Below are 72,089 nucleotides of genomic sequence, written 5' to 3' on the forward strand. Positions count from 1 at the left end.
CCATTGTCTTTTTCTTGGATTTACATGTTTAAACATTTGTACCACTTGCTCAGTAGCCATTGCTCTGAGTGTAGGGGGCCCTCTATTGTTCCCTTCCTTTCCACAACACATCAGTGACCCTAGTGACATTGAAAATAACACAAAATAAAACCAAAGATCAGTTTTCAGGAAGTCAATACAGTTTTCAACCTATAAAGCTCACTTTCCATCTGATGGTTAGAAATACAAGATAACCAACACAACAACAACGAGAAAGTACACACACACACACACACACACACACACACACACAATACACCCACACCCATATGCAGGAATTAATTAGGTTCCTTTCCCATATGATGCAAAAAATTTTACATAGATGATTTCACACTGGTTTTTGCATTCTTACATGGAAATTTACAGCTCTGTTTATTTAATCTACTGTGGTTTGTCTTCACAATGCTTTCCTTGATCAAAATTTTCCAGCAAGTGAAGAGAGATACTGTATATGGGGAAAATTAGATCACTGGCATGAGCTTTTCTTTCACTTCCCTTCTCTGATTATCTTCCCCAATAATAATTTGTAATAAAAGAATAAGCTTTTTCATTTCTTTCTGAGATGTTGATTTCTAGACACCTTCTTTTAATTCCTTGAGAACTATCACATAAAAATCTTTCTCACTGACATATGGATGCTCATTGACAGAAGGAATTGAGAATCAGCCCAAAGTCACACTGTGCAATAAGAGATAGTCCACACTGAGACTGGAGCTGCTGACTCTGAGTCTCGTGTTCTGATCATGTTCCCTACTGCTGGGGCCAGCTATCTTGTATTCCTTTGGGGTAAAGTAAGGACAGGATTTCAGCAAATAATAAAAGGGCAATAACCAGCATATGGGATGAGTATTCCTTAGGAAAAAGAAAAAAAAAACTCTGTATGGAAGTATAAGATTGGTGAAGAGCTGCTCATCTTTAGAAAAAGAGTAACACATTTTGATTCATCTAATAGGTATGTATTAAATATTATGTGCAAGTTGCCTTGCTAGGTACTATATATATAAGACACAAGAAAATTACAACATTTAATGTCTGCTTACTATGAACTAGTTAGGGAGACATGAAATTTATAAAAGCTATAGAAAAGAATCTAACATATAGCAATTAATATGTAAATGTTTGATCAGTCAGAGTATATAATAATAACTCTAGCTGAAACATATTTAGCTTTTGCTATTTGCCAAATCAATCTCTTTTATTGCTTACAAATTTATGAAAAAGGTAGTATTATGTTTCTCAGTTTGCAAATGAGACCTAGAAAGAATAAATAAACAAATATTTTTTTCAAGGTCATAGAACTAATAAAATCCGGACTCAAATTAAATCTGTCTGGCTCCAGAGTCTCTTAACCCTAATACTGTATTCCATTCCTTTTCTTAACCCTAATACTGTATTCCATTCCTTTCCTCAGGTTACACTGTCTGCTTGAGTATATGAGTTTAGATAGTTAATTTCTACTTTAAAAGAAAAAAAAAAGAATCCTTAAAAATGCAATATCAATTATTCATATCACTGCTTAATGTCTCCTGATTTTTATCAGCGTACAAAAGTGTTTTATGTTATTGCAATTGGTATGTATTCGTGTTTAGCTCTTTTTACTATTATTTTATACAAATAGTTCCATATACTTAAAATCCACTAGTTATATATGATATGTATACTAGTACTCCATCAAATATAGATCCTTCTACTAAAATCTATTAGAAGTAATAAATGAATTCACTAAAGTTAAAGGACACAGAACTAAGATACCAAAATCGGTTGCATTTCTATACACTAATCATGAAATAGCAGAAAAAGAAATTAAGAAAACAATTCCACTTATAATTGTACCCAGGAATAAACTTAAACATAGAGGTTAAAGGCCTATATTATAAAACTATAAGGCACTGATTAAAGAAATTGAAAATAACACAAACAAATGAAAATATATCCCATGCTCATAGATTGGAAGAATTAATATTGTTAAAATGTCCATACCACCGAAAACAATCTACAGATTCAATGAAATCCCTATTAAAATACCAGTAGCATTTTTCACAGAACTAGAACAAATAATACTAAAATTTGTAAGGAACCAGAAAAACCCAAATAGCCAACAATTGTGAAAAAGAAGAACAAAGATGGCAGCGTCATAATCCCAGATTTTGAGATATCTTACTAAGCTATAATAATCAAAATAGTATGATGTTGACACAAAACAGACACAACAAGAGAAGAAATAGTATACAATAGGAAAAAGACAGTCTCTTCAATAAATAGTGCTGGGAAAACCAGACATGCAAAAGAATGAAACTGGATCATTTTCTTACACCATACAGAAAAATAAACTCAAAACAGATTCGAGATGTGAATATGAGACTTGAAACCATTAAAAATCCTAGAAGAAAACATAGGCAGTCATCTCTCTGACATCAGCCTCAGCAACATATTCATGGATTTGTCTCTTGAGGAAAAGGAAACAAAAGCATAAATATATTACATAAATATATATATATGTATATATATATATATATATAAACTATTAGGATTACACCAAAAAAAAAAAAAAACTTTTGCATAGCAAAGGAAGCCATCAACAAAGCAAAAAGACAACCTATTAAATTGGGAGAAGATATTTGCAAATGACATAACCAATAAAGTATTACTATCCAAAATATATAAAGAACTTATAAAACTCAATACTAAAAAAACTGATAACCCAATTAAAAAAGGCAGAGGACCTGAATAGATATTTTTCCAAGAATACATGTAGATGGCCAAAAGACACACAAAAAAATACTTAACATCATTAATTATCAGGGGAATGCAAATTAGAAATGTATATGTATACGTATACAATGGAATATTACTCAGTCATCAAAAAGAATGAAATCTTGCTATTTACAATGTTATGGATGGAACTAGAGGGTATTATGCTAAGTAGAAATAAGTCAGCCAGAAAAAAAAAATACCATATGATTTCACTCATACATGGAATTTAAAAAACAAAACATGAACATAGTGGAAGGGAAGGAAAAATAAAATAAGAGGAAAACAGAGAAGAAGGCAAAGCATAAGAGACTCTTAGCTATAGGAAACAAACTGAGGGTTGCTGGAGGGGAGGTGGGTGGTATGATGGGGTAAATTCGTGATGGACATTAAGAAGGGCACTTGATATAATGAGCATTGGGTACTGTAAACAACTGATGAGTCACTGAAACTAGTAATACAATATATGTTAATGAAATTGAATTTATTTTTTTAAAAATTTTATTTATTTATTTGACAGAGAGAGATTGAGGTCACAAGTAGGCAGAGAGGCGGGGGGGGGGAGGGGGAGTAGGCTCCCTGCTGAGCAGGAATTCCAGGACCCTGAGATCATGACCTGAGCTAAAGGCAGAGGCTTAACCCACTGAGCCACCCAGGCACCCCTGAAATTGAATTTAAATTGAACATTAAAAAAATAAATTTTGAGGTTAATACTTTGCTTATGTACTGTAGACCAAAACTGATTCCTGCTTGCAGAACAATTACACAAAACTTTTTAAAAATTAAGAATTTTGAACTACTCCTAAGATAAAAAGATAAAAGGTGTAATTATATTAATTCACTTTTTTTTGTTATTCAAAATGTAGAGTCAACCTAAATGTTCATAAAAAGGAGATGTTAAATCAACTACAGTAGATTATACTATGGAATATTGTGTAAAGTTTCAAAACAATGAAGTAAATTTTTATGCATTGATATGAAATGAGGCCTAGGATTTATTATTAAATAAAAAGAGCAAGTTATAGAACACAGAATGGTACGTACAACATCATCTTATTTATATTAAATACTTACATGCACCTCAAATCTGTATAGATACCCATCAAATTGAGAAGACTGGTTCCCTCTGGATGGAACTGGATGGGAATCAAGAGAAACTCTTGATTTATTTGTGTTATGCAAATTTAAAAAAGAGAAAGAATAAATTACTGTATTACTTGTTTGAAAAAATTTAAGAAAACAAGAAAAACAGGTATAACAATAGCTGATAGTTTGATATTCATATATTTTTTTTAATTTATTTATTTGACAGACAGAGATCACAAGTAGGCAGAGAGGCAGACAGAGAGAAAGGGGGAAGCAGGCTCCCCGCTGAGCAGAGAGCCCGATGCGGGGCTCGATCCCAGGACCCTGGGATCATGACCTGAGCTGAAGGCAGAGGCTTTAACCCACTGAGCCACCTAGATGCCCCTGATATTCATATTTGAAATGTACCTACTATCATGAAAAATTAACATGAGAATATCAGATTGTATTTTTATAAGAAAAAAAAATAAGCTATTGTATATATGGAAAAAAAAAACTCAGCGCAAAAATCTATTAAATGACTGAAACTACACAGACAGGTTATTAAATTAAAAGAATTCTCTTGGGGTGCCTGTGTAGCTCAGATGGTTAAGGATCTGCCTTTGGATCAGGTCATGATATTGGGATTTGGAATCGAGCCCCATGTCAGGTTCCCTGTTCAACAGGGAGTCTACTTCTCCCTCTCCCTCTGATCCTCTCCCCTACTTGTACTCTCTTTTTCAAATAAATAAAATCTTTTTTAAAAAAGTAGAATTCTCTCACATATATGCATATATCTACATATATATTTTATACTTACAACTAACTACATTTATACTTATATAAACTTTTACATATATACTTACAATACTACATATTTATATACTACTTAAAATGTATACAAATTAGGGGCACCTGGGTGGCTCAGTGGGTTAAAGCCTCTGCCTTCGGCTCAGGTCATAATCACAGAGTCCTGGGATCGAGCCCCACATCGGGCTCTCTGCTCAGCGGGGAGCCTGCTTCCTCCTCTCTCTCTCTTTGCCTGCCTCTCTGTCTACTTGTGATCTCTGTCTGTCAAATAAATAAATAAAATCTTTAAAGAAATGTATACAAATTAATCTACTTTGCAATTGCTTTTTTTTTAAGATTTTTATTTATTTATTTGAGAGAGACAGTGAGAGAGAGCATGAGTGAGGAGAAGGTCAGAGAGAGAAGCAGACTCCCCGTGGAGCTGGGAGCCCAATGTGGGACTCGATCATGGGATCACGGGATCATGACCAGAGCCGAAGGCAGTCGTCCAACCAATGAGCCACCCAGGCGTCCCTGCAATTACTTTAAAAAAAAAAAAAAACTTAGTAATGTATTTTGAAAGATTTTTTTATTTTTAATTCCAACACTTAAGGCTATGAATTCTTCAAAGGTTAAAGAATACCTTTGACTGGATAGGCCGTAACTTGTGAATGGGCATCTAGATTATTTCTAGGTTTTTGGCATTTCAAAATGTTTCAATGAATATGACTGTATATATCCGTGTATATGTGTATATAGATTAATACAGATCACATCATATAATAATATATGTGATGTATATGTATCTAATTTATATATAATTGAAAATATCTATCCTATATACTGACATAGATAAATACATGATAGACAGATGAATATGATACCAATCAGATTGCTTCTCTAGATAATATATCGATTATATTTTTAGCAATAAAATGAAAATTCTTGTTTCAATAGCAATAGCAACTTAATTATTGCTATTCTCATAAAACAAAATGGTGTCTCATTGTTTTCCCTTTCTTTTCAATAATTATTAAGATATACTAAATGATGCTCAGTATCACTCAAATTTAAGGAATGTTTGCTTCAGTGATATGGTTCAAAAGAGCTGTGAGCATTTATACCGAAGGGATAATGAGATTCACCTAGAATGAGATGAGATTCACCTAGAATAGTCTTGAAATAACCAAGTAATGTTCACTTAATTTGTAATATACCGACCAGAGGTACAGTTCAAACCCTAAAATTTTCATATATGTACAAAAGGTTATTGTTCTCTATTAAGCATCTATCTCCCCAGCATATCACAATGATTTTCTAATGCCCAAATACAATGAGTATTTCTAATACTTCAATCACTTCCCTTCTCTTCGGTTTTCGGCATTATACAATAATCTTTCCTAAAGATTTTCTTTTCCTTTTGCATCCAGGACACGTGTTCTAGGTTTTCACAACTCTAATATCGTTCCAAAATTGACTGCATGACACTCTTCATTTATTCATCCCCTGATCTTAGTGATCCCTTAGAGATGATCTTTAGCATCTCCCCACAGTACACACATGCTCTGACCTACATATTTTATTTCCGTGTTAGGTACCTGGTGATAAGTCAGAAATTTTGATCTCGGTTTAGTCTAGATACCTTTTTGTGAGGCACTGACCTGTATAATTCACTAGAAATCTCATTCAGAATGAGATTTCTGGAAACTTAACACATCCCCAATTAGCTTTTCTCTTTTTCTCCACCACCACTGACGAGGTTTTTTACTTCCTTCTCTATGCTGTACCTATAAACAGCACCACAATCAATTCAATCACTCAGGCCCTACGCCTGGACTGTCACCTCCTACAACCACCTAGTCATTTTTGTATGAGTTCTCTCTTTAAAATAATATTGAAAGATATTACACTTTGTGTTTCACACCGTCCTAAATAATCCACTGTATGTTTTTTGAATGGATATATCAGTGAATAAATCAGATAGGAAGACAGTAAAGTGCAAGAAATGATAGCACATACTACCCTACGTTAATCACTAGAATAGGTTTAACGTTTTTTGTTTTTCAAAGTGGTTTTTCAGCACTTTCAGTGTCATGAAAATGGACACCAGTTGACCTCTTCTTGTACGTGCTTGCCTTTCTTCCCCCTCCCTCCCTTCATGCGCATCCTTTTTCCCTTGTTTCTTCTCATTCTTTCTTAAGTCGTCCCTTTTTTTCTATCTGGGGCCCTCTCAACGCTTCTCTTCTGTCCCTGGCCCAGCGCCCTCCCTCGCAGCACGCTGGTCAGCTCCTCTGGCCAGTGCGCCGGCTCAGCCCCGCCCACGCGGAACTCGAGTCACGAGGCTGCGGGAGGCGCGCTGCGAAGGGGGCGGGGCGAGGCCGGCGCTCCGCCGCGGGCGTGGGCGGAGCCGGGAGCGCAGGCCGCCTCTGCTATATCTGCGCCTGCGCGGGGCGGCTGCGGAGCCAGTCGGGACGGAGGAGACAAGATGGCGTTGCGGGCGATGCGGGGAATCGTGAACGGGGCCGCACCCGAGCTACCCGTGCCCACCAGTGGGCCTGTGGTGGGATCTCGGGAGCAAGCGCTGGCAGTTAGCCGGAACTACCTTTCCCAGCCTCGCCTCAGTGAGTATCAGAGAAAAAGACGAATCCTGTCTTGCTCCTTAGCTCAGCCTCTTGTTTCCATTCACCTGCTTAGCGGGGGAGGGGGGATTTATTTTTCCCTTTCTCATCCCACCTGTTCTGACTCATTAGTCTGTCTCTAGAAGGAGATTTGAGTGTACCTGATGTTTTCGTAACATAGGTGGGCGGAGGGCAAGAGCATCGACGAGAACTTTTTCCGGGGCTTGGTGGGCTCCTGGCTATTGACCCGCCCTCTCCAACTTCCTGACTGGAGCACCCTCGGGCTCTTGCTTCTTGTCTCTAAAGAAAGGCAGCTTCTTGTCACTTCAATCTTAATCATTCCCTGACCTCAGCTGGATATGTAGGGGTCGAGGGAACGCCCCTTCCCATCTCCTCCCACCAGTGTAGATCTTCAGGGCTGGTCAGGAGTTCTTCCGAGGGAGACTAAGTAGTGCCATCGCTGACGTGGTCTGGCCCTTCGTTGATGAAGGTCAGGCCCGCAGCCAGAGGGAGATGTTCTGTGGAGGGGCTGCTGCACAGGAGGACACGTTGGTATCAGAGACGCTACAGCTGAAAAGTACCCTGTAGGTCACCTAGTCTAACCCTCTCATTTTACAGTAGGAAGCCTAAGGTTCTGGGAGGGACAGGACTTGCCAGATTTTAAACAATTATTGGCAGAACAGAAACTAAAATTCTATTTCTTTCTTTCTTTCTTTCTTTCTTTTTTAAAAGTAGGCTCCACGCCCAGCGTGGAGCCCAACACTGAGTTTGAACTCAGGACCCTGAGATCAAGAGTCACCTGCTCAACTGACTTGAGCCAGCAGGCGCCTCTGAAATTTCGTTTAATTCTCGTTGGTCCTCCCTTTTTTTTTTTTTTTAAACCATTGTCTCTTCATTTACTGACAAGTTAAATCTAACACAATTAAGTGCAAGGCTATCTTGGGGAAGCCAAGCAGCTTTGGCCATATTATAAAGTATTTTTTAAAATATTTTATTTATTTATTTGACAGATTCACAAGTAGGTGGAAAGCTAGGCAGAGAAGGGGCAGGGATGCAGGCTCCCTGCTGAGTAGAGAGCTGGATGCAGGGCTCATCCCAGGACCCGAGATCATGAGTTGAGCCAAAGGCAGAGGCTTAACTCACTGAGCCACCCAGGCGCCCCCATATTATATAGCAGTATGTGCAGAATATATCACATGCGTGTTCAAGTGCTGTGATTATTTAAAAAAAAAAAACAACAAAAACCAAACCTGCCTTAATAAATGCGGTTTTAAGTGGACTACCCAGTAGTTCCAAAGGTAATTTTTTTTTTTATTACTAACCAGTACAGTTGTGCAGCAGCAGATCTTTTCACAGCTTCCTTCAGAATTCGGGATGAGCCCTGGAAATAGACTCTTTTTAAAACTTGGGAAGCTGATGTTTCCCCAGGTGGTGAGACTATGTTTGCACTGGTTAGTTGCCAGAATGCTTGTTTGTGGGTGGCTCATTGGTTAAAAAGAATTTCAGATGGAAGTGTTTCAGTCTAGCCGCCCTCCAGTCTGACTAATCCTATCCTGATCTGTCACTAGGTCATATGACAGCACTGCAGTATGAGGAGGAAGAAAAATACAGTTGATTCCATGGTTTGCTGAGATGTGCTTTTTACAGTGGGAATTAATCTGAATTATCTGAGAATGCTTACTGGAGGTTTATATAAGCTGAAGTGAATGTTTCAAAGAAATTAACTGATGATGCATTCTTCTATAGATTCTGACAATAAATTTATACCTAATAATTCATATTCTTTTATGAACTGCATTTGCATGCTTTACTTTTCTTTGGGTAGACAGATATTAGTGGTGCTTCTAGGAAAAGATTATAGGGGTGCAATAGTCAGTTTGCATATTATTATTCATTCTGTGTCAGTTCAAAGAGTATCAACAGAAATAATAAAATTGTTTCAAGAGTACTCCATGATTGTTAACCCTTAAGGGAGATGAGTACGCTTTTTCAGTATTCTTTGTGTGCTTAGCCAGTGGCTGAAGAATTCCAGATGAGGGGCACCCAGGTAGCTCAGTGGGTTGGAGCTTCTGCCTTTGGCTCAGTCATGATCTCAGAGTCCTGGGATGGAGCCCCGCATCTGGGCTTTCTGCTCAGTGGGGAGCTGGCTTCCTCCTCTTTCTCTGCCTGCCTCTCTGCCTGCCTGTGATCTCTGTCAAATAAATAAAATCTTAAAAAAAAAAAAAAAAAGAATTCCAGATGAGATTCCTCCTGACAAAATTGTTATAATATAATGGTTAAAACTGAACCTCAGGAACCATTTTTTGTATCCTCACTGCCTATCACAGTACTTGACACATAGAAGGTGTCTTGTAATTGTTTTATAACTTGCATTTAAACCTTGTTCTAATAGTTTAGTAGATTCTCAATGTGGCTGGAATCAGAGTAGGGAATTGGGACACTTGGTTGAGTTACTTTTCTGTATCTGGGTTATTCTGAATAGCATAAATGATTCCATACTTAGGCTAACAGCTAACTACATTTGAATATCATCCTTTTCTTAAATTGCCATATTCTTTATTCTAGCCCAACAGTTCTAATTGTTTCTGAATAAATACTGATTAACCTCTTAATTTTTCTAAAGATTGATTATACTGTCTTAGATGGCATATTAATGTAGTTACTTAATGTGTGCTTTTGAATGAAGGAATGGGACTAATAATATTGGCAGTACCACTGTACAAATTGGATCCTGTTTTAAAACAACTTCACGATATTGGATCTGTTAACAAGAAATGGGAAATGAGATGCACAGCCTTAGAATAATCTTGAGCACTTTAGTTGAATCTCTAAATTCACAAGGAAAGAAAACTTAATTATTTAAACTTTGAGCAAAGTTCAGTAATACATACTGAACTTTTAGATACTGAACATTTTGAATTAGATAATCTCCATTGTTCTTGAGACCTTAGATCAGAACTAACCTTGTTTCTTATTTCATAAAGCAGAGGTAGCCTCAATGAAAAAATCAAGTAAAGGAATCATAAGTCTACTTTTTCTAGAACCTCTCCCTTTTTGTCCACCTGTCAGGGTGTGGGTCTCTACTGTTCTTGCACAATAGATGATGATTGCCGGGGGATTTTTGTTTTGCTAATAAGGTAGAGACTAGAGTACTGGATCTCTTGTGCAATGACTATCCAATTTTCTTGTTGAAAATTTCACAATCATTAAGTGGCCTTACTAGTGTTGAACAATCTCACATCCTGCAGGAGGAAGAGGATGTCATCTTACAGAACATATGCTTCTACAAAAACCTTTGTAGATTTTGGTTTTGAAATATTACTCCATAAATACTTATTGCCTGTTTAATAGTTCAGAATCAAAGATGTAACGTTTTGGTCTTAAAATGTGCTCACCATGTAATGTAACTTGTGTCAGTGTTGTCAGAAATTCTGATTATCCCCTGCAGACCTAACTTCTTATTCATTTGGAAATTTTCATAAGAAGAGTGTTCATTATTTTGGTAAACAGAAATGTTTATATAACTTGTGAATAAGTTTTGACTTTTTAGAAGAGCAGCTATAATATCTTTGGCAGCTTTACTTGAAACTGTTCTCTCTGCTTTGGGCCATTAATGATAATAGTGAGGAAGGCTGGATAAATACTGTTTAGAGTTAAATAAGGGTTTGATATCATTTTTTCTGCTTGTATTTTTTTAAACATTTTATTATTATGGAAAAGAGCTATAGTTGCTATATAAACTGTCTTCTAGTACCTGTTTGTAATCCAAATGTTAGAACTGTGTCATCTATATTTTTTAATTATATTGGAGACTAAGTTCAGAGATATTATAAAGTCATAGAAAAGGAAAAGAGTTGGAGTTGGGGGGTGGGGGAAGCCAAACAAACAAAAACGAGTTCTAAGTCTGGTTCTCCCTTTTAGTAACAAATTTTTCAGAGCCTTAGTTTCTTTAAATGTAGAGTGGGTATATAAGGCTTGCCTACCTCCCAGCATTTTGTGAGCCTGAAATGAGGTAACCTATCTGAAGACATTCTGTGTAAGTACAAAACACTCTCCAAATGTAGTTTGTTGATATTTTTGTTTGGGTTTGGGTTATTGTTAGTGTTCAATTTGTATATGTCAGTTTAATTTAAATCATGCATGCTCCTGGGTGGCTCAGTGGGTTAGGCCTCTGCCTTCAGCTCAGATCATGATCCCAGGGTCCTGGGATCAAGCCCCACATCAGGATCTCTGCTCAGCGGGAGCCTGCTTCCCCCTCTCGCTGTCTGCCTCTCTGCCCACTTGTGATCTCTGTCTGTCAAACAAATAAATTAAAAAAAAAAAAAAATCATCCATGTTCTTTAAGCTCTGATTTGTATCCGAAGTAGTTTCCTTGCTTTTTGTGTGTGTGTGTGTTTTGCAGTGAGGGGAAACTGCTGAAGTAAGCATCTCATTAGATTCTCCCTTTTCTGCTTAAAAACTCCTCCAGTGTCTATACTCCCATTTGAGAAAGATTGTTTAGCAGTAGTGACAAAATGTAGACACAAGAAAAATACTGTCCAGTGCATTAAATAGTAAAAATAGCTTACTTTTTCATAGCTAAGTTACAGCCTCCTGAAATTATTCTGAGTTAGTATAGCTATGTAAGTCTTGCAAATAATTACAGGAGTGTACCAGACCACAAAAAACAACCAGTTTGTTTTGGAATTTGAGCTGCAGTACAGAGTTAAAAGAACAAGTGACTTTGGAGCCAGACTCTAAGTTCAGATCCTTGGGCAGTTTACTTGAGTTCTGAGTGTCATTTTTCTCTTCTTTAACTTGGTAGATTTTTACGGAGATTAAGTGAGAATTCCTGACAAGTACTTATTGAATTATATTGGTGGTGTAGGTATTAATCAGTTAATTTGAATAGTTATTTGTAGGCTTTTTATATGAAAAGGCTATATACATTGTTGCAAATTTAGAGACTGCTTTTGATGAAGTAGAATCTTAATAGAAGTCAGCTTGATTCACTGTTTCCAGCAAAAACAGTGAGTAGTGTTTCTTTTTCTCAGTCATGCTTATGCTTGTGACTGGCAAAACTTCCTAATTTTAAATGAGCTTGAATTTAAACATGAGATTCTGAAGCATGTTTGTTGTAGAAGTTAAAGTTAAAGGAGGTGAAATCATGGTGGAAAAAATTTTCAAAACCTAAAGGATTTTGTTGGTTACATTTTATTCAAAACAGTTGCTTCTAAATCTCAAAACTGGATCCTTCCCCCAACCCCACCAGCCCACATCCTACTCCTATCTCTGTTTTAAGTAAAGGTTTTGAGCTGCTATTCCTATATTTTAAAAAATTGGGTTCTAAGAAAAACATGTTTCAAATGTAGCTCTCTCTGCATTTCTATGTAGCAGTTTTAGAAAGTCATTAAAAAATTGAGTGTTTGAACACTAAAAATGAGAACAATAAATTTTTTAGAGGTAGAAATTATTTTTAAGAGTATTAGTTTATTTTCATACAATGGAGAAGATTTCCTTAAAAAAATAAGTGTGACAGCTGAGGTTTTTCTGTAATTTAAAGGGAACAAATGATTAATTGTTTTACATTACCATCCATTCAGATAACTTAAGTTTTTTAATTTGTGACTTGCCTCTTATTATCTGAGGTTAAAAAAGTCATTTGGGAACCTCTTTCGAGATTATTACAATTGTAGATATTCAGGCAAATATTAGTATCAGGTTTAAATGTCCTATGAGTATGAATGACAAGTAAGTGCCCCAGTAGTGCTTTCCTGCTTTCGGCATTTGTACCAGGGTACTGGCTTCCTGTTTTTAAGTTCTCAAGCCCCTTTAGTAGACAGACTAGATATATTAAATGGTTTCCTCATTCTTGGAAGTCTACATTTGTGCCAGAAATTTCTGTCCCAAGACCTCAGAAGAAATCAAGCAAGTAAAAAATTCTCAGTTGGTGGACAGTTTCTCACAACGTATTCAATGCCTTGTAGTAAGTTTTCTTCATTTTTTTTTTCAACTGTTCTGATCATTCAATTTAGTTAATTCTGACATTGTTAGAATTACTGTCTCCTGAACGTTCTGTTTTATACTAATTACCATTACATTTGACATGTTTGTAGGTGTGGTAGGGTTGCAGGATAGCTACCTCCTTTCTAAAATGAAGGATTTGAGTCATGCCCTATAGACTAGTAGTTTAATCCTAGAGAATAACTTGCAGTAGAAAATAGAAGCCTCTAAACTGACAGTAACATTTGACTTTTTTTTTGCTTGTTTGTTTAAGGATCATATTTGACCTCTGGCCTTTCATTCCATTACCCGCTCCCCTCTTCCTAAAGCTCTTTTCCCTGTAGTTTTTATGACATCATTTAATTATGGCTTTTACCTCACAGATGACATTTTCTCAGATTTCCTTTGTGAGTTTTGTCACTTGTGCTTAAAGTTGTTGAGACTTTCCTTTATCTACTTTGCTAAGTGCCTCCTCTTCTTTAAAGCATTTCCTTTTTTAGGTAAGAACTCCTTACCTGGGGTTTTCCTCTGCTCCCACAAACCCTCTGTACTGTTATAGCCCTTGATTCTTACCCCTTCTCCATATAAAACTGGGAACTCTTGAAAGAACTCTGCTCTTCTGTGCCTTCTTTGTTTTTGTATTCTGGGTCCTTAAAACAAAGTAACTTACAGTAAGAATGCAAAATGGTTTTGATTGGATGAAGGTGGATTATGAAAAGTTGTACAGGCACAGGTATATTTTATAAATTCAATTAAAAAATTTTCTGTTTGAGTGCTCCATATTATAATAAGTGCCGTAGAGAGAGGAGCTTTTTGATAATATTGCAGAGGTAATTGTAGGTTGTTGTCCTGTCCGACTAAAGCTGATTCTTTTCTTTCTTTCTAGCGTACAAGACAGTATCAGGAGTCAATGGTCCACTAGTGATCTTAGATCATGTTAAGGTAATACCACTGCGATAATCATTTAACCATTTATGTAAAAACATGGTCCTGTTCAGTATACTTTAAATTTTATGTTGTGATTTTTTAACCCACTTTTTGGTCTGTATGTCAGTGCTACATAGGAGATGAGTTTTAAATCAAAAGTCAGAAGACTGGATTCCAGTGGTGGATCTAATATGGATTCTGTTAAACTACATCATCTGCAGATTTTTTTTTTTTTTTGGTCAATCCTACCTCACAGGTTTACTGAGGAAAAACAATAGTAATATATGAGTGTGTTTTATAACCTCTAGGTTATTGTATAGCTCTGGTAGCTTCTGGTTCTTGTCATAGACTGCCATGTGTTATAACTATTTGTTAATAGTATTTGTCTTTTTTTTACTAAATTTTAAGATCTTTGAGTGAATAAACAAAGTTACTTTTATCTTTGAGGGCCTGACACTGGTATTCAGGTAGCAAACAAGAACAGATTATCTCAACAGTAATTAAAGCCCTAAAGCAAAGAACAGTTTTTACTTAGTTTGTTGTGAGGATGTGGAGTTATATCTTTTTTTTTTTTAGCCACACCTGTACATAAGAATTATAAACACTAAGACTGTTATCATAGAAAAAGTGACGTAGAATATAGACCATAATTGAATACCCTACAGAAAGCCTCCTACCTGAGCTTTATGATTAAAATATCTTCAGAGAAAATAATTGATATAGTATGCTCTCTAGAACAGTAATTATGTACTGGTTGATGGTGGGGTAGTTTGGGCGAAAGGCACACAATTATTGTTTGTTGAGAAAAGTAATGATGGAAATATGTTTGGCATGTGATCCCTCTAGAAGCAGAAAAGAAATTGAAAAACATTTCATAAAAGAAAGGGCAAAATGCATTGTTTCTTCAGTTTTATCACTAAGATTATATTTTTATGCATGACAAGGTATCTATACAAATTAACCTCAGGATTAAACATAACAAATTTACCTCCGGGCCACAGTCTCATACCCATAGTCTGCAATTTGATTCAAAGTCTCAATATAGTGTACTCAATTTGCACAAAGTTTAGGTCAGTACCCATTAATGTTTTGTGAAAGAGTAGAGCCTGCACTTTTATTTTTGAGGAAAAGATAGGAAGCTTTTTTTTCTGTAGTCTTTATTAGATAACATTTTTGGCTTACATTTTAAAAACATGAAACTTTTTGTTAGTAAATGTTATTGAAAACAAAAATATTTGCCTTTCTTTTTTCTTTTAAGATTTTATTTATTTGAGAGAGAAGAGGGAGAGAGAGCATGAGCAGAGGGAGGGGCACTGGAAGAGGGACAAGCAGAGCCCAACATATGGCTCAGTTCCAGGACCCTGAGATCATGACCTAAGCTGAAGTCAGTGTTTAGCTGACTTGAGCCACCTTGGTGCCCCCAAAATATTCAGGTTTCAATTATGTTAAACACTGAGCTCAGAACAGAAGATATGATGGTGAACACATGAGTCCTCCCCCAGTGGAGCATCATGTAGGGGAGAAGCAAATATAATGCAGATAAACATACCTAATTAGTAAGTGCTATGAAGGTTAAGTGTGGGGTGCTATGAGAGTAAGGAGAAAGACTTTAGAAGACATCTTTGAGAAAGTAACTTTAAGAGTGTTCAAAAAGTTTCATTGAATGTTTGCTTGGGGTAGGGCTCCAGCTGAGGAAAAACTGGTAAATAAATGATAGGTAGGGGTAGGAATGGTTTTATAACTCCAGATTTATAGTGGCTTTTTAATTTAAAGGGTCAAGGAACAGATAATCTTACATAAATTTTGTCAGAATAGAGATGGAGCCTGCTACTCAAGTCGTGTTATGAAATTGGCTTTTTTTTTTTTTTTAAGATTTTATTTATTTATTTATTTGTCAAAAAGAGACAACACAAGCAGGGAAAGTGGCAGGCAGAGGAAGAAGTAGGCTTCCTGCTGAGCAAGGAGCCTGATGTGGGACTCAATCCCAGGACCCTGGGATCATGACCTGAGCCGGAGGTAGACACTTAACCAACCAAGGCACCCAGGCATCCCTGAAATTGGCATATTTTAAATTTCCAAACCAGACAAAGGGTAATACTAGAAAAGAAGAAAGATAATTATCCTCACTTAAAAGCACAGATTCCAAAATTCTTTTTTTTTTTTTTTTTTTATGGCCTTGGTAGCCTTAATTTTATTTTAGAGAAGTACAGCTGATTTCATGCATGCATAGGATGTGATCACAGAGCTGTTGATCCTATCGGGTGAATTATTTGGCACTGTGGATTTTTTAGATTCCAAAATTCTTAATAAAAATATACTCATATATTGGAAATTAGCAAAAATAATTATATTAAAAAAATAGAATTATGACAAAGTAGAATTTATCCCAGTAATACAAAGATGATTTGATGTGGGGTGCCTGGGTGGCTCAGTGGGTTAAAGCCTCTGCCTTCGGCTCAGGTCATGATCCCAGAGTCCTGAGATCGAGCCCCACACTGGGCTCTCTGCTCTGCAGGGAGCCTGCTTCCTCCTCTCTCTCTCTGCCTGCCTCTCTGCCTAGTTGTGATCACTGTCTGTCAAGTAAATAAATAAAATCTTTAAAAAAAAGATGATTTGATGTTAAGAAATATATCAGTAACTTAGCTTAAGTCAGCTCATTCATGGATTAAACTAGAGCTTATGGCCTTCTCGATAAATAAATAGGATCTGATAAAGTTATTCATTTCCATTAAAAAAAAAAAAGCAAGAAAGAAAAGGTCTCTTGGAAATAAAGAGTAGAACAAACTTTTAACCTCTTAAAAGATGTCCACCATAACCTATAGGAAACAACATACTTACGAGACTCTGGTAAAATTCTCATTTAACTCAGAAACAAGATGAGGATGCCTGGTTGTTCCCACACTCTCCGTCTTTGTACTTAGAACCTAACCAGTGCTGCGGGGGAAAAAAAATAAGGGTATAAAGCTATTGGGGGGAAACCTAAACAGTGTTGCAGGGGGAAAAAAGAAATAAAGGTATAAAGCTATTAGAAGGGAAAAGGCACAGCAGTCATCATTTCTTGGTGTTACAATTAACTAAACCAAGTCATTCAGTGGGCAAACTATTAGAAACGATGTAACACAGTTGCTGGATACAAGAATCAGTCTACAGAAATCAGGAGTGTTGTATATTCCAGAATTCATTATTTACAGAAAACTGTAAAACTTTGTTGGAAGACTTAAAATAAAGGGAGATTCCATGTTTGTTAATGAAAGGACTCAGAGTAAATATACTGATTCCACCCAGGGAACAGAATCCGTTAGAGATAAAGTAATTAAGATTAAAGATTGGGTGCAGGCATAAGCAGTTGTATCAGTGGAGCAAAATTAAGCACTCTGAAACCAGTTCTTATCACGCTGGGTATTTGACTTGGGTCAATGATAAAAGCATCAGTACAGGTCAAGAGGGGACATGTTGTGCTGCGTATTAGTAAATATTATTGGGGTAATTGGTTTTCTATATGAAAAAGAATGAAAATGAGAAAAGTAAAATTGCATACCACAAACAAAGCCAATTGAATTAAAGGCCTAAACCTGAAGAACCTTTTAGAAGACAAAATCAAAAGCCATTTGTATAAATTTAAATTAAAAGGTTTTCTAAACAAGATACAAAAGGCACATATCATAAAGGAGGACAAGTCGTTTTAGTACTTAAAAAGTTTTGAAACTTCTGTATGATAAGATACAAAAATAGGGGTGCCTGGGTGGCTCAGTGGGTTAAAGCCTCTGCCTTCGGCTCAGGTCATGATCTCAGGGTCCTGGGATCGAGCCCTCCATCTCTGCTCAGCGGGGAGCCTGCTTCCCTTCCTCTCTCTCTCTCTCTGCCTGCCTCCCTGCCTACTTGTGATCTCTGTCAAATAAATAAAATCTTAAAAAAAAAAATAAATAAGTAAAGTGCAAGATAACAGAGTGGAAATCTATATTTACGAAAGGGTTGATATCCAGAATCTGTAAAGCTCCTACACGTTAAAGAAAAAGCAGATCCATTTGAAAAGTGGAAGAAATATAGGGAATGTAGAGACGAGATATAACCCAGTCATAGGTAATAAAGTCTGAATTGTCAGTGAACATGAAAAGCTGTTTAATACTAGGAAAATTGGGAAAGTACAAGTTGAAAAGATGCTAATTTTTTCTTTATCAAAATGGCAAAAATTAAAGTTCAGTAATGTAAGATTGACATAGTTGTAGGGAAATGATGATTTTGTATACTGCTAGGGAGATTGTAAATTAATACAATTCCTTTTCAGAGTAACTTGAAAATTTATAGAATGGGCACAGCCTGTATGTAGCCCACCACTTGGTAACCAAATACCTTAGGGAAAACACACTTGGCCTGAGGGAGCTGCATGGAAGAATGCTCTTGTAGCATGTTTGTAATAGTGTAAATTTGGAATAGCCTTGTGTCATTTAGCTACATTTGTTTTATTTTAACATTGATTCTAAGATGCCCATTTATTCATGTTACCATCTCCATAATCAAGAATTTTTAAATCAGGTGTGCACCATATTTTAATTGAGAGATATTTTCCTTCACATCACTCAAAGTAGTGATGTGCTTTTCAATAGATTATGTTGATAAAATGAGGTAAATATTACCAAAATGGATCTAAAACATAAGGTCAAGTGAAGAAGATGAAAAGTTGCAGGATAATATATTTAGTATGTTGTCATTTATGTAAAATAACTAAAATCTATTTTTGGAAACTGCATTTTAAAATATTAAAAGTGAAAGAGGAATATGTATTTGGTTAGGAGAATTTGAGGACACATTTATCTTATTATAATAATGATTATTGTATTTTTAATTGGCATTTTATCCCCTTCCCCACAAAGCATACAGGTGAGTACACACACAGCCCAGAAGCAAACATCAGTTCTGAGTGATGGAAATGTGGTTATTGTAAGTTTTGCGCCTTTCTTTAGTCTCAAAGTTTAAAACTTACACACAGGAGAAAAAACTAATTGCTGCTGTTTTATGGATTTAAGACCTTTCTCTCTACCTTATGCTGTGTTTACCAAATTACACGTGCCAGTGTAAGTGTTTTAAGGTTGTAAACTACCTGAGGATGTTACAGACTCTCAGTATATACCTGTGTGGTTTAGAGGTAGGGAGATTTTACCTGTATACATGCTATGATAGAGATAGAACGTATAGAGTAATTTGGGGACCTTTTAAATATTGGTTATTGACCCTTTATTTTATTGGTATAGTTTCCCAGATATGCTGAGATTGTCCACTTGACATTACCAGATGGCACAAAGAGAAGTGGGCAAGTTCTAGAAGTTAGTGGTTCCAAAGCAGTGGTTCAGGTAAGCATCACTTTCCAAATCTGGCCAGTTGAACAAAAACATAAGGAACACCTCTTGCCTTTTCTAGAGATCATTGAGTAAGTCTATCTTTAGAGATTGATTACTGACTGTGGGAAGAAAAAAATTATTATTTCTTGTTGTCTTGCCAAATGATAGCCACCTATATCTATCCTAGTCCAGTAGCTCCACTGCCATTGGTAAACTTTTTTTTTTTTTTTAAACAAAGCAGATAATCACATGGAAGGAGAGAGATGAAAGGCAAAATTTATAACTTACGGGATAAAACCTTAGCAGTATCTGAGCCTGTTTTCTTTAAATCATCTCTTATAATACCTAGGTTTTAATGTTACCAATTATGGGAAATGCCAGTTTTCTCAAATTACATGTTCCCCTAAAAAGTAATCTAGAGCAAGTGTCAGCAAGATTTCTGAAAGGGCTAGATAATAAATTTTTTAGGCTTTATGGGACCACCTCAGGTCTCTAATGCATATTCTTCTTCCTTTCTTTACCTTCCTTTCTTTTTTTCTTAAACCCTTTAAAAATGTAAAAAACATTCTTAGCTTGATGGAGTTGGACTAGAGTCATGATCTTTGGTCTAGAGGTTGGCAGTTTGGTTCATCACCGTGGACTTTTCTTTGTTCGTTATATTGAAAATAGTTTGTATATATGTATTTTACTGTATATGGGCTGTTGAGCAGACAGAAATAATACTTAAGCACTTACAATCTAAATTCCTTTTGCCCTTCTGATTACTTCTCTTTCTCACTAGGTATTTGAAGGGACATCGGGTATAGATGCCAAGAAAACATCCTGTGAGTTTACTGGGGATATTCTCCGAACACCGGTGTCTGAGGATATGCTTGGTAAATGGATGTTGTTATGGATTCTGAGCAGAGATTTGTTTTCTTTTAAACATATTTCCATGGAGTCTTTCTTAAAAATTACTTATTGGAGTCATGGTCCACTCTGTACTGTCTTGCTACTGTTTCACAGGTCGGGTCTTCAATGGATCAGGCAAACCCATCGACAGGGGTCCTGTTGTACTGGCTGAAGACTTTCTTGACATCATGGGTAAGATGATAAATGGGTTTCTGGGTTTTGAAGAAAATAGCCTCTGTTTTATATCTTTGTCAAATAGAGAGTGATTTTTGTGATAGTTTAAGTAGATAACCAATGTGGTCCCCATTAATTGCTTTATTTAATAAATTTATGTTTTTTAGAAATCATCTTAAAATTTTATGTAAATATTTTAAGGTATTATAAAATGTCACTATGGCATATCTGAAATGAATATTGCTTTGAAATATAAATGGCTTCTAAATTAGGATTTTTTTTCTTATTTACTGTACCTTTTTTTCTTTAGGAACTTGTTCTGCTACCATATAGTTTGTGAGTCTACAAAAGGCTAATGGGAAGATTTCTTAAATAGTTTGAGATTTTAAAAAGTAGCTGATTTTTTTTTTTTTTTTTTTTGACAGAGAGAGAGATCACAAGTAGGCAGAGAAGCAGGCAGAGAGAGAGGGGGAAGCAGGCTCCCTGCGGAGCAGAGAGCCCGATGCAGGGCTTGATCTCAGGACTCTGAGATCATGACCTGGGCCGAAGGCAGAGGCTTTAACCCACTGAGCCACCCAGGTGCCCAATAGCTGATTTTTTTTAAGAGAGAAAAGAAATGGCTTATATGTTTTAGTCTTAATGTCTTAAAATTTTCTCTTTTGGAAATATATTAGGCCAGCCAATCAATCCTCAGTGTCGAATCTATCCAGAGGAGATGATTCAGACTGGCATTTCGGCCATAGATGGCATGAACAGTATTGCTCGGGGGCAGAAAATTCCTATCTTCTCTGCTGCTGGCTTACCACACAATGAGGTGAGAGCTAGGATCTGTTTGGTGTAAAATTTAACAAGGGAGAATTTCTAAATGCTTCATTGTTAATAAAAAGCCAAATAAAAGGTTTTTAACAATACTCACTTGTACCCAATACCCATTTCAGCAATTTTCAATGTTACTGTTGATATAATCCAGCTACATTGAATCTTAATCTATGCCTGATGTCTGTGTTCTTGCTTACTCTTACAAATCTTTACAAAAAGCACAAAGTAGCTTTTTTGGGTAAGTCCTTTAGAACATAATTTCATTCATTATAATTGCAATTCCAAAAAGTTTAGGATAAAAGTTATTTTGTTGTAGAAGTGTTATTTTAAATTTCAACTTAGTTCTTTTGTACTTCTCATCAGATTGCAGCACAAATCTGTCGCCAGGCTGGTTTGGTAAAGAAATCCAAAGATGTAGTGGACTACAGTGAGGAAAATTTTGCAATTGTATTTGCTGCTATGGGTGTAAGTATAATTTTTTTCTGTTTTGGTATGGCATTATAAGATTATTTATTTTATTAGAACGATGTAGAAAACCACACATGCATCATTGGATTTATTTCTAGGCAGAGAAGTTGCGACTTGGCATTTTGGATAAACTCTGGATTAAAATTTAACATTTGACTGCAATTTTTTTTAAATTTTTATTTATTTTTTTAATTTCTTTTCAGTGTTCCAGAATTCATTGTTTATGCACCACACCCAGTGCTCCATGCAATATGTGCCCTCCCATAATAGCCACCACCAGGCTCACCCAGCCTCCCACCACCCCTCCAAAACCCTAAGATTGTTTTTCAGAGTCCACAGTCTCTCATGGTTCATCTTCCCCTCCACTTTCCCCCAACTCCCTTCTCCTCTCCCATCTCCCCATGTTCTCTGTGTTATTTCTTATGCTCCACAAATAAGCGAAACCATATGATAATTGACTTTCTCTGCTTGACGTATCTCACTCAGCATAATCTCTTCCAGTCCTGTCCATGTTGATACAAAAGTTGGGTATTCATCCTTTCTGATGGAGGCATAATACTCCATAGTGTATATGGACCACATCTTCCTTATCCATTCATCCGTTGAAGGGCATCTTGGTTCTTCCCACAGTTTGGTGACTGTGGCTGTTGCTGCTATGAACATTGGGGTACAGATGGCCCTTCTTTTCACTACATCTATATCTTTGGGGTAAATACCCAGTAGTGCAATTGCAGGTTGACTGCAAAATTTAAGTAATTTTCTTTATGCCCAGAGCAGGTTGTTTACTCTGTTGGCTTTTGTGAAATTTTGTGCGTACTTGAAACTTCAAAAGAGGGAGCAGTGTAGATCCATAGATTAGCCTTCATCAGAAATACTGAGAATTTTTCTTCTCCCAGCACTGATGAAGTCATTGCTATTTAGGTAAACATGGAAACTGCCCGGTTCTTCAAATCTGACTTTGAAGAAAATGGCTCAATGGACAACGTCTGCCTCTTTTTGAACTTGGCTAATGACCCAACGTGAGTAAATAGAGCTGTTTCTTTCTGTTCACTCGGGCTTCAGATCAAAAATGTTACCTAAGACAAGGGAAGTGAAATGTGACAATGAAAGGAACATGGGGCTAGGAGTGGGAGAGCTGTGGTTAATTAAATTCAACTCTATTTCTTGCTGGTTACTTGGCTTTGGCCAAATCACACAGGCTCTGAATTTCAGTTTTCTCTTTGAGGAAATATAAGTAATACTTGTTTCATACTGTTGTTGTGCATTTTAAGTGAGATAATACATGTAAATTATCTAGGACCCAGACCATACTTAATGATCTTTTCCTCTTACCTGAGAAATCTAGCCACTCCCCTGTTTCTTCCCTCCCTCCTTGTTTCTCTTTCAATTTTGAGAGGAATATAGTTCTGAGAAATTATGGGTCCATTTCTAAAATAATCTAACTTTGTAGCATTAAGTAGTTCTTATTGTGAAAAAAAATGACTGCTTACTTATTCTAAAGTAATAATTGTTTTTTATTTTTTAAATTTATTTAGTTACTTAAAAGTTAAATAAATTTTCTCAGTTTATTTAAAACTTTTGAAGGGGGACTCTAATTTCCAGCAACATGTTGTTTTGTCTTTTTATTTTTATATATTTATATAAGATATATTTTAATATAAAATATAAATTAAAATATATTTATATATTTTAATTTATATTTATATATTTATGTTTTTGACTTTTTATTGGAGTAACAAAGGACTTAATATTCCATTTCAGTATTGAGCGAATTATCACTCCTCGCTTGGCTCTTACTACAGCCGAATTTCTGGCCTATCAATGTGAGAAACATGTGTTGGTTATCCTAACAGATATGAGTTCTTATGCTGAAGCCCTTCGAGAGGTAACTTTTTTTTCAAAATGGGTTACTTTTCAGAGTTATCTTGTCTCTTTACAAGTTTTCATTTTTCTTTATTCATGTTTTTTTAAGGTTCATCACTCAAATATTAGTAGAATACCTTAATTAATCGAAAAGGAAAATACAACTTCTTTTCTGTCTAGTTGAAATGATTATAAATTATATATAATTATTAGCCTAGTTATCATACTGTCACATCTCTATGTATTTAAGACTTGACTCTAAAAGGCAGCAAATGATACAAGCTCTTTGTTCAATTACTCTCCCAGGATGTTTTGTCCAGATTGTCGATTTTTAACCCTTTTCAGAATTTCATTTTTATTGTTAATATGAAGAGCATACTCTGACACCACCCTTTTTAGAACTTTTTCCTTCAGAAAACATGGTGTTTATTTAGGAACAGTGTTAAGGTTCTAACAGGTACCACCCAGAAGTTTGGGGTGTTCATTCTAATACATTCTAATACATTCTAATACTGAAATTTTGAGTAAGTTACTCTTTTAAACATGTAAAAGGGGATAAAAAAACTTCTGAAGAGACATTCTATATAAGTATCTGGCTTCTTAAAAATCCCTGAGATCCATCACCGTATCTCACTCTGCTGCAGTGGTTTTTCAGGGAAGCATTTTTCTTTCCGTCTGTCACAGACCAATAATTTTCTAAAGTACAATTAAAATGAGTTATTAGAAAAGCATATTTTATTTTATTATTTTTTTTTAATTTATTTATTAGTGAGAGAGAGAGAGAGAGCAAGCACAGGCAGACAGAGTGGCAGGCAGAGGCAGAGGGTGAAAGCAGGCTCCCTGCTGAGCAAGGAGCCCGATGTGGGACTCGATCCCAGGTTGCTGGGATCATGACCTGAGCCGAAGGCAGCTGCTTAACCAACTGAGCCACCCAGCTGTCCCAGAAAAGCATATTTTAAAGACATACGTAACTTACAACCCTGGTATTTCTTTTTTTTTTTTTTCCCACTAGATCCAACGGACATAAAATTGCTCTGCCAGATTACCGTTAGAGTTTTTAAATGCTTATTCTACTTTCTGTGTTATCTCATTATCCATTAATAAAAGCTGGTCTGCAGACCACACTTTGAATAACACTGCTATAGCATACTGTTTTGGAGGTGCCAGAGTAGCACCTAAAAGTTGGGCTCAGTGCTTTAGGGTTCTTGGTGGTTATCGATTAATATACACAGCTATATTATAATGTGCATATCTCCAAGAGAAAGACTATTTATTCTTATTTTGTGCAATGAACGAGCTCCTGGCTCTGTGATCTTGGGAAATTATTTAACTGACCCTTGATCCCAACTATAAATTGGGGTTATCAACAATCCTCATAGGATTGTTGTGAGGATTAAATTGAATATGTAAGCTGCATCAGATGATTCCTGGGATGTATTTCTTCCCCTTTTGACCTTTTTAACATTAGCTTACATAAATATTGCAAGATCCATGGCATGACATAGATCTTGTGAACTAAAAATGTTCTCTTAGTTTTAAAATAACTTCCTTTGATTTATAAAATTCCAAGCAGATTTTTTTTTTTTCTAGCAAGCTAATTAAAGATTTGCATTATGGTGATAAGATTGTAGCAAACACTTTCGGTCCCCAATTGTCAACATTTTTGTTGCAGAATAATCTGAAGTTGTGTTGCTAGATTTTTAAATTATCTTCCGGAGACAGTATTTAAAAGTGAAAGATGATACTTCCAGCTTTGCAATTGGGTATGTTCAAGCTAATGTGTTCTAAGCTTTACTTTTCATATTCAGGTGTGTGACATTCTCCTCCTTGACTTACTGTCAGGTTTCAGCAGCCAGGGAAGAGGTGCCTGGTCGGCGAGGTTTCCCAGGTTACATGTATACAGATTTAGCCACGATATATGAACGCGCTGGTCGAGTGGAAGGTAGAAATGGCTCAATTACTCAAATCCCTATTCTCACTATGCCTAATGATGGTAAGTTTTTGGTCTTTGGATTATAGCAGACATAAACATTTTAAGGACTTGATTCTGAGAACATCTGCCTGTTTGAGTTGAAAATTTTTTTTTCCAAGTTTTTACTTAAATTCCAGCTAATTAACATACACTGTAATATTAGTTTCCGGTGCAGCATTTAGTGATTTATCACTTACATACAGTACGTGGTGCTCATCACAAGTGCCCTCCTTCATCACCATCACCTGTTTTCCCATCCCCCAACCCACCTTCTCTCCAGCAACCCTCAGTTTCTTCTCTGTAATTAAGAGTCTGTTTCTTGGTTTGCCTTTTCCCCTGTGTTCATTTGTTTTAGAGCTCAAATTCTTCTGAGGGTTTATCCTTTAAGAGTTTACCTTAACTAGGTGAGTTGTATCTAAATGAAATTTTTCATTTGTAAACTGCCCATAGTAATCATCCTTTCGTAGAAGAAGAAAAACAATTTCCTTTGTAATTATAATTTTCAATTTTCATTTGTTAGGTTACTACTGAGTGTCTGCTATTTGTGGGACACTGATTTAGATATAAGGAAATTCTTTTTTATTTAATTCATTCTCTAATGTAAGTTACTTGATCTTTTGGATTGATTTGGGTATTTTTTATGTACATGCACCAATAAGTTAAGGTAGCTTAAGTGTCAGATGAAGAGCACAAATAGTAAATGCCACAAGACTTTCAGGACAGAGGGCCGGTTAAAAGATGACTCCGTTTTACTTGACACACAGTGCAGTACCTGTTTGAGTTTATGCTCAGGAGTGAAACAAGTCAGTAGTCTCCTTCTATGACTGCTTTTTTGTTTCTTGTCTCAGTGTTTAAAAAGCAATTTTTACAAGGTATTTTCAGAATAATAACTCACTATAATTGAGTGCTGTTTTTAATACTTTATAAATATTACCTCATTTGAGCCTCATAGCAGCTTTGAAGTGAATGCTCTACTCTGAGGCACAGGAAGGTAAAGTAATCTATTGAGATTAAGAAGTGATAGTTTTAGAACCCACGCAGTCTGAATTCATAATTCATACTGTACTGTCTCTGACTTGAAAATGATTATTCCAAAAAAGTACCTGTAAGATTACTTTATGTAATTCAACTAACTTAGAAACATCTTGCTTTGTAGAACTTTCTTGGTGCTGCCCGCATAGTGGTGTTTTGCTTATCTAACATTCCTGTACTTCCCATGTTGAAATGGTTTATATCCATCTGAATAGCTTATGAACTGAGAATGTTCTCTCAGTATATGTTAAATTGGCAAACCTCTGCCAGGCAATTTTGTGCTTAAATTGGAGTTTTATTTATATTTTGGGGGGAAATAATTAGGAGACAATGGTACTTTTCCTGAATGCAGCTAATTTACTTTATGTGCCAATAGATATCTAACCGTGCTGCAACTCAGTAAATAAAATCATCCAATATGATAGTCACTAGGTACATTTGGCTGTTTAAATTCCAGAGTTCATTAAAATTAGATAAAATTTGAAATAAAGTTTTTCACTTCAAGTAGCCGCATTTCAAGTACTCAGTAGCCACATTTGGCTGGTGGCTACCAGCACAGATACAGAACTTTTCTGTCATCACAAAAAATTAAAGAGCACTGTTTTATATAATGCTGTATGTAACAGACACTGGCTTCCTGTGATTCGTTTATATGATATGGATACTTTAACTAATGTCAGATGTCTTCCTCTGGTAGATATCACTCACCCCATCCCTGACTTGACTGGATATATTACAGAGGGGCAGATCTACGTGGACAGACAGCTGCACAATAGACAGGTATTTGACATTTAAGCAATGCTGCAAAGCTTAGAAATCTATTCTTCATTTACTCTTTCGTGATTAGTGACTTTGACTTTGCTTTTAGGAATTATTTTGTTAGAAAATATCAACTTATTTTCCATATGGTTATATAGTTGTCATTTTTTTATACCAAGACCTATTGTGGGTAAGAGTGCTAGTATTAAGATTTAAGTACCCACTTTTCTTTTTTGTGCCTTAAAATGGAGCCAGTGGTCTCAAAGAATTTTGGGGGTATAATTACCAATCTTATTATTAGTACAGAAATAATGTTTTTTCTATTTTTTTTCTTTACTGATATATAATTAATAGTACATTATATTGGCTTTAAGTACAAAGTAGTGATTTTACACTGATATATATTGCAAAATAATCAACATCAAGTCCAGTTAACATCCATCAATACACATAATTATGAAATACTTTTTCCTTATGATAACTTTTAAATCTAGTCACTTAGCCACTTTCAAATATGCAATACAGTATTATACATACTATAGTCACAATGCTCTGGATTATATCTTTATGACTTAATTCATTTTGTAACTGGAGGTTTGTACATTTTGACCCCCTTCACCCATTTTGCCCAGCCCCCATCTCTGGCAGCCACCAGTCTACTCTATCCATAAGCTCATGTTTTTTTTGTTTTTAGGTTCCACATAGAAGTGAGATCATAATAGTACTTATCTGTTTCTGTCTGATTTATATCACTTAGCATAATCCCCTCAAGGCCCATCCATGTTGTTAAATGACAAGATACTATTTTCTTAATGACTGAATAATCAAAAAAAAGATTGATGGTTCTATAACAGATTCCAGCTTCTAATATCAGTGTTTAGGTGAAATTACTGTTAATCTTTTTATTTGGTATGTGATTATATGAGTCAGAGCTCAGAGGCTATTTAGACTTGATACTGTCAGCAAATGTTGAAAATCTAGTTTTTCAGTGTCACCTTGTATTGGTTTTTGTAGACTTCACTTTCTGAGTTTGATTCTCAAAAGAAATGCCATGAAGTCTCACTTCATTTTCTAACTAGGAGAAGATATTAGAACTCCTCTAGGAGATAAATAGAAGTTTTATGTAATTTAAGGGATAATAATGAGTTTCAAAATGCTTCTTTACTACTGATAAATCTTGAATTTTGTATTTAAATGTATTTTTTCTCTCATGTTCTATTCAAGATTTACCCGCCTATTAATGTGCTGCCCTCATTATCACGGTTAATGAAGTCTGCCATTGGAGAAGGTATGACCAGAAAGGATCATGCCGATGTATCTAACCAGCTGGTATGTATATCCTCTTGAGGAAATGAACACCTTTCTCAGTCCATTCTTTTTGCTGTCTTACACCTCTTATCTTTCTTCCATATCACTGTACTTACCCCCATACGAGTAAAACTTTAGTATAGGTTACATGTGGAAGATACAATTGTTCACTGGAACCAAACAGTCTTCCTTTTTTTCAAAGGATAGTTGCGGATACTCAAGATTAAAAATCCTTTGCTTGAAACCCACATCTAATGGTATACAAGATAAATTAAAAACAAACAAGCCATAAGGCCATTTTAGGTTTTTATTAATGACCATAATAATAAGTACAGAATATTCCTAAAAAGATACTCTAATTTCTTACTTAAGAAATTAAACAATCATCAGAACACTAAGAGATACAGCTTTATTTATTCTATGGAATCTTTGGTTTCTGTAGTTGCTGTTTTTTATTTGACAGAGAGAGCCAGAGAGCACAAGCAGCAGGGAGGGGCAAAGGGAAAGGGAGAAGCGGGCTCCCCAATGAGCAGGGAGCCCGATGTGGGGCTCAATGTGGGGCTTGGTCCCAGGACCTCAGGATCATGAGCTGAGCCTAAGGCAGGTACTTAACCGACTGAGCCACCCAGGTGCCCCATAATCCTTGGTTTCTGTAGTTGTATGAGATTGTACACCAAGTGCAAAGAAAGAAAAATACCTTTGACCTTAAAGTAAAAATGGTAAACCTACTCATACCACAAATATTTTTCTTGAACTTTGAGATGGATTTCTCTGTGGTATGAGTTCTGACTTTCAAATGCTCTTTAAAATGTAAGCTCATTGACATACTGAGGAAGTGTATTTTTTAGAGTGTTAGTAGTGTCTGTGGACTGCATGCCTGAAGACTTCTTTCTCAATGAGGCTACTTTATAATAAAATCTGGTACTTTCATATGAACTTTATGTGAATTGTGTTTGTAAATAATGTGAAATTCCTTCTGTGGTCTCTTACAAAGACAACTACAGAAATACTCTTAATTTATAGCCCAGATTACTTTTAACATTTATAAAATCTTATCGGTGTTTTTTTAAATATTTTTTTTCTCTTAGTATGCATGTTATGCTATCGGTAAGGATGTACAAGCCATGAAAGCTGTTGTTGGAGAAGAAGCCCTAACCTCAGATGATCTTCTTTACTTGGAATTTCTGCAGAAGTTTGAGAGGAACTTCATTGCTCAGGGTAAGATGACTATTTTCTTGCAAACATAAGCTCATGTATAGTTTTGAAGATCTCTTTCCCACTCTGAGAGAATTTGCATTGATCTCCAGATGATTTTCCTTCTAATTAGAGAAGAGGTTTTTCCAACTGCCTGTCATGTCTTTGCACTTAGCCCTCTGGCTCCTTCCTCTCTGCCTTCAAGTCCATTATCCATTTAGCTCCCATCTGAACTTTTCCCTTCCTTACACCTGGCATTTTGCTCTGCTGCCTCCATTGCTGGTTCTTCTTCACCCCTCTGAAATGATCTCATGCTTTGGTAGTGTGGTGCTTTTGTGATTCACTTATTGTCATCTCCTTTTCTGATTTTGTATCTTCCTGTTCCTACATTGTTTATGTTTTTAAAGGCCTAGCTCCCTGTTCTTTCTGTGCTTCCCCTTCCTTTGACTTCCTTTGACTTTTTCCCTCTACCGTTGACTAAATTGCTATGTATGATCCTTATCCTCTTCATGAAGCTCTAATTTCACATTGCCAACTAGAATACTTTTGCTTATGCTGCCATCTCCTCAGGCTCAGCATGGTCAGAACCCATAGTATTTTTTAAGCTGACTACCTGCCTAGCAGTTTGCTTTTCAATCTGTCTACCTCTTGTATGAGCGTTGTCCTACTTATTAGTCCAAGCTCAGTAATTGGGCATTATTCATAACTTTATTCATTTATTCTCTGGTAACAAAATATTTACTAATTTTTGTTGTTCTTATTTAAAATAATCCTCTTCTGGTTTCATTTCCATTAGTGTACCTTAGTCCAGTGTTTCTCAAATTTTAATATGCTTTTGAATCAATTGGAGATCTTGTTAAATTGCAGATTTTGATTCAGTAGAACTGGATGGGGCCAGAGATTCTTCATCTGGACAAGTTCTTGGATAATGTGGAAAGCTACTGATCTGTGACCAACTTTGAGTCTTAAGGCCTAGTCCAAACCCTTGTCTCATCATCTTGGTCATTAGTGCCAGCTTTTTCACCACTTTTCCTGACTCTCTATATCCCTCTAATATTTGCCAGAATAAACTTATTACTAATTGTATTGATTTGTGTCTCTAGTAAAAAGGCAGTAATGGTTTTCATTACATAGCACATGTACAATTTTCAGGCTGTTTTGATTGGTCTCTCTCTTGCCACTATTTTTGACCTCAGTGGTACTCAACACAGATGTGTTAACTTTGGAATAATGCATCATGCTCACTACACTCTTCTATTTATTTGATGCATTTCTTGTTAACCTTAAACCCAAAAAGATATGTATTTTTTTTTAGTGCAGAACCATGATACCTTAAAAAGATAAAAAATGAAGTTTTTCTGGTAGAGAAAAGAAACCAGAATTCCAGCCACTGTGATTCCATAGTTAAGAAATCAGATTTATTTGCAGGATAAGAATGACTCTACTACTAAAAATAATTAGTAACAACTTTGAAAACAACTGGCCTATTCAAGGTATTCAGTTGACATTTAAGGTTTTGTAAGTGTCTGTACTGCCCTCCCTCACATTCATCCTTTCTTCCTGGAAAACTGCCTTTCTCAGTAATCCATAGACAAAACATTGGGTCTAGTTTCCATTGCTCCAGGTATTTAGATCCTACCCAGTTGTCCACATGGTTGTCCCACACACGCTAGATTGCCCACTGCCTCTAGCCTGCAGGCCTCTCCCTTTTCTCTGATTCCTAATGGTACTTACTCTCTGTACCCTCACTTACACATTTGGTTGCATCTGGCGTTAAGAGACCTAACTGCTTTGTCTTTTTGTTGTTGTTGTTTTTTGTTAATACTTGATGCTCACAGTAGTCCTATATAGTGTAATAAATAATAACACTGGTAAGTTGTAAGTAGTTTGCCTTTATTCATTCAATTTCAATTTTTTCCAAGGTCCTTATGAAAACCGCACTGTCTATGAGACTTTGGACATTGGCTGGCAACTGCTCCGAATCTTCCCCAAAGAGATGCTGAAGAGGATCCCTCAGAGCACCCTGAGTGAATTTTACCCACGAGACTCTGCAAAGCATTAGCTGCTACTGCATCGCTGGCTTGATACACTTGTGAAATACTGGTTCTGTTTTCTTTATTCCTTTTGCACTCCCCCACTCCCCCATCTTTGTGTTGGAGTTTACCTTGTTACCCTGTAATTAAAAACAAAGAATAGGTAACATACTGTGCCAGTGTTGAAATGTTTTAAACTTCTAACAGACTTTAAAATATCCCCTGTTCAGAAAACCTGGATCATCAGTGCTGTTTTTAAAATAGCTACAGAGATGGAGGTAAAATTTTCCTACAGATGTGTGTGTTTGTACATAGTGGTGGTGTTAGTTGCCTAATAATGTCTTCATTATATGGGTCTCCTTGACCTTACCTCTCAGCCCCCTCCAGAGTATCACTGTCTGAAGTTATAATGCTTTGATCTCCAATTTAGAGCCAGGATCAGGTGTAAAAGAAGCCTCCTCTCTGAAGAGCCAGGGGCTCTTCCCTGAGCATTTGTTTTTGAATTGTTGCTGTGCCCATAGGTCTGTATTGCTGCTCTAAGCAGACGGTTTTTACTGTCCACCTGCTCTTTCCTATTTAATGCCTAGATTAGAGAAGGAGTTTTGTTTTTCTCTTTAGTCATTATGAATCGGGATTCCTGTGTCTTACTGTTCTCCCTCCGAGTAACATAGAATCCTGCAGCTTTTGCACAGCTGGCATTGATCTGATAGTAGTGAGATGCCTTGTCTTAATGATCTTTACTGGGTTTCCCTACAGAGAAATCGTAATTAAAATAACTAATAGAACTGTTGCTTGGAAAGAGTGGGGGTACAATAAAAGAAAGAAAAACCCATATCCATTCTACATTCTGACATGCTAACAGTGGTTTAAGTTTCTCAAATGTTTACCAGATGCTGAGGGTAAGGTGGAGAGGAGAAAGTTCTTCTGTGTATGGATATTTTAAACTCTGTTAGAGAGCAGCCTTTGGAAGATCCCCTATTTGATCCTGTTTTCTGACCCATCTCTGCCTTTTCAGGGTAACCTTGTGGCACAAGTGATAGCATTTAAAAGCTTTTGCCTTTTAATTCTCGCTCCTTCTTGCTGTGAGTTCTGAGCTATCTTCTATGCACTTCTGCCATGTCTACTGTTTGGTCTCTTTGTGTTCTTTGTTACTTGGTGCAATAGCAACTTCTCTGTGCATTCCATCTTTCCAGTTATGTAAAGTTCTTCCCTTTTTTCTCTGAGGGTATAGGGGGTGGGGGGGGGAGTCAGCATGATTATATTTTAATGTAGAAAATGTGACATCTGGATATAAAATGAAAATAAATGTTAAATTAAATGGAAGTTACCTAAAGTGACTCTGTATCTTCTAATCAGAAAAGCAGTATCAACAAATGGATATATAATGTATAATGATGCACCTCTTTGATTTATAAGTTTTGAACATCATAACCAGTGTTGTGAGCCAGCCCCCTGTGTTATAGGGACATGGCCCAATTTTTATATCCTTCTGTCTTCAGGCTGCCCTTTCTACCCTTTCAGGTGCTTTCCACAGTGATAGATCTTCCAACATATACTATATTTTGATCCAAGCTTAAGAGTTACTACAAGTGTTGCATAGCATTCTTTAGTTTCAAACCTATCAGCAGTGAGTGATAGAGGATGGATAAATAGAAAATGAAATACATATTGAAGCCTTGCTTCAAATAAAATCTTAAATAGATGTCCAGAATATAAAGAAAACATGCTGGTTAAGGACCAGGGTGTGTGGCATCACGGACCTTCCATTTCTCTTCCCTCTTCAATTTTAGGAGATGGAGGCTTAATCAGGCAAGAACTAGGTAGACCTGTGTTCTAGTTCTTGTTCTGCCAGTAACTGTAGGACCCTGTTTAGTTTTTTAACAAATTTGAGTCTGTTTGCCTAGATTCCTTGTAAGGTTATTAGAAGTACCAGAGATTCTGTGTACTAGACAGTGTCTAGTACTAGTACTCCCAACAAGACAGTGCCTGATCCAGGGTAGGCACTCACAGTAGGCTTTTATTAATAAACTTTTATTAAGGTAGATTTGACTTATTATATAATTCTTAGCAATAGTTGACTTAGTAGCACTCTTGTTACTTATTTTTTAGTGGAAACATTTTCTTAATAAAACTTTTTGTACCAGCAACAAGACCTAATTAAAGGACCAGTTAACATGAGGTCTTTAACATGGACTCCCACTGTGATTACGTCATTTTAAAAAGGGAATGTTTCAGTCAGCTTAAAATACCTGGGAAGAGAAAAGGTATCTTCAAAAGGTCAGCCTAACTAAATGACTCATTAAACATTTATTGCTTGCAATTGACTGTCACTTCAGTTTGTGAGATTTCATGTAAGTGAAAAAATGTTCCCAGACTAATAAATTCCTCACCAAGCTGTTTTATTTTCAGATGTTTGAGGTCAACAAAGTATTGTGTGCTTCTAAGATTTTCTAATTGTTAACACTAGTAAGGGAAAGTTAGCTTAATCTATAAACAACAGAAAATAGTCTCCAGGCCAAACTAAATATACCATTTGTAGACTACAAGAAAAACTTGGCAAGGGAATTCTTGAGGGAAAATTATCCCTTGCAGAAAACTTAAGTACAAAGAAATGGGTTTTAAAAATGAAAGTTATGTGCCTTACTCAGCTACCAACTGTAGTTTTATTCCAAACCCTTTACCAAGTTAGGGTTGAACACCTGCCTAGTGCTTAAGTGAGCAGGTGACTTGATGTTTAGGAACAGTGAGAAATCACTTTCAGTGACTAATCAGTCCCAGAGCTTTGCATCCTCAGCAAGAGCGGCAAAACCTGCCTGGGAAACTTAGTAAATGTTTTCGGACACCTGAACAACCTGTCAGTCTGCCTGTCCCTGATCAGTTGGCCACAGTTCCTGAGGAAGGGAAAAGAGTTTCTGCCCGTGGCTATATCTGAGGTTGAAGACACAAATGAGCAACACTTCCAGTTGTCTGGTTCCCTTCGTTAGAAGCCTGGGGATCCCCTAGTCTAGAACAGAACATCCAGCCATTTGCTCTGATGAGCAGCTGTAAGTAGTGCACATATATTTGACCACTTCCCAAAAGGATTACATCTCCAAAATCAAAAAGCTTTTTATAAATGTAACAGATCTGTGACTTACTCAAGTTAAAATAAGGGAGGGCAGAACATGAGCTAGAATCTGGGCCTTTAAAGTTAATCTAGTGCTCTTTCCATAGTGTGATGTTAAAGTTCACTTCATAAACTGAAATGGCATCCCCGGATTGTGTCTACTCTGGGAACCAGGAGTTTATATTGTGACTAGAGTTCCAGTATTCTGTGGGTCATAATGGTGTGTGGTGAATGTGAACAAAAGGCCCTGAGGGGCCGGGGTCTGGAATTTCAGGACTCACACCAAAAAGTTAAGCTTTATTGAGGAGAGGTAAGACCAGGCTGTACGTGTGGACTATAACCTCAAGTGCGTCTTGATTACTTGTGAGCATCATAGTCTTCACGTCCACAAGAGGGCAGCAGCTCTTCGCAGCCCTGTACTGGCTCACCACTGCTCCAGATGCTTCAGCTGCAGCAACAGGCCTATCAATGATTCATCGAATCACATGGTGTTTTTTGGACTACACATTAACCTGGGGGCTATAAGGGACCATGCTGTAATAAAAATAAACCAAAATCAGTGCCAAGAGCCCTGGACTGGACTCAGAAGTTCTGGGTTAGAAGGATTTCGGAGGTCCTACTCTCCTGATAACTGAAGGCCCTTTTAAACACCAGAAGCATGGAAACCTGCTTCTGGTTAACATGGAACTGTCTCAGGAGGCAGTCTATTTCAGGAATTAACCTCCCTGATGGTTGGGTTGTTCCCAAGTCAAGGTAAAATGCTCTAGAACTCCACCTTTTTGAAAATTTTTTTTAACCTTGGCCTGTCCCCCAGGGCTCTTCCATGTGATAACCCTACAGGACTTTGAAGATGGTTGCCACTTTTGGGGCACCTGGGTGGATCAGTGGGTTAAAGCCTCTGCCTTCAGCTTAGGTCATGATCCCAGGGTCCTGGGATCCAGCCCCACATCGGGCTCTCTGCTCAGCAGGGAGCCTGCTTCCCCCTCTATCTGTCTGCCTCTCTGCCTACTTGTGATCTCTCTCTGTGTCAAATAAATAAAATATTAAAAAAAAAAGATAGTTGCCACTTCTAATTCTTCTTCAAATTTTCCTAGTTTCCTTACTTCATGGGTGATGGAATATTTTAACCTCTTTAGTAACTGAATAGGATTAGGAACCATATCTAACCTCCTAGAACAGGAATCTTTGTACTTCTGTTATTAGCATGAAGGAGAAGTTCTCCAAAACATAGAGGCTCAGCCCATGAGAATCAAGTACCCTCCCAAACAGAGAGCTGGAACCAAAGTCATGGAAACACTGTACATGGTCTTTGGGATCAACTCCCATTGAGGCAAGTACTCTGATTCAAGCTTAGGTTACTGGAAATCTCAATGTGCTCTGAGGTAAGACATTCTGTTCTCTGGTTCTATTGTACTTTCCCCTAGGATCTGCTTATTCAGTAGCTCTCAGGTGGAACTCAAGCACTAGGGAAGTTTCATTAATGGTTTACCTAATAGATACTCACTGTACAAGTTAAGACTCAAAAAGTACAGATAAGGACAAAGAAATAAAAATCCCATAATCCTACCACTCAGAGAAATAACACTTTGTCATAAAGAATACCTTAACAATCATGGCTTTGCTGACCGTGGCTTTGCCCACTTAATCTCGTTAAGCCAAAACCCATGGCAATTATGGCTTCTTTCTCCCATAGACTATATCAGATTATGGGAATCATGTCAACAGGAGGTGTGGTTAAGCTACAAACTTAATACTTACAGAACAGCTACATGTTTTAATCTGAGTGCTATTAGAGTTAACACAGCTCATAACAACAATAATTTCAGATAAAGTTCTTTTGTTCAGATTTCTTCAGCTACCATGAAGGGAATTACTGTTCCCTGGCAGTACGTATGGCAGTACGTATGTGAGGCAGCCCCTCACATTGGCCCACTACTTCTATCTCCTTCAGCTGCTTTGATCAAGGTCACAAGCAGGTGTGAGGAAACTATTTTCCATTATGCTGCTTTCTATGCCTCTCTTCCCCTTTCCCATCATGAGACCTCAGGAACCAGAGGGGTCAGGCTGAACCCTGCAGGAGGGCAAGGAAGGAGAGCAGGCTGAGGTGAGGAAAGCTAGAAGCCCCCACCCTGCTGGAAGGCAGAGGCAGCAGGATAAATGCTGAAAGGTTTGTATTGCTCATTTCTGGGCCATCTAGAGAGTGACTTGGCTCAAGAAGTGTACCCCTGAGTGCTTCAACAATGCCAGGCACAACACCTGTGTGTTTTGCCAAAGATTCTGAAAGTTAAAAAAACAAAAACAAAACAAAACAAAAAAACACAAGTATGGAAGATGTTTTAAGTCAATAAGGGCTGGCATGGAGAAATTTAATCACAGGTTCAAGCTGCACACCATAGTTTACAGGAGAATCTGTTTTGACAGATCATTGCCCAAAGCACTGGAATGTGCCCTGGACCACTGCAGGTCATAGAGTTGCAAATCATGAAGAAGAATGGTTACTTTGTGTGTGTGTGTGTGTGTGTGTGTGTGTGTGTGTTTTACTAGCAGCTGTATTAATCCATAATTTACATGCCATACAGTTCACCCATTTAGAGCATGCCAGTGTTCTTAAGTATAGTCACAGAGTTGTGCAGCCATCACCACAATCAATTTTACACATTCTGTTATTTCCCCGAAAAAACTCTTGTACCAATCCGAAGGCACTCCCTATTTCCCCTGACCCTATCAGTTGCTGTGGGTTTGCCTATTCTGGACATTATACATAAATGGAGTTATGTAATAAATTGTCCTTTGTAACTGCTTCTTTCACTTAACCTAATGTTTTTAAGGTTCACCCATGTCTAAGCATCTGTCATCTTCATTTATTTTTATTACTGAATAATATTCCATTGTGGGGGTGTACTACATTTTATTTACCCATTCACCAGTTGGTGGATGGGTCTGGGTTGTTTCCAGTTTGTTTCTCTTCTAAATAGCACTGTTGTGAACATTCATGTACAAGTTTTTATGTAAATACAGATTTCATTTCTCCTGAGTATATATCTAGAAGTAGCATTGCATTGCTGAGGCATGTGGTGACTCCGTTTAATCTTTTGAGGAACTACTGTTTTCCAAAGCAACTGCATCATTTTACATTCCCACCAGCCATGTGTGAGGGTAGGATTTTTTTTTTTAATGCCAAAGAACTCTGTTTGCTTGAGAAGCGAGTGACTTCTAGAACTCAGAATTCTTACTATGAGATCAAGTGCTTAAATACAGTCCAAACTAAGAGACATAGATGCTGCATCCTGCCTTTTTACGTAGTTGCCTAGGAAGCTGCACTTACTTACCAAGCACTCATACAGTTTAATGACTATATAACACTTTATCATAAACAGACCATATTTCCTCTATCGTCTAACACTCGGGACAGTTCTAACTTTCACTTATGCTGTGATGAATTTGTTGGCATGTAAATAATTGTATTCTGAGATACTTACTCAAGATATTTCCATAAAGGGCACCTGGGTGGCTCAGTGGGTTAAGCCTCTGCCTTCAGCTCAGGTCATGATCTCGGGGTCCTGGGATCGAGCCCCGCATCGGGCTCTCTGCTCAGCAGGGAGCCTGCTTCCTCCCCCGCCCCCCCCTGCCTGCCTCTCTGCCTACTTGTGACCTCTGTCTGTCAAATAAATGAATAAAATCTAAAAAAAAAAAAAAAGATATTTCCATAAGTATAGGAAAAAGAATACAAACATTACTAAAGCTCTTGACTTGTATTGGCAGACTGTGCTTAACAAATATTTATGATAGCTTATGGTCCCACCATCAGTGTATGAGTATTCATTTCATTGTGCCCTCAACAGCACTGGTTGTTCTTTCTTGCTAAACAGAATCAAAGCAAAACCTTAATTTTATTAAGAAAAAATTCCATTCAAGTAACATATATAGAAAATTACATAAATCATTAATGTATATAGCTTGATGAATTTTCACAAAGTGAACACACCTATACAACCAGACACAACTCAATAGACTGGAAATTTCCAGCACCTCAGAAGTTATCATTATGCTCCCTTCCAGTGACCCAATCATTCCCCACTCCCTCCCCAGGGAAACCACTATCCTAACTTTTGATATCATGGAGTAGGGCAAGCTTTGCTAATTTAATGCATAAAAAGATATATATTTTAATAGTTGAAGTAAATCAAGTTACCACAAAATTCCCAACCTTTTTAGCCATTTGTGTTTCTTTTAGAAATCCAGGGCTTTTACTTTGCAAAGATATATTTATTTCAAGGTCACCCATTGGATGGGGAACCAAGGAGCCCACATGATTTCTAAATCCCAGGATCTCAGATTTGACCTGGGCCAGTGTGCCATGCTTCTTGTGCCCTGTACCCCTCTTGGGAATCCAGTGGGAATTTCTAATCATCTTGCCTAGGTATTGAGGGCTTTTTCCTTCCCCTCATATATCATCAGACCAATCTCCACAGAATGCCACTCCGGGATTCTAAGCCAGCAACAGAATTTTCACACAATGAATGAAACATTTTACCCAAGACAAGACCACTGCTGAACTCTACTACTAATCAATTTCTCTGTAAGTGGTGAACTCCTTTCTAGGACAGGATAGAATAAGTATTAGGAAGCCATTACTCTTACCCCCACAGACCTGGGTAGAAACCTGGAATGGAAGAACTTCTGTTTTTCCAGGTCTGGGAACACAGGATACATTTTTCAGAAGATTCTCCAGCCCTGCCTTGTCTGCTCAGTTTCCTGTCTTTCTCTTACACTAAAACCCAAGAATGAACATACCAGAAGTGATGTCACCACAAATTCAGGAGATTAGAACACTTACTTCTCTGCTGCTACCATGTAAAGACAAGAAATAAGGAAAATAGTGTTTTCCTCAGAAACTCTTGGAAGATCCAAGTGTATTGCCGTTTTCAGCACTATCTCCCTACCCCACTGAAACCCACCATATCATTAGGTTTTTTACAACTATCCTAAGATAGGCCGGGATAACCTTATTCCTTTTTATCCAAGAAGCAGAGAAGTCAAATAATTACTTGGATCTGCTGGAGAATAAGAACTAGAACTGGGGGATCCTAAAATCTAGTTGCATGCCTTTCTGGCATTCTGTATCTTGGCTGTGAAGAGGAGTCCCCAGACTCTGGCAGCCTAGTGTGGATAATCATGGCTTTGGAGAACAACAGGTCCAAGAGGAAATCTATGGTCTACCACCAAATTATCAGAATTTAGGTAAATTATTTACCATTTCTGACCCTGCTTATCATATAAATGGGGACAATACCTACTCTAAACTGTTAGATTAAGTGAAAACACCACCAAATACCTAGCAGAATATCTAGGTTTAAATCTCTGCTTTGCCTCTTTCTTGTTGACTGAAATATTGTTTAATCTCTCATCCTTTATTTCTATGTATGTAATAGTATGACTTTTGTTTTTTTTTTAAAGGAAAGATAAGAAAAACATTTTTTTATTGATGATCAACTGATTCACAGTTATGGAGAAATTTAATGCCTACACCTCAATGAATATATCAGTTAATTTTAGCTTCCTCAACTATAAATCAATCGGATCAGGAGTTGTCCTTATAATCATCAGGTGGTAATACAAATCAAAAGTAAATGAAAACCACTTTATAATGCATGATCTAAAAACAAGGTAGAAATATCAAGGCTTGGGGCGCCTGGGTGGCTCAGTGGGTTAAAGCCTCTGCCTTCGGCTCAGGTCATGATCCCAGGGTCCTGGGATTGAGTCCTGCATCAGGCTCTCTGCCCAGCAGGGAGCCTACTTCCCCCTCTCTCTCTGCCTGCCTCTCTGCCTGCTTGTGATCTCCGTCTGTCAAATAAATAAATAAAATCTTTAAAAAAAAAAAAAAGAAATGTCAAGGCTTCATTTTCTTAAGAGTTTATGACCTTAAACCTTGAGTGTTCAGAAGAAGCTAACACATTTCTTGTATGGTGGCTGGTGAGATACTTCCCATTTTATTAGTGTCAGCACTGAAGCTAGATGTTAAGTAACTCGCCCAAGGTCACATAGATGGTACACAATTGACCTGGGTTTAACTCAGAGTTTGTTCCCCAAAGACAATGTTTTTTAGAATAAGGAGTTTGTGAACAAGACCTTAAGTCTTATTAGAGAAATAAGACCTATAACCATAAAGGTGAGTCATATGAGTTTCTCAGTGGGCTACCAGGATTGTATTCCTAAACAAAACTGTTTGAGGGAAGAAGAGGTCAGGACTGGCAACTTTTGTCAAAGAGCAAAACAAAATAGCACATAGTGACTCTGTACTGTCTTCTCTCCCCACCCACCACCATCACTACCAACCAGACCAGCAGAGAGACCTCAAGAGAGCACGGGACCTGGGACCTGGAAGATCCGACTATCCCACCAACCCAAGAAGACCTCTCATCTCTGCTATGTGATATCCCCCAAGGACCAGGTCTCAGAGGACAGAGATGGCAGTGACTGAGAGCCCTCATAGCTTCAGGTCAAGATAGTATCCTGTGGCTTCTGAGGGACGCAGGAAGGTGCAGGAGCAGATACCAGCTCCAGAAAGCCTTTACCCTTCAGGCTCCAGAGAGTTTCAGTGGCATAGCTCTCACCCTTCCAAGAGAGGGTGTCCTGCCCCAAGAAGTTCTCAGAAGGCAGCCTTGGCACAGCCCCAGGTAGCAATTGGACATGCTTGAGAGAGGGACCCCCAACCCCAGCTCTGGCTAGGTCCTTGGACCACAAGCCCCAGCCACGGCTGCTCATGGTTTGATCATCAAAGATGTCAAATGTTGGGTAGACCCTGCATTTCAGGTAATGCCTGCTTCATCCTCAGTTTAGTTAACCTTAGCCAAGACAGATCAGAACTGTGGCCCTGGAAGAGGCAAGTGACCCTGTCAAGTAGTAAAGGGACCAGGGCAGAGAAGGAGCAGACGAAGGGGGTGGAAGGCGGAAGAAGGAAGGGAACAGTCGTGTCTCCCGCCTGTCTGTGCACCAAGGATGCGCTGAGACCTAGACTGCCTGATGTTTTTTTCCCAAGTCCCTTAACCCACCTTCCAGGGGTGGTGCTGAGACTTTAACCTTTCCGGAGGCCTCCTGCATCCTCGTGGGGAAAGAGCCTGTTAGATATTATTGATGGGCAATGTGTTATATATACTTTCTCAGGCCCGTCCCCATGATCCATGCAGGAAACACCCACTTCTATTGTACAGAGGAGAAAACTAAGGCTTGTACTATAGCTGTCTTGACCACAGCCCCATGGAAGCTGAGCACAAGGGACAGTCACCACATCTGTGCTGATTCCCAATCCCCAGCTTTGGGAGCAGAGCCCTGCCTAGTCTTGGGTGCTGGCTTTGGCTTCAGGGTTGGAGGTGAGCCAGATGGTGTTACTGGAGCGCCCCTTCTCCCAAAGGGACGTCTGTGCCTCCTAATCACCAAGTTCGCTCACTGATTCTTATCAAAACCATCCAGTGTCCTAACCCCTTCTTGTAAACCAGCTCAGATGCCCCGAAGGCTGCCTGGAAGAAAGCTGCCTGTGAAACAAAGAGTCCCTCATGCCTTCCTCCCCTCCCCCATCACCACAGCCCCTGTGGGGACAGCAGGTATCTAAGCAAATGGCGAAGCAGGACCGCAGCTGCCGCCCAGCACATTAAACACTGTTTTCTTAATTCCCTCTCCCACTAAGTGGTGATTACCCGGACTGCCTGGGGGCTGATCCTTCCAGCCACCTGACTTGAGCCTGTGCTGCTCGGAGCAGCTGGCGGGGCACACTTCCGGCAGGGGCAGAACCAGGCGGCAGATGCTAGGCACTGATTATTCTGGGGGTGGGGGGCAGGCTGCCTGGAGGGGCCCGCATTTGCACTTCAAAGGGGGACAGGCCCCATTGCTCCACTCTTGAGACCTGGATCTATTCTGGGGACAATCAAGTTGCTTGGAGTGAGGTGCCCACCCCTTCCCTAACAGGGGGGAGGGCAGTTTTAAACGATCCCCCGGCCTCACCCCCGAATTAAGGGGCACTGGCTGGAGACTCCCAGGACCTTCCTCTATCTCGCAGCTCTGCTTGGATGGGGTTTGTTTCAGTCTCTGCTGGGCAAGAGCTGCGGGGACCAGCTCCCGTGCTGTGTTGATGCCCTTTGATCTCAGATCTCCCAATAAGCCCGTGTTATGGGTGGGCTTGTGTCCCCCGCAGAGATATATTGGTGCCCTTACCCTCACTACCTTATTTGGAAATAGGGTCATTGCAGATGTGATTAGTTAAGGTGAGGAGACCCCTAATCGGATATGACTGGCGTCCTCAAAGAAGAGCAGACACAGTGAATGCCGGTGAGGGAGGGACAGGGAGGAGGTCAGGGAGATGCCGGCAGAGGTGTGATGGTGCTAAGGAACGTGTGGGGCCGCAGAAGCTGGAAGAAAAGGAAGCGTCGTCCCTTGGCGGATTCAGAGGGAGCAAGACCTTACTAACCCCTTGATTTCAGACTTCTAGCCTCCAGAACTGTGAGAGAATAAATGTCCATTCTTTCAGGACACCCAGTTTGTGGTGGTGTGGTGCTCATTAGGCAGCCCTAGGACAGTAAGAGACACCTGAAGGGGAGGTGGCGTTATCCTTATTTAACTAAAGAGGAAACAAACTCCAGAGCTCCCCTGACTTTCCTGACTTCCCAGGAGCAGGAAGCTGAAGTTGTGGGGCCTCGCTGTCCACGCACCAGCCTTCTTGGCATAATTTTGCAAGGACCTCCATATAAGCCCATAGCACTCTGCTATGGAGGGGACAAGCCCTGGTACCCTTCCTTGGCCCCCATGGGATGGGCCTCCTGAGAATTAAGGTACAGTAACAGCACCACCCATGGTGACCTAATGGGTCAGAGGGAAGGCTGCTGGGATCCAAGGGGGAGGTTACATCCCCACGCACGACCCGCCCCCGCCCAATCCCCCAATCACCAGGAAGCTGAAGTTTTCTTTCAGAAATGTTGGCCATCAGCATTCCAGTTTGGATAAGCTCAGGAGATGCAGATTGGAGCACAGTGAGGGGGAAAGACAACCAAGGCAGAGCCAGGAGAAAGTGTTGTTCCAAAAGGTCATTAGCCACATGGGCGACTGCTGCAGTGTCCCAGTCATTCACGGTCCTGTGAGATAGGAGTAGCATACATCACAGTATAGGGTCGCCGTGGCTTCTGTGGGGCATGGACCTGAAGTCATGTACAACATGCTTTTCCGCAGGGTCCACAGTTCTGGGCTCCCTCCTTTCTGTGCCTCTGAGAGAAAGGAGGGACTGTTACTGTGCCTGCCCTTTTGGGGACATGAAGGGGAGAGGATCCCTCCCCAGCACAGTCCTGGCCCAGCCTTCTTTCCAGGATGCTGAAGCAGACTTCATGATTTCTACTCACCTCATTAAGCTATTGCATGGAGAGACCTCAGCCCTCCCCAGGCCAGTCTCCCCACTGTCACAGTCATTTTTCTTCAGGCCTTTTCCCAACCTCTATGTAGAGCACAATAGTCTGGAAATGTCTACTTCTTCTGTTATTTACTGTCTGGGATGGCTTCACCAGGCAGCCCAAGGGTAAGAAACTTGTTATGTACCCTCCAGATCACCAGGACCATCTGGATATGGGAAGCCAGGCCCTTGCAGTTAAACGGTTTGCTCAACGTCATTTGGGGAACTGGCAATGGAGATCCATGGGAAGTCTGACTCCACATCCATAGCAGTCTGCCAACTACTAAACACCCAGTGTGGCCAAGAAGTTGCTGGGCCAGCTTCTGGGCCACTGCTCTGAGGTTAACTACAACCGAACTGGCAAGCTGGTTCTTGGGCAACCCACAGAACAACACAACCCAGCACAACCCAGCACAACCCCCCTCAGACCTCCTTCCCTGGCCAACTCTAACTCTGGTTGGACTAGCTGTCCTGTGCGCACCTGAAGTTCCACCATTGGAGAATTGCTGGAGACATCCAAGGATCCTAAAAAGTGTGTGTCAACTAAGTACACTGGAAATACTCAACAAATGTTCCTTCTGTCCTCTGTAATCTGTCCAAGTTCATAAACAAGTTTGGTTCTTGGCAGTAAGCATTTCTGAGCATCTGTACAATTGTATTTTGGAAGCAGGAAGGGGATAGTTGTGAATGTAGCCTGTACTTCGGCTTTACCCAGGACCCTTGGTTTGGTCTTGGTGCCATCCATGAGGGCTTGGAGGGTGCCTAGAGCCCCCACGGCATCCATAATGCTTTGGTTTGTGGCGCAGGTTGGGGGGTGGCAATTATAAGGATGCAGAGAGGAGGGGGAGAAGAGAGCATAGGGGACATGGTGTAGTCCATGGTGGGTGGCCCATACTCCCCCTCTAGGAAGAGACTCATTCTCTCACCCGATAGCGTGTAGTGGCTGCAGCTCTCAGCGGAGTCCCTCTCTGAGATTTGCCCTGGGCACCAGAGAGCTTCCTAGAACATAGCCACACTTCTTCCCAGGGGTCCCCAGGTGATGGCTAGGATGGAGGGACAGGTGAGAGGATTGCATAAGGCCCAGCCCTCTCAGCTCATCCTGTGTGAGGATCTGCTAAGGCCTCTATTGTGACTGCCTCAACATGGAGTCCTCCCTGAAGCCCTAAATTTCAACAACTTAAAAGACATCTAGAAACTAAAGAAAAGGAGCACTTTTTTTTTTTATTGGTCTACTTCTGTGTATGTGTGTGAGTGTGTGTGCATGCTCATGGGCATGTGAATGCATGGGGATGTGCAGAAGAAAAGTGAATGAACTATCTTCCTAAGCTTTTTCCTTTTCTGATATAGTTGTGCTATTTGGGAATCGATAAGTAGAAAAAGTAGAAAGTAGAAAAATACCCTATCAAACCAAGATTTTTTTTAAAGATTTATTTATTTGAGAGAGAGAGAGAGAGTGTGTGTGTGCAGGGGGAGGGGCAGAGGGAGAAGGAGAGAATCCTCAAGCAGACTTCGTGCTGAGCTTGAAACCTGATATGGGGCTCATTCCCAGGACCATGAGATCATGACCTGATCTGAAATCAAGAGTTGGCCACTTAACCGACTGAGCCACCTCGGTGCGCCCAAACTAAGACATTTGAAAGATAGCAGTATGAAATTGAACCTGAGAATATTTTGCTTTTCTTGGGCTCGGGAGGCAGGAGGAGGGAGGTGGAAATGAGATTGGGGAAGCAACACGTTGGGGTTGGGGCTTTTATTTTCATTTTCCTGTAGCTGTATCTTTCTGTGATGATAGTTCTCGCTTGGAGCTGGCCAGTTGGCATCACCATGGCCCCTCCCACTTTCTAAGTACAGTTTTCAAGGCTAAGCCAAATGAGAGCCAGAGCCAGAAATTCCCTGGAAGGCATTTGCTTCCACAGGGGCAGGGGCAGGGCTGGGGAAGCTGGTGCAGAAGGCTGGTGGGACTGGAGGGTGTGTAAGTCCCTCCTCATTTCTTCTTTCCTGGAATGGGCAGGGTTCCCTTGGGCTCTCTGTCTATATATGAAGGGCTTCAGTGGATTGTCCTGAGGTGCCTCTCAGGCTGACCCTAGACTGGTAGTGACAAAAGCTGGGGCCAGAGCAGTCCAAGCTCTAAGCTGCTCAGATTGTCATTTTCAGGGGCTGGAGGGTGGGTGGTGCTAGCAAGCCTGGGTCTGTCTTGTGGATAATGGGGGAGAAAAGCAAGATGACCTTGAACCAACTGACATTTGTCTACTAACCTCTGCTTCCTTGCTGTACCCTCTTCCCTTCCCCCGCCACCCTGGAGCCCAGATTTCTGCTGTAACTCCATTCTTCTCCACTTTGGAAAACGCCTCAGAAACTCATTCACTTACTCAGGGGTCACCTCTCCTGGGACACTCATGCTTTTGAAAGCTCAGCCCAAAGAAGAACATTTCTATGAGTGGAATTTCAGGACTCTGATGGAAAAGGCCTGCATTGGGGGGAGTGTGGGACCTCTCTCAGTCTGTGGAACAGTGAGGAGCAGGAGCCCAGAATACAACCTTCTATGGCTAGTCGGGGACATATAGTCGGGCTGGAATATAGGTAGAAGGAAGAAGCAGCCTAGTGTCAGTGAGAACTTGTGTTGTGGCCACAGTAGGCCCCACACACTGGGGCCACAGCTCCATCATATGTAAAATGCGGGGTTGTTGTGAATGAGAAATGCAGATACCAGCTTGAGAAGCCATCCAGCCCCCTTCTCCTGGGAATGGGCTGTGCCCCCCTTGCCCTCACTCCCTAGCCAGCTCTATTGTGCCCCTGTCTTCTTGCCTGGAAGAACTGATCAAGCAAAGGGAATCTCAGACCTGGAACTCTCAGGCTAGGTGCGGGCTGCCTGGCTCTGGGGCCCGCAGCCCTAGAGGTTGCCTGCCGGTGATGGGTTGTAGCAGGCAAATTGTACTGTTACTTCTGGTGTGAGGAATTTAATTTGCCTCACCTGTCACTGATTACAAATGCTGTTGTAAGCTGACTTACAGCTCAATTAGCGATAATGGAGGCAGTGGGGGATGGTGGACCCTGAAGGAACAAAACAGTGAGGACTCTGCATGTGTGCTTGCGTGTGTACTAGAGCTGGCATGGTGTTGCAGGGCTAAAGGAGGTCTATTTGACAGGAAAGGCTACACTTAGAGGGGTGTGAATCGGACTCTAATTGGCTCTCTTTGGGCATGGGGTTTTGGTCAGTGGCACAGGCTGGCTCCAGCCTAGACCTGCCCCACATGCTGCCTAACAAATCCCTCTCTGCTCCTTTCTTCTCCTAATTCCATGCCCTTCCTCTCTCCCAGGGGTTTTGCCTCACAAGTCAGCCTTCTGGAGTTGAGAGCTGGAGAGAAAAACTTGGGCGGGGGATTGACTAGAACAGTCAGCTCTTCCCCAAGGGGTAGGGTTTTGCTGAGTCTGCTGGAGTCTTGGGCACCAGTGTAGTTCAGCACAGCTGGAAATAGTGATATTATATTAACAAATAATAATGGTAGCAATGAATCATGATAGTGGTAATAAAAATAATAGCGATACTTTAGCTACCTTTCAGTGGGCATTATGTCATTTAATTGTCAAAAAAAAAATCCTCTGAAATGAAGGGAGGTTAAGTAACGTATCCAATGTCATGAGCTCAGCAGTGACGGAGTCTGGACATGAACTCAGCTCTGGTTCTGCAGATTGGGCACTTGACCCTTTGTCACACTGTGTTCCACTGGGGTATCTCTGGCCAGGTCTTAGGGTTGAACACAGTGTTGAGGAACAGAACAGGTTTTTCTCACAAAGATTATAACTGACAAGAGGAATGTCTTGGCATTTATTGAGCTTATATTGATGGTAGATGTGATGTTTCAGGAAAGTGCTCTAGGTTTGCCAGGGTAGGTGTCAGAACCATGAAGTGGAGAGACCCGAGGCCAGGTAAGGGGATTTAACTTTATTTGGAGGTCAGGGGGGAGCCCCTGGAGGTTTTGAACAAGGGAGAGACATGGTGGGAGAAGCACCAGGTTTGGGTTAGGTGATAAACCTGCATCTTGTATGTAAACAGATTTAATGGACCAGAGTGGGAGCAAAGAAATCAGTAGGGTTATTAGATTGTCAAGGTGACTACCTCTATCATTCACTAGCTGTGTGACCTCAAAGATGTCCTCTCTCCTCTCTGGGTATCTCTTTTGTCACCTATAGAAGTGAGGTGGTTGTAATCAGAAGATGTCTAAGAGGTCTTGGGCACTCTGGGAGTCTTTTGGTGACCTTAGCTGGCCAGTAGATGCAGGAAGAAAAGAGGATGGAGGAAGGGCTTTCAGGAGATTCTACAGGATCTAGGATCTGATTGGATAGAGAGGATGATGGAAAGGCAGTGGGTCAAGGATGGCTCCAAACTGCAAGGAGAGACTGGTGGAAGAGAGATATCCTGTGGGAATAATCTGGATTACACGGTAGGTTGAATAAACTGCTTGGGGTCCCAGCAAAGCAGACCCCTCCCACCAAAACAGACATTAAAAAATGTGTATATGGATACAATAATTGAAGCATAACATTTCTCAATCACGTTACATGGAGAGATGCTATTTTAACATTAGCATCCATATAAGGATTGTGTCATTTCACAAAATCCTGTTTTTAATTTTCTTGTGTGGAAAGACAATGTTTGATGCTAAATTCAAGCTTTCCCATGCTCTTCACTGGAAGTGATGGGAGGAATTGTTTCTGAGGGAGAGGAAGCTGAGGTTGTAGGCTGCTCAGGGCTGCTGTAGGAGAGGTTCAGGGCAGCAAGAGAGAAGCTGAGGAGGGCGAAGCTAGCTCCCTGTGGAGCAAGTGTCTGCTGAGGCCCCCAGCAAGAGGTGGGATTTCCAAAGGAGGAAACGTGGGGTGGGAAAGGGAGATCCAAGTCAGGAAGGGATGAAGACTGACACAGTCTCCCAAAATGTTGAAATAAGAGGACATTTTGGCTCTTCAACCTTCCTTTCCCTGTATTGATTTCCCCCATGCCAGCCTTCCATGTAGCACCACCTGTGCCCAGCTGGCTTGTATTGTCCTGTTTCTTTCCTTCGTGGCACTTATCTGATTGAATTGAAAATCATCTGATTATTTACTTCCAGAGTGAACATTCCTAAGGAGAAAGGCCCTTCACTATTTTTGTTCACCTCTGTATTTCTGGTATCTAGAATAGGGCTTGGCATAAAATAGAAGCTCAATAAATATTTGTTGAATGAATACATGTATGCACACATGAGTGAATGAAATGGTGATATTTCAGGCCTTCTGACGCCTGGGTTGGAGAGAAAGTTGGAGGCAGCTTGATCTTCTTCATGTAATTCAGAAAGCACCTGCTGTGGAGGCCACCTGGGGACGGTGGCCACTCTGCCTCCCACCTCACAGGCACAAGTGTGCACACTCTGTTCATGAAGTCATGAGAACCCTGGGACTGCTTCCAGTGCTGGTCAGGCTGGGGCTCAGCTGCTTATTCTCAGGGGAGGAGGAGCCCCTTTTCCCTGTTTCTTTTTCTTTCTCTCCCACTCTCATTTCCCTTTTGTTCTTTTTTTTTTTTTTTTCCCTAAAATGGTAAGTTGGTTTGGAGTTTAAGAAAGGCTTCGTCCTCAACAGTACTCCAGAGGAAGCTGGGCTAGGAGAAGGCTTTGCTCCCTACTTTGCTGCCACTTACTGCCACTAAAGCAGTCCTTTCCATGGCCCCAGGCCTTTTCAGGAGTCCTGCCTTTCTATTACTCTTAGCCCAGCAGGCAGAGTCTAGTTGAAGTGGCAAGTAAGGGGGTTGCCAGAGAGCATCTGGTTATCTATTTCTTTGCCACATGAGAAATCACCTTGAATTCAGTGGCTTAAAAATACTGCCACTTAACATGCTCATGGTTCTGAGGTCAGGATTCTGGAAGGACAGAGTGGGAGAAGCAAATCCCTGTTCCATGGGGTCTGATGGATCAGGAGCCTAGCTGGGACAACAGGATCCCTCCCACTCCATGGCAGTCTCTCCAGCAGACTAGAGGGGCTTTTTACATGGCAGTTCAGGGCCCCCAGGAATATAAAACTGGAAGCTTCCAAGCTTGGGCTGCCTTATAAGCTTAGTCTGGAACGGGTGGAACATCACTTCAACCGACTTCAAATAATTTTTTAAAAAAATGAGCTTCAGGTCCTGCCAAAACTAAAGGGCAGGGGGCCACTTAGGAGTGTGATTAGTGGAAGGCATATGTCAGTGGGAGCCACCAATGCAACAACCTACCCACCATGAGCCAGTTCTAGGGCAGAGAACAAGAAGGGTTACTCCAGGGATGATATGACCCATTTGTCCAGGTGCTGGACCTTGGAATTAGACAAATACAGGCTCCTGTCCTGGCGTGGTCACTTCTCAGCTGCCTGACCTTCCTTGAGCTTTGGAGATCCACCACTCTCTGGCCTCCTGCCTCTCCTGTCACCTGTACAGACAGGCAGAAAGCCCTAGGCTGGTGTGAATGCCTGTCCTGGCTGTGGTTCCTGTCTTTCCCTTTCTGCCCACTCCTCTTCTGTCCCATAATTGCCCCCAGACCCTTTCTTGCCTGCCACCTTCCCTAGAGACCCTGATTTGTCCCACTTCAAAGGCATTGCCATTTATCCCTCATGTGTTCCATTTCCTTTTTACAAGTCCCTTCTGTCTCCTGCCAACTGATTCGAAGCCCTTTGTGTGTAGGATTTGAGCCCAGAGCAGTTGGGAATGCTTGTCGAGGTGAACGAGGCAGGTTGGCACGGAGAAGGCTGGACAGATGGCCACCAGAGTGACTGCACCTTCCCAGCTGGGGGGCCCTGAGATAGTGACAACAACAGCCACTCTGGTCTCTAGCCAAAGAGCCTGGCTTCAATAGGCCAAGGAATTGGAGAGAGAGGGAGGAGAGGCCTTAGGTTGGGACTGGGGTAGGGTCCTTCACGGAAAAAACCACAGGGTTGAAGAGTGGTACAGACTGCCTGGAAGTCTAGCTGATGCCAAGGCCCATGCTTTCCCCCAGCCAACACTGCCTTCATCAAAGCTGTCTGCACCTCCTTCACCGGCAGGGAGAGACATCACCTTTCCTGTTCCAGAGGGAGGCTCCCGGAGGAGCTGCCATGCCATAGCCTGGAGAAGCAGGGTAGCTTGAGGAGACAAAAGTAGCTCTGGAGGGCATGAGAAATGGCATTCTTTATTCATAAATAGAAACATAAAATTATCAGAAATAGTTTACATGGCCAAAAAGGGGCATCAAAAATAAAATGAAGCTGTCAAAAGCAAATCAAACAAACAAACAAAAAAACAAAAACAACCCAGAGAAAAATAACTATGTACATATTCTTCCAAATGCTGGTCTATCCAAAGCCAGCCTCGGCTGGAGGTTCCAGCTTTGTCTGCAGACTCAGCACAAGACTGATCACACAAGAAGCATCTGTTGTACAGGGTACACAGCCTCCTGCCATGGCAGCTCTGGCTTAGGAGAACTCAGGACCCACAGGAAAAGTCGTCTCACAAAGCTGCTGCTTCATCAGCAAGAGATGGTCCAGGCTGGGCCGGGACAAGAGCAGGACAGGGAGTAGAGGGTCAGCAAGTGTTTCTCAGGGGAGAGGTAACCCTCCCCAGTCCCTATGGAGCTCAGGGCCTATGCGGGTCAGAGTGCACCCAGCAGGAGTTACCTGAATGACACAGCAGCCAGAAGACATACCTCCAGGGGTGTCCTGCCAGAGTCTGGTCATTGCAAGGCCTGGAGGCAGAGTCCCCTTTTTGGTGAGGAGGTACTGGATGCTGCTGTCTCTTTGCAGGCAGCCAGAGCATCTTCAGGCCAAGCATCCTTTGGAAGAGCAGAGCAGGTTGATCTGACTGAATGAGCAAGCATGCCAGCAGGAGTATTCAGAGCGAAGGGCAACGAGCTCATGCTGGCTGGCCCTGGGCCAGGCCGTCTGCTCTGAAGCCCCATCATCTGACTTCCCAGTCCCTGCTCAGCCTCTCTTGTTCAGATCCTCCTTCCGGAGAGGCTGGGTTTGGCATGGTCCAGGAATAGTAAGGATGTTTTTCCATAGGGAAGGGAAGAAAAACCACATGGCAGTAAGGTCACTATGTTACAGGACACTGTGGCACTCTGGTGCCACTGTGGGCCACCCTGGGGTCTTCAGTGGGTAGCCACCCAAGGGGGGGCATCCTGGCCTTAGGCAGGGATGTGGAGTGCTTGGTATGGTCACACCATGGTGGAGCACAGATGTTGTTGCCCCTGAGTGTTCTCCCCTGGGCTTAGCTCCCATCTCTTCTCAGCAAGGCAGGGCAGGGCACAGGGTTTTTGGCTGCTCTTTGGGGGTGGGGAGTAGTGTATCTCCAGCCTGGGGAGGGAACAGTAGCCCCTTTATCTCACAGCAGTCTCACTGGGAAAAAGAATTCAAACAAGGCACAGGCTGGTGGAAATAGAGGGGGTGAGGGCTGTGTGTAGCAGTGCTGACCATACGGACTCCATCTTCGGCCCTCAGTCTTGCTGTGTTTGCTGGATGACCTCTCCTGGGGCTGTGTTCTGGGCCTCTAGGAGGTTAGCATACACACATACCTTAGAAATGCCTTCCAAAGCTGGGATTGGGGGAGGCTTGTTTTGGCCCCCCGTGAATCTGTTGGGACATAGTCTTCCCTCTTCCTGAGGCACAGGTGGTGCCACAGATCTAATTAAAGGTTAGCTGTCAATTAGGGGCATGCAAAGCCTTTGATCTCACTATAATGCCCTTCTCTGTGTCCCACAGCTTTATAAAATCTGTGCACTAAGTTCCAGACTTTGTGGAGAATAAGTCATCTTCTACCCAATTCTCCCGTCAGTAAATTACCCTGAATAAAACTCTGTGTAGACTGTGTGGAGTCACCTCCTTTGTTTCCTGGTCTCAAAGTGCCTTCTCTGTTGAAAGAGAGTTTACTATCCCTCTCCCACCTTCTCACAGCATGGCATAGGGAGTGGGACATTTTTGACTTGAGGGTCTGCATTGTGCCCAGTGGAAGGTACTGTCCTCCAGGCAGAAGGGGGGCGTTCAGCCTGTCCATTTCAGGTTTAAATCTGGCCTATGACTAAGACCAGTGGCTTGAAATTCCAGAAAAGCTCCTCTGTCACAGGCACTGCTTAACCCGAGGGACCAGAAGACAGAGCCTGAAGGCAGGGGGTGATGAGAAGCAGCTCCCACTCCCACGCTGGGTCCTGCAAGGACTGTGGTCAGAGAGGCAGAATCAGGAGTTTTGGTCTCAGACTGCTAAATACCCAGACTCGCTCATCCCTCCTACCTCAGTGAACCCCCCTCAGCAAGCAGGCATGAAGCTCAGGAATCCAGCAAGGCTTGGCTGTCCTAAGAAAGAACAACAGCTGTAGTTTGAGTCAAAAATAGAACATGGAACGGTTCTGGCTGCCTGCTAGATCTGGCTTGCTTCTGAAAAGACAAGAAAGAAAAAAAGAAGACCAAAAAAAAAATATTTTTTTTTCTTTCTCTGAACCAAGCTACTGAGGAACTCCACCATTCTCTCCTCCCCCAGCTCTGCACATCTTCAGAAGAGAGACACCAGCCTCCCCCAGGCACTGGCCCAGCCCCCAACAAACTGAAGCTCCAGGATTCTTGATAATTGGGAGTTCCTGTGGGGCCCAGGTAGAGGGAGGCTAGCCAGTGGCCCTGGGGTAGTTCATAAGGCTGTATTTGTGTCACTTCTCCCTGTCTGGGACTCTGGCCCACCAAACTCTGGGGATTGTTCCTGATCTGAAAGGAGTCTTGTCCAACTTTAAGACTGGAACTGCAAAGGGGAAAGGGTGTGCCCATAAACTGAGCCACAGGCAAAGGAGGGAAATGTCAGATCATCCCTGCACCATTTTAGTTGTATATAGGTTATCCTGGATCAAGCAAAGGGTGGATTCTTGAGAAGAAAATAAGTTCAGAGTAGCCACTGGCCAATTTAAACCAAGTGGGGAAACCCCTACCTCTAGCCCCATGAGGAGAGATCTGGAGTCTCTCCCAGGGACATTTGGAAAGCCATACCTTCCCTGTGTCACAGTGCCTTCAGTCCTCCCCACCACAGGGCCTCAGTGTCTATGGCTTTAAAAAGAGTGGTCACTGAGGTCAAAGGCTGTCCAAAGGCTGCTTACCTCCAGTTAGCAGGGCCCAGCAGGGTCTGACCCTTACTACGTGGCTTTTTCCCCTGACCCCCTCTGGGCTTTGCTGAGTCTAGACATTCCTGGGATGCCCCAGATTTCCCCTTCTTTTTGTGGCTTTCCAGGGTTGGGATAGCTCTGATGTTGCTAAGCCAGGTCCTCCATACCAAGATCCAACCCCTACAGCTCTGAGGTCAGAGAAAAACAGCTCAGGTTATGACCGGGTCAAGTGCCAAGGTTTATGATCACAGATGGTTCTTTCTACTCTCAAGTCATCCCAATGTGTCCAGGGGCAAAAAAGTGGTTGTGGGAAGAGAAAGAAGGGAGCTTCTGTCCTGGGGTGGCCATCGGCCAATACAGCAGTTACCACCTGGGAGAGGGTCTAAGTATTTTTGAACAAAAGGCAAGGTTTAGATATCTCTTAACCAAATGATGGAGATCCTTGAATCCATTTCTTAAGGAAGCTGGAGGTCTAGTGGGCTGCAGGGATGGTAAATGCTGGAATGTAGGCAAGGATTAGAAAGGTTATGTAGCAGTCCTTCTCCTCTCCCCTCCCCCGGATAATCCCAGGTCTGTGCCCTGGAGAAGGCCTCTCACAGAGGTCTGAGTTACTGAGCAGGGGAGTAGAGAGAGGAGCCCTCCTTGACAGGCTCTGTACCCCTGCCTCCCAGGGTCAGATCCCTGGCTCTCCCTCTCCCAGCAGGCCCCTCATATCTCAGTGGCTATGATGTCCTCATAGGGGATGTCAGCGCCTTCAAGGTCAATTTCAAAGGGCTCCCCTGCACCGTCCCCACGGGCCAGTTGCTGCAGAGCCTTCTCCAGGCGCTGGTTCCGCTGGTACATGGCTAGGTAGCTCTGCTGTAACTGCTTCTGGTACTGGATCACCTTCTCTTTCTCCTCCTTCCACACCAGCCGCTCATGCTGGAAGCCTGACGACATCTGGTCGTGGCCTTGCCGCTCCTCCTTCAGCTCCGCACGCAGCCGCTCCAACTCCCGCTGCAGGGCGGGGATGTCCTCAGAGAACGTAGTGCCTGGCCCAGGCCCTAGTCCTGGCCCCAGAGACACAGCCTCTCGCTGCAGGGCAGCCTGGGCCCGGAGCTCCAGAAGCTCCTGCTCCAGCAGGTTCACCTTCTCTCGGAGAAGCTCAGACTCATTTTTCTTGCGCTGTAGCTCATTCTCACAGACCTCTAGCTCTAGGCCCTTGGTACGCAGAGCACTCTCCAAATCCTGAGTCTTCAGCTCCATGCCCTCCAGTTTGCTCCGTGTGTCCTTCAGCTGCGCCTTCAGACTGAGAATCTCACTAGTCTTGGCATTGATCTCTGTCTGGGACTCCTTCAGCTGCTGCTTCAGGAGAGAGATCTCACCGGACTTCTGGCACACCTGCCAAGGGTTGGGTCGGGGAGAAGAGAAAGTGTTAAGATGTAGGAGGTCCTTACCTGGGGCAAATAACATCTTAACTGCCTGAGGAATTAGGCTGGTCCTGACAAAGTCTCAAGAGCATGACGGTCTGGGTGACCCACGAAGGCTGAGCCCCTCTCTGCGCTTTCTTTCATTCTGTGGCCTGACTTGGTCTGTCCACATGCCGCCTCAATCCCAAATCACAGTCTAAATCTGAATCTGTACCCAAAGCCATGGCTATGTGTAAATCCGTGATCACTACTGGTAGCTCCATCTTCCACACTCAACGTCAATGATATTGATTTCCATGTCTGCCAAACTTCTATCATTCATGCTTGTGCCCACATCCTCTGACCTCACCCCTGTGCACACCCAGCTGCCCTCCCTCCCTACTGGGATAAAGACTGTCTTCAATCATTAACCGCTGCACTCCAATGACTAGCAATGTGCCTGGCTCAGAGTGTCAAATTCAGATCTGCCAAATGGAGAGCTACTATGTTCTCCCCTGGCCCCACCTCTCCACTCTTACTATTCTCATTTCTTTTCCAAAGTTGGCCAAGAGCAGCAGGCAAAACCAAAAGCACTGATTCAGATCGATGAGTCTCCAGGGTCTTGGCCATTTGTGGTCATAGGTGGCTCAAAAGAAGATCGAGACCAGTTTGGCTGGCTGTATCACAAGAGTGACTTTTCTCCTGCCGGCCTGGGGGAAAGCTGGACAGAATGAGGGTCTTGTCCTGGGCCTCCACAGAATGGATTCTTGGATCAGACCAGAAGTCACCTTAATTTCTCCTCACTTCACTCACAGTAGTCACCCCCAACCCCTTGTTCTCTTGTACCATTTAGGAAGCAATGCAGAGCTCCACCGACAATGCTTATGTGGGACCAAGAAGGCCTTTCTAAGACTAAGTCTATATTTGTTTCATGGAGGGAACAACATAGAGTCATGGTTGAGGCATGGGCCTGCCTTTGAATCCTGGCTGGATCATGTATGATACGATCGGCTGATCCTGGTGACACACTACTTCAGTGTTGTGGTACTGCAGAGTAGTGATTAAAAATGTTAACTCCGGAGCCAAAGTGTTAAGATCAAATCCTGGCACTGATACTTGTTACGTGGTGACATTCGGCAAGTGATTTAACTAGCTATTTGCTACTAGAACCTCTATGTTCCTCAGTTTCCTTAACCAAATTAAGGATTAATAATAGTACCTACTTCATAGGCTTATATAAGAATTAAGGGAGACTCTAGGGCTTGGCACTTAAACACTTGATAAGCTATTATTATTCTAACTATGTTTGTAATGTATTATCTGTTATTATATTTATTTTATGCATTGTTTTGCTATATAGTCTGACTGGACAGTCTGGGAATGAGGTCACAGCAATGCCCAGCTTAGTTGGGGATTGGGCAAACAAGGATGGATGCCTAGCACCAGGACTAGTTTATATTTCTGAGATGCCCCAAATGTCCTGAGCCCTGGCTGAAAAACAACGGATCGGGTGGGGTCTGCTGTCCCAGCGTCAATGGGAAAGAGAAAAGGCATTGCTCCCACTGCCAGCATCCTTTCCTCTTTGGAAGACCTGGCAAACACAAGTGATATTCCCTTCTCACCGGTCCAGTCCCCCATTCAGCTCTGCCACAGAAGGGATCCTTTTCCTCTGAGGGAATCCATCCTGATGACACTTGTCATTCTAATTTCTAGAGTAAGTACAGAAAGCTCCAGTGCATGTAGGTAGCTGGACCTGGGGGTGGCGCTGATCTAACCAGACACAATGCCTCCTCAGTCCCTTTCCAGGGTAGGAGTCTTTGGGGAGAGTGACGGAGTGGCTATGTCCACAGCCCTACCTTCCCACCCACTCCCACCACCTTGAGAGGTTCCCTCAGGTGAGGAAAACTACTTTCTGGAGAGCAGGATGTAGAGGTTAAGGAGGCTTTCCAGCAAAGCCTCATTTCTAGGTGTTGTGTGCCCTTCTCTTGTGCTTTTATGTTTCCACTGCAGCCCACCAAATCAAAGCCCCACCTACACCTCTGTGAGGAATGAGCCACTCTGTCAGTGATACCTGCCATAAGTGAGGTCACTCTTACTAGTGGATGAGGTCCCTTCTCTCAAAAATAACAAAGTCCATGCTCTCTTGTGGTCTCCTGAACCAGTGTGAACTCAGACTCAAGCAGGACTTATGCTTCTTTTGAGCCTCCTGCAAGATGAAGTGGGTCGGCCCTCAGATTGCCCCACGAGGCCTCTGTTCTCCTGGTTCCAGCTTCTCAGTCAATGACTCTTTTAGAAAATTCAATTCCAGAGGCCATGAGGCCCTGGGGCAGGAGAGAGTAGGAAACTAACGCTAATTGTATTCCCCAACATGGTTTATCACGGAGCTCCTTCTTTAGGTCGCAAGGCTGGCACTTTGGCTCACTTTGCTTAGGCGGCCTGTGTTCAAACACCATGGGCTGGGACCTGGAGAAACAGGCACTGGCAGCAAGCAGCCGACCCACGCCTACATGGTAAAGCCTCACCTCCCACTGGGTCTCTTCCAGTGCAGGGGCGAAGCTGGTCTTCTCCTTCTCATAGGACCTGAGCTTGGTCTCCAGCAGGTCCTGCTCCTTCATGAGGCTCTCAAGTTCCTGCCGGAGCTGCCGCTTCTCCTGCTGGAGCTGGAGCACCTGGAGGTGAAGCACCTGCTGCGTGCGCTGGCTCTTCTGGGAGGCTTGCTTCAACTTGCTGCTGCACTTCTGCTCCAGGCCCTCCAGCTCCTCCTTGCAGCGCCACTGCCGCTCTTCGTAGGCCTGGCTGGAGGCCAGCTCCTTCTCCTCGAGGCTGCGCTGCAGCTTCTGGAGCTCACCTTCTCTCTCCAGCAGCTTCTGCTCAAGCTCCTGGATGGTACACTCGTCTGTGGAGATGGGGGAACGGACACATGAGGAACTTTTGTCCGCCTTGTTTGGGTGGCCCAGCTTGCTACCCCCATCAGAGAAAGACAAAGCCTTCAGGCTCATCATGTTGCTGTCCTGGAGGATGATGCCCTGGGTGATGTTGTGGGCTGAGCCCCCAAAACGGCTGGTGGGCCCCACTGGTGTAACCAGTGGGTCCAACTGGTAGCTGCTGCTGGTGCTGTGTGTGGGCAGGCTGGACATGGAGTTCCGGCCGGAGTCAGACAGCGCCCCAGAGCACAGGCTGGGCTTTGGCTCCTGTTCCTTGGGCCTGTCTGGAGGGGCAGGGTGCAGCTGGTGGCTGGAGCTCTCAGGGGATGAGTGGAGGATGGCTCCTGACCGCGGCAGCACAGGCTTGAACGCTGTGGGCCTCACTGCACCCTTCTCTGAGCCCTGGTGAGGAAAACAACCATATTGATCCCATGTCTCCCTTCAACTCCCCTCTCAACTTTCCCTCCCTTGCCTGGGTATGTGTGCCAGCCACACAGCATCCTTCTTGGTCCTAGCCGTAGGCAACCTTGCCTGTTGCTAAGAAGCAGCTAAATATGGTGAGACCCTCTCAAGAGGGATAAATTCCTTTGTGTGTAGGAGATATCCTTAAGGATCACTGAGGTACCTGGCTTTATAAATTGCCAACCTGTCATGAGCTTGTCCCAGCCCTCCTGAGAAAATGAACAGCATTTTTAGGTTCACTTGCTGAGATCCCTGGGCCAGGGCTCTGGCTCTGGGTCTCTGTGTGGTGTAGGGTGTGGGCATTGGGCTGGATGAGTAAGGTGTCCCTGTAGAGGTCAAGCCCTTCTTCACCTTCACTGCCCCTTCCAGTAGGCCGGGAGTGAGAAAACTGGCTGTGACCAGTATCAAAAGGCTGGGGGGAATCACTTGAAATAACAATACTTTTCTGAAAACTGTCATTTTCATTGGGAGAGTACACTACAGTCTACAAGCCCTTTAATTTGAAAAACATAAAGCTTGATGCAAACTAGGGGGGTCTTTTCCTAGTATATCAAAGCCATGGACTGATCCCCCAAGATGGGGGCAGAGGGCTAACTAGGAAAATTGTTTTCAGGTCCACTGGTGGGACGCATGAAAGTCTAAGATGGCATAAGGGCAGGATTTCTGAGTATGTAGGGCTCTTTTAACCTCATCCTTGCTAAACCGAAGATAACAGATTTGGCTCTTTTCCAGCCAAAGACACTTCCAAGGCCCAGCTTGAGTGAGGAGCTGCTGCACCACAGGAGGAGTGAGGGAAAGGCCCATCTCCAGAAGTCTGCTAGCAGCTTCTCTGCAAATTCTCTCCAAGTGGATCCTCCATCCTCTCTTCCAGATATAACAGAGCTCCCTCCTCTTGCCATGCACTTGAAAATGCTGCTGTTGGTCCTGTTTTGACAACCAGTTACATTCTAGTAGAGCTCAAAAAGGCTTTCGTTTCCCCTTTTTGCTTAGGGCTCACCCCTTGGGTACTCTCCCAGATTAGGGGATTGGCCAGGGCTTCAATTCCCTCATCCAGCCTTCGATCTCTGTGGTGTAACTGAGCACTTCCGTCCTCACCCCCCCACCACCACCCCACCACCACGCCTCTGTTTCCCTCCCTGTCTCCATCCTCTTCATTCCCATTTTGCTCTCTATTGGTTTTCCCACCCACCCACCCTTTCCAGAGACCCTTGCTTACCATTTCTAGCTGATTGGAGAAGGGCATAAGCTTGGGTGGGGTGGACTGGCCAAACTCCACCCCAGCCTGGCCGCCTATGTCCCCACTAGACAGTGCAGTGTAATCTGGGTGGTGGGAGCCCCGGGCTTTCTGGCTGACCTTGATGTAGAAGAAGTCTTCACTCTTTCCCATTTTTGAGCTGGACTTGCCATGGCCTGAGTCCTGGGAGAAGCCAAATCTCAGCAGCCCATCTGAATACCGATTGAGCTTCTTGAGATGGGAAGACTTGCCCAACTTGTATCGTGAAGCCCGGCAATGCTTGCCGTGGAAGCTGTGGCCAGAGATGAGGCTACTGACGCTACCCATGCTGACTTGGGGCCAAGGATAGATAGGGTAGGATGGGGATCTGGTGTGGCTGCGGCAGCAAAGGGCAGTCCTGGTAACACGAAGAAACTGTGGTCATAGCAGAAGCCTCACAGAGCCTGGGAGAGCTGTACACCTGGAAGGGGACAGAAGGCAAAAGTCAGCTTGAGATGGGCCAGTCATTCCACAGTCCTCGATGGTGATGTGGAGGAGTTGGTTCTGACTGCTAGGTCTGAGTAGTAGAGAAATGTATGCTTCTTCTATTGAAAGCCTCTAATGAAAGTTCAATGCTGACTGTTAACTCTTTGTTCATTCTTCCTTTGTCTGCTAAGTCAACAAACATTCATTGACACCCTCCTTTGGGATGGCCTTCCTTTAAGTCGTGAGATACTCTGTAGTGACTAACATGGCTACAGTCCCTGCATTTGGGCTTGTGTTCAGTATAGTGTGGACAGACTATCAACAAATCAGTGTCTACTATCCTTAATGGTATACATGCTATGGGGAAAAATGAAGCAGACTGAGTAGCCTAGAATTCTGGGAGGTGGTTATTTTTCACAGGCAGCACAAAGGAGGCTTCGCTGTTATGGTATCATTTGAAGAAACCTCAAGAAAATGAGTGAGCAAGCCAGGTGGAAATCTGGGGGAAGAGAGATGCTCCTCAGAAGCCCCAAGAACAAAAGCCCTAAGTCCCTGCGGTGGTCTGTGCTTGGCATATATGAGACCAGTCAAGAGACAAGTCTGGCTGCAGAATAGAATATGCCCCTGGCTGGGGCATAGGACAGGCAGAAGTTAAAACTAGCAGGTACCAGGAAACTTAGAGCCTGGTTGGACATAGGGCTGGAATTTAACTCTGACTGAGATGAGGAGCCCCTGCATGGCTTTAAGCAGCTGATTACTTGATCTGGCTTAGGCTGCAGAGGGTCACTTTGGCTGCAGGGTGGAAAAATGGCTGCTGATGGGCTTGGATGGAAGGGGGGGCAGATACATTAGGTGAGTGACTAACATGGATGCGTCAGGGTGGTAGCAGTGGCTTACATTTTAGATGTAATTTTAAAGTCCAGCTGACAGGATTTGCTACAGGACTGGATGCCGGGAATGAGAGAAAGAGAGGAGTCAAGGATGACCTTGATATTTTTATGCAAGCAACAAGAGGACAGAAGTTGTCATTTATCGAGATACGAAGGACCATGAAAAGAGCCAGTTGAGGATGAGGTGGGGGTGGAAAATAAGAGCTTGGTTTAAGACATTAAGTTTGCAGAGCCTCTTAGGCATCCAAGGAGTGCTGGAGTGTAGGCAGTAGGATGGGTGGAGAGATGCAGATTTCCATGCAAAAGCTGTTTATTATAGAAGCCAGCTACGCAACTAGGTGACATAACTACAGAAGTGAAGGCAGGAAGATAAGAGAAGTCAGAGGACTGGTTCATGGAGGTCAGAAGGTGAGGAGGAATGAGGCAGAGAAACTGAGACGGCTCTGATTGCTAGAGGAAAACTAAGAAAGAAACTGTTCCATAAGGATGGTGTCAAGTGCTGTTGCTGCTGACTGAGAGTTGGTCAGTGGGTCTGGCCATGTGGAGGTAGGTTGTCAATGACCTTGACAAGAGCAGTTTGGGTGGAGGGCTGGAAACAAAGGCCTGACTGAAGAGGATTCAGAAGAGAAAGAAAAGGGAAATAATTGTTAAGTTTAAAATGTTTTTAAAAGTAATAGGAATGCACAATCCAGGAATTGTACTACTGGGTATTTTCACTAAAAATACTAATTCAAAATTCAGTACATTTACCCTATGTTTATTGCAACATTTTTTACAATAGCCAAATTATGGAAGCAGCCCAAGGGGGATGGATGGATAAAGAAAATGTGAAAAACATTGTGTACACACACACACACACACACACACTCACACATGTACATATATATGATGGACAATTAGTCATAAAATACAATGAAATCTTTCCATTTGCAATGACAGGGATGGAGCTATAGAGTATTATGCTAAGTGAAATAAGTCAGTCAGAGAAAGACAAATAGCATATGATTTCACTCATAAAAGATGATGTAGGGGCACTTGGGTGGCTCAGTGGGTTAAGCCTCTGCCTTCGGCTCAGGTCATGATCTCAGGGTCCTGGAATCGAGCCCCGCATCGGGCTCTCTGCTCGGCAGGGAGCCTGCTTCCCCCTCTCTCTCTGCCTGCCTCTCTGCCTGCCTCTCTGCCTACTTGCGATTTCTGTCTGTCAAATAAATAAATAAGCTCTTAAAAAAAAAGATGATGTATGTAAGTGTTAAATTACTACTGTATGTTATGCTGGAATTAGAATTTTAAAAATTAAAAAAAAGCAATAGGAATGCATTTTATAACCAATGCTGAAAGTAACAACAACCTTGCCAGTCACCACACAGAGGAATATATTGGGATGTCAACATCAGCACATTTGCAAATTTGGACAAATCTCTAAGCATAGGTCACATGACTTTCAAAACTGGGAAAATCTGTGTTGTTGTCATGCATTGTGAAGGAGTACTTCTTAGTTAAAAGATAGATGATGGGGGGAACTATAAGTTTAATAGAATAGGAAGTGCAGAAGAAAACTTGCATTCTTTTTTTAATTTATTTTTTATTTTTTTTTTTAAGATTTTATCTATTCATTTGACAGAGATCACAAGTAGGCAGAGGCAGGCAGAGAGAAAGTAGGAAGCAAGCTCCCTGCTGAGCAGAGAGCCCGATGTGGGGCTCGATCCCAGGACCCTGGGATCAGGACCTGAGCCGAAGGCAGAGGCTTTAGCCCACTGAGCCACCCAGGCGCCCCGAAACCTTGCATTCTTTATTCTGCTCTAATTTAAACCATTAACCCTAAATTGTGAAAGAAGTCCCAGGTGGGTTATAGAGCACTATATGTGCACAGTGGAAGACAGGACTCTTCAGATGCTGAATAAGAAGGCTTGAATTCAAACTTGCATTCTTAGCCTGAACTGTAAAGTGGTTATGTTATGAATAAGTGCATTCTATATTCCATTAGTAGAGGCACAACACAACACATCAGGCATAAATGCAATGTATGTTTTCTTTGAAATGCTTTTATTAAATTGATGGTCTCTTAGAATCAAGGAAACACAGTTATGCCTACCTCATAAGATTATTAAGAGAAGTTTATGAGACACTGAAATAAGCTAATAGGTCTGGTACATTTGCTAAATGCCCAGTACATAATAGGCACCCCATAACTGGCAGGCATTTTCCTTGGTATCTATCATTATTTTCTGCAGCATTCATTATCCCCCTGTTGTTCTCAATGCCTCACCTCATTTTCCAGAACTAGTGCCCTCCATTCCATTGATATGCAACTTTCCTGCATCCCAATCTCCAGTGATGTTACTGAGAAGTACAGAACTCCTCTGGTAATTTACCAGTTGACAATGACAAAATGTGTTTTTCACCCCCACATCAGCCATCTCTTGCTTAGCTGAGCCTTCAGATCCTAAGAAGCAAAAATTCTACTGTTGTCCAAATGCAGGGAGATGTTAGGGCTCCTGTCCTGGATAGCAAAGTAACTTTCCAGGAATTGGGAAGAGAAAGACTAGAGGAGAAGTCAGGGTCCATGGCCTATAGCCATAGCCTCATTTCCCTTTTGGGAAGATGACAGTAAGGTTTTAGGAAGAGGTAAGCTTCTTGGTTCACATAAGCAGCAATGTGAATGACCTGTGATGCATGAATACTGTGGTACACCCTAGAGGATTGAGAGGAGGAAGACAAATGATGCCAGGGAGCTCAGGAGAGGAGTGGGTGCAGGATGGTGACCTCTGAGGGCATTCCTGTCCCATAGACCCAGATCCCTATTCTCTACTTCCTAGGTCTTGACTCAGAGAAGAGCTTTGAAGTTTGATATTATCCCCAGATACACTTGAAGCTAAACTAATTACTTTTACGTGTCTGGACTTGTTCTGTTACCAAGTTGGAGAGAGCATCACAGAAAATGTGGCTATGAGCCATTCTAGTTCCCAAACCCTAGGTCTTCCCATCCACCCACCACTGCCAGACTTGCTATCTATGCACTCAGGAAGGACAAGGCAAAGAGGCACATTTGTGTTCCTGGGAAACAAATCCCTACTGGCCCAGACTACTGTACGTACTTGGGGTAAAAATAAGCAATCATGCAGATCCTAGAGGTTCAAGAAGGGGAAAGGAGGAGGGAAGAGGACAAGAGAGGAAAAATAAAAGAGCCTCAGAACCTCTCACTGAGCATGTCATAGTGACCTTCATGACCTTCATGACTGCCTACTGACTTTTCAGAAAGAGTCAAGCAAGAATTAGACTCCAGGTTTGGAGAAAGGAAGAAAAGAAAAGAACAGCCAAAAACATCTGGGAGAAAAAGACCCCCTAGCCAATACTTCTTAAAATATGGCCCCAGGGTATTCAGGAGACTCCCCACCACCCAGTACCAGGCCAGTCCTCTCTGTCGCCTACTTGACCCCACCCCCTGCCTGCCCTCAGTATGGCCACTACAACAGAACCAGGAAGACCTGGGAATCTTGGAAAGCCCTCCCTTCTGAGCTGCTTCTACTCCCAGCACAGCTGCTCCTCCCCCGTGCCATTTTGCACTCTCTTTCCCAAAGAAAGCCAGGGCTCATGCCAGAGTGACATCTCTCTCTGATCCCCTTTATGGAATGTGAAGATGGAGACATGGAGTTGAAAAAGGGTCTGTCTGCGCTTACTACTCACCCTCCCATCCCAAACCCCGAGGAAAAGCAGCTATGGCCTTGCCAACGGGAATCCAGACTTCTGGCCTGGAAGAGTGAGGATCTATTCCCGCTGTCTTCTCTCCCCTTGCCCTGTCTGGAGAGGTCACTCATAAGATCATCACGCTCAGCCTCTGAAGGGTTATTTTCCCTCCTGCCTCTCCTCCCTGCCCAGTCACTGCCCAGGGAGTGGTCCTGCAGGAAGGTCCAGCAGGAACCCACTGCCTTGCTGTGAGGCATCTCTGCACTCGGCCTGGCACCGTCCCATGGAGATGCCAAAGCCCATGCTCACTGGAGACTCTGGGAGGAACAAATTGCTTGTCTTAGATTATTGACTTACTTGATGACTCCCTGCTTCCCTTCTGGGTCTGGGGAGATGGGAGCAAGGAAAGGAAGTGAAACTAGAGAAACTGTCTAGTCTCACTTCCTATCACCTGAGTGCACCTCCTCCTCCACTCCACCCTCCCATGCTCAGACTCCAGGGTCCTGCAACCCTGCTTTCTAAGACTTGAAAAGATTTTGGAACTGCTTCAGAGATGGTCCAAGAGGTGGAGGGCAGCAGGCACTGGAGGAGAGAGCCACCTAGACTGTGATGGACAAGGCTCCCTCCAGGCAAGGTATCTCACCAGTGTTTGCTCTGGTTCCTGACATGTCACTCTTAGAGCCTTCTTTGTCTACTAACTTTAATTTCAACCCATTTGTAAAATATTGAAATACTATAAAAATAATCTAAGTAAGTTGTGCAGAATTGACAATTGTCAAAATGTTACTTGTTTTGGAAATAAAACATCTCAAAGGTAAAATCTGCATTACTTCTCTCTCCTTTCCCCCATATCTCTCTCACTGGGAGAATCCCTATCGTAGATTTCCTGTGTACCTTTTTAAAAATCATTAAATATTCTTTACATAAAGAATACCACATGTATTGCTTTTTTACCTTATATAAATGGTATCCTGCTATATGTATCATTCTGCAACCTTGATTATTTTATTCAACATGATATATTTGGGACCAGTTCATGTTCCTTCTTTTACATGCTGTGCAGTAATCCCACTACATTCATTCATTGTGCTTTACTCAGATGTTTCCATTTTGTTGCTAAAATCCTCTTGTATATAACTACTCCTCCACATGGGTGGGAAGTTTTCTAGGATTTATTTTCTTTGAGTCTTAGACGTCTAATTTTTAGGAGAGGTGACGTCTGAGATCCTCATTAGCCTGTATGTAATCACAAGAGGGCAGCAAGAGTGAGGCAGTGGCCCCAAATTACACTTCACCACATTACTCTGGGGTGAGGAAGTGGCTCATTGCTGATATTAAGAGGGTGCCACTGGCAGAACAGAGGTGAGAGGCAGCATTCCTGTGATGGGGGAGGGGGGAAAAGGAGTTTTGACCAAACAGAAAGATCATCCTGCTGCAGGTGCTAGAGTCCGGACAATGAGGACAGCATCTTCCATGGTCAAAGTTTCAGAATGCTAGAGATAGCAGGACCTCAGAGATCCTTTACCCCAACTCCTTTACTACACAGAGGCTACATGGAAGCCCAGAGCAGGGAGTCCTGGACTCAAAATTCCCATTTTCCCAATGGGATACGACCAACTGGGTTCCAGTTTCCAGATTGGGGGAGGGGCTGTATGTAGGCCACATGTGTAAAGAGGGGCTATGGGGAGTGTGTGTGTGTGTGTGTGTGTGTGTGTGTGGCTGCCTGATACAAAGAGATTCCATCCTGTGGGCTGACAGTACTGTACCATTCAGAAAGGATCACTCAGTCAGCATAGTGACTGAGAAGGCAAAGGTCACTGTAGGCTCCACATGGGCCCCAGCCACAGATGGGGAGCTGACCTGCCTCCAGCAATGGCTGGTGTTTGCTGGGCTGGGGCCAGAGCTCTGATTGCAACTGCCTCCTTCCTTCTGGTGGGATGTCACCAGACTAGGATAACTCTGAATCTTAGCCATGGGAATCACATCTGTGCATCCTCATGTTTAGTTCTGTCTGTGGAAGTTGGAGAACCTCACACTGTTATTCATTTACATTGTTTCTCAAGGTGGACCACATGCCAAGCAACGTGCTGGGTGCTGAGATGAAGAGGGGCAAAGCGTCTCACAAGGAACTTGATTTGGCAGTGAAACTGTAGCTTCCTTTCAAAGGAAGAATATGGCCCTCTTCCAGGTCTGGCTAGTGTGGCCCTAGGGAAGACCTGAAGACCACGGAAGCCTCTCTGCTGGACCCACAGTTGCTACTCAGTGCCTGGCTCAGTAAGCACTCAACCTTCAAGGCCTACTGACAGCTCTTGCACTCTTGAATCTTTCAGGGATGAATGGTTATCTCTCCAATTATCTTTAAACTTCTTGAAAGCAGGATAGGCTGAAGCTTCTTTGTATCCTACATAGTATTGAGCATAGTGCTAAGAACACAGTAGGTGCTCAATAAAATCATTAAATAAAATTTAATAAAATCAGCTCACAGGGAACACAGGGATTTACTGAGCAAGTTTGTGGAAAGGAAGGCGAGGCACAGGAGAATATATGACTTAAACTGAGATCCCACAACAGGTAGATAGGAAACCAAGTCTTCAAAACTAGAATCCAAATCAAGCTTCAATCCAAAGTTCCATCTTTTAGACTTTGAGTCAACAGGTCACTTGGGGCAAAGTAAGTTTACCCTCTCCTTCATTTCCCAGTCCTGTTCCAAGTATTTGGCCAAGACAAAGAAATTTAAGGCAGTGTCTGTTTTTAAGGATCTGGTTGAGAGACGAGACAAGTACACCTAAATAAAGAGCTTAAAAAGCAGCACTGGTTTAACTGAAAATACAGGAGGGACTGGCAGGAGTTTGCTGAATTGGAGCCAGCTCTCTCTACCCCCAGTACATGAGTACCTTTTAATATTTATTCTTTTGTATGGAAGTGAGGTAAAAGTTCTCACTGTATTGTCTGCCTATCACAGACTGAAGGTTTGTGTCCCTCATAAAAATGACATATTGAAACCCTAACCCCCAATGCAACTAATAGTACTAGGAGGTAATTAAGTTTCAATGAGCATGAGGATAGGGCCCTTATGGTGGGATTGGTGCCCTCACAAGAAAAGACCAGAGACCTTGCTCTACTCATTTGTTCTTATTCTCTTTCTCCCTTTCTCTTCCTGCCAAGTGAGAATACAACAAGAAGGTGACCATCTGCAAGCCAGAAAATTTGCCAGTGCCTTGATCCTAGACTTCTAGTCCCCAGAACCATGGGAGATAAATGTCTGTTGTTAAGCCTCCCAGTGTGTGGTATTTTATTATAGCAGCCTGAGCTAAGACACCCCCCCCCCACACACACACATATACCCACACCAGATACCCTGGCAGAAGATGCTATCTGGGCTGTCAGGTTACCTTCTTTCTGGCATTGTCTTCATAGTCTTCCCTCCTGCTTCTCTGTCTGCATGGTGTTGATAGCCACAAAATGCAGAGAACTGCTGTTCTTGGGGAGAGTTCTATAATGGAAAGATTCTTGGTGGGAAGTCAAGAATGTTGAGTTCCAGTTCTAATTCTGCCTCACCCCAGCTCTGAGATAAACAAGCAGTTCACTTTCTGGACCTACCTGCTAGGACATCTTTGCTCATTTAAGCAAAGTCCTCAAAGACAGGACTTGTGCCTGCACAGTTGCGTGTCCATAGGAGGAATCATCAAACACCATTCAATTAGGTATGTTCTACCTGCATTATCGCATTAGGACTCCAGCAAAGGATCACAGATTGATGGATCTGTTTTGTCATCTGGCATGAGATTTAACCTTCCAGAATCTCTATTTCCTTATGTGTCAGATGAGCACAGCTGATACCTAACTCTCAGAGCAGGTATTCACAGGATTAAATGAAATCACATATTTGATAATGCTTGGCCCCAGAAAGAAGAATGGTGCATAGGGGATGAATTTAAACCAGTGCTTGTGAAATTGTAAGTCAGTATGAAAAGATGCTAGAACTAGAGCCTCTCATGTCTTGAAGTTAAAAGAGCAGGTCTTTACTTATAAATACAAAGAACAAACTGAGGGTTGCCAGAGAGGAATGGGGGTGGGCAAAATGGGTGAAGCAGAGTAGGTGATACAGGCTTCTAGTCTTGAAATGAATAAGTCATGGGAATAAAAGGCACAGCATAAGGAATATAGTCAATGATATTGTAATAGCAGTGTATGGTGACAGATGGTAGCTATACTTGTGGTGAGTATAGATAAACTTGTCAAATCACTGTATTATACAACTAAAACTAATGTGACATTGTGTGTGAGCTACATTAAAAAAAAAAAAAAGCAGGTCTTTAGGGAAAGATTGCCACCCCTACTCCCACTCCCACTTCCCTGTGGCTGGCATGGCTGGATTCATGGGGACTTGCCACAGCCAGACCTGCCTCTCTGCCTCCAAAAGGGCAGCTGGGGCTTGCAGAGATATGAGAGCAGCTCTGTGGCATCTGCCAGCCAGGGCAGGAGGGGGCGGGGGCTGGAGGGGGTGGCTGGTGGGTGGGCCCCTAGCCAGCTCGCTGGCAGAGGTCTCTCTGGAGTTAAAATGGGACAGGTGCCCAGAGTTAATAGACTCCCCGTTCAAGATGACTCTCCCCCTGACCCTCTGCTACTCCACCCCCACGCACAGTATATTGACTGATTCAGCTTTTCTTATCTAGAATTCCAGTGTTTGTATTCCTGTTCTTGACCTCTCCTCCCATTTACTGCTCTCGATGAGGGTCGGGGGCTGGGGCCAGCGCTGGGGCAGGTTAATCATCTCAGCTCAGTCTGCAAGTCCCCAAAGTTTGGTTTGCTGATGCCTGGTTTAGTTCCACGTACAAAGCTCAGTACATATTTTCTGAGTAAACCGGTGAATGAAAAGGAGGCGAGAATGGAGGAGGTAGAGGGTGGGGGAGTGTGGGCAGCATGAGGAGTGGCTGAGGTCTGAGGGGGAGCATGTGGCCTGAGGGTTGGGAGCAGAAGCCCACGCAGCTCTCAATTAAGTGCACTTGGGTCTGTGAAAAGGCAGAAAGTGAAAGGGAAATCACTGGCAGGCTGAGTCATTCCATTGGGGTGAACAATCCGAAGCAATTCTGCTTCCCACTGCTCAGGAGGAATCAAAAGCCATTCTGCCTGGCAGCCTTTTGTTGTGCAGGTCGTCAGCTTTCAGCTGTGGCAGAGCCTTCCTCCATCCCGGTGGGCAGCTTGTGATGATTGACATTTCTCCTCAGGAACATGATTACCCACCGATCTCAACCTGCCCTTCTCTCTTCCAAAAATAAAGCCACAGTTACATGCAAAGCTCATGCAAATTTAACCCTGCTGCTTTTAGTGCAGCAGCTGCTCCCCTGTGAGAAAGCAGAAGGCAAGCCTCATCCACATTCATGACTCAGGTGCCTGTAGGCACAAGGGCCCCTGTGAGCAGGGCAGCACCCAGTGAAGAGATCCGCTTCTCCTGGTGAAGGGGGCAGCATCCAAAGAACAGTGACTCCGATTTTAAATGAGAAAGTGAGTGAGATATCCAGAGGAGGTCTGGGAAAATTGCTAGGCTCCTTCCCATCTCACCTGGTCAGACATAAGGAACCCAGGACACTTAGGACTTTGGAGGCCAGAATGCAGGGGTCAGATAGTCCCCCCTTCCTGCCAAACCCTTACCATCCTAGAGTACATACTGAGTAGGGCACCTCCTGGAAAGGTGGATTTGAAGATAGGTCTGCATCTAAGTGACTGATGGTCAGAACCATCTTGGACAGTGATTGAAACAGGTTTTTACTATTTGCCATCTTTGTGGCTGCCTAAAGTATTGTGGGGCCAATTTAGGTTCAGTAGGAAAGAATCTGTAATAAATTAGCAGTGTGGGCCATGGTCTAGGAAAGGGGGGTGATGACATACTGTAAGCTACATGACAGCCCTGGTCCAGGTACCAAAGTTGGCACCTGATTGGAATTAGGAAAGCCCTGGTGGAGGGCCAAGCTCAGATTCCTGACTGTGGACACTGGAAATGACCTAGAGTGGCTTGAAGAGTTCAGCCTGGTCCCTTAACAACTGTGGCTTTTGGGATTTGGAGTTATCTCTGTGCTTTTGAGTGTGTTTGTATGTGCTCTTGAGTGTGTTTGTATGTGCTCAAAGGCATGGTCTGTCTCTTAGGGTCCATATGCACAACATGGGAATCCTGTGACCATTCCTGATGAGTCTCCACATATCTGGAGTTAATGTTCTCTCAGGACCATTGGATATGTTTGGATGGGGAATTTTGATTTTGTCACCTCTACCCTGACTTCTCAACCTCCCCCGCTTTCTATTCCAGAGTGTGTTCCTGTCAGTGAACTTGAAACCTCACATCTTGCAAAGGAGCCTCTGGTGAGCATAAGGCAATC

At 42.1% G+C, this 72,089-nt stretch overlaps 2 protein-coding genes across 2 annotated transcripts; one reads left to right on the forward strand and one right to left on the reverse strand.

Moving 5' to 3' along the window:
* Window positions 1-7,108: 7,108 nt before the first annotated feature.
* On the forward strand, window positions 7,109-33,350 carry ATP6V1B2 (ATPase H+ transporting V1 subunit B2). Its single transcript, XM_080797042.1, has 14 exons — window positions 7,109-7,265; window positions 14,131-14,186; window positions 19,421-19,519; window positions 20,289-20,382; window positions 20,513-20,590; window positions 21,247-21,386; window positions 21,755-21,856; window positions 22,781-22,878; window positions 23,621-23,744; window positions 25,565-25,715; window positions 27,424-27,506; window positions 28,710-28,814; window positions 29,882-30,011; window positions 31,910-33,350. Exons 1-14 carry the CDS (start codon window positions 7,130-7,132, stop codon window positions 32,047-32,049), a joined length of 1,536 nt encoding a protein of 511 aa, XP_080653168.1. The 5' UTR covers window positions 7,109-7,129; the 3' UTR covers window positions 32,050-33,350.
* An 18,354-nt stretch (window positions 33,351-51,704) lies between these two features.
* On the reverse strand, window positions 51,705-61,003 carry LZTS1 (leucine zipper tumor suppressor 1; the record flags this gene model as incomplete). The annotated part of the gene is made up of 3 exons (XM_080797676.1): window positions 51,705-56,048; window positions 58,579-59,382; window positions 60,659-61,003. The coding sequence occupies 3 exons, from the start codon at window positions 61,001-61,003 to the stop codon at window positions 55,377-55,379; spliced, it is 1,821 nt and encodes a 606-aa protein (XP_080653802.1). The 3' UTR covers window positions 51,705-55,376.
* Window positions 61,004-72,089: the final 11,086 nt, after the last annotated feature.

Source organism: Martes martes (genome assembly GCF_963455335.1).
Source record: "Martes martes genome assembly, chromosome: 2".
NCBI lineage: Eukaryota > Metazoa > Chordata > Mammalia > Carnivora > Mustelidae > Martes > Martes martes.

What these genes read in the sequence shown, in the direction of transcription:
- ATP6V1B2 (XM_080797042.1), top strand. Translation starts at nt 7,130, where the DNA reads ATGGCGTTGCGGGCGATGCGGGGAATCGTGAACGGGGCCGCACCCGAG. An exon ending in TTGTATTTGCTGCTATGGGT is followed by an intron (nt 21,857 to 22,780) that starts GTAAGTATAATT and finishes ATTGCTATTTAG; the next exon opens with GTAAACATGGAAACTGCCCG. An exon ending in TCTCACTATGCCTAATGATG is followed by an intron (nt 25,716 to 27,423) that starts GTAAGTTTTTGG and finishes TTCCTCTGGTAG; the next exon opens with ATATCACTCACCCCATCCCT.